This window comes from Phascolarctos cinereus, unplaced genomic scaffold (genome assembly GCF_003287225.1).
Source record: "Phascolarctos cinereus isolate Bilbo 61053 unplaced genomic scaffold, phaCin_HiC Scaffold_5;HRSCAF=322, whole genome shotgun sequence".
Classification (NCBI taxonomy): Eukaryota; Metazoa; Chordata; class Mammalia; order Diprotodontia; family Phascolarctidae; genus Phascolarctos; species Phascolarctos cinereus.
Genome location: NW_027555958.1, coordinates 423,028,387 through 423,100,475, shown reverse-complemented (window position 1 = coordinate 423,100,475; position 72,089 = coordinate 423,028,387). Strand labels below are relative to the sequence as shown.

Genomic DNA, 72,089 nt, shown 5'->3' with positions numbered 1-72,089 from the left:
AAGGCTGGGCCAGTAAAGAAAGACTTCACAAAGGACTTGCAAGATGAATATAAATGAAGGGTGCTATTTAGCCAAGTAGAGAAGAGTAGGGAAAGAAAGACCAATGAAGGAAAGGAGTGAACAAAAGAACAGTATGATGTGTGCAAAGGAGTGTTTTAGGAAGATTAATCTGTCAGTCCTCTACTAAATTCCTCTGTGATATGGAGGTGATCCTGGGTTCTCAAGTCTATGCTAGCAAGGCACAAGACTGGTGCTTTGTTTGACAGAACACAGAACACAAGCTGGAAAGGATTCTATGTGCCCATCATCTGAGCGCTAATTTAGCTTAATTCAGAGATACTCACGTCACCGGGATGCTGGCTGTCAGGGAGGGGGTGAGTTCTTGTTTCAGGCATACCAACTCCTGAAATACTGTCTACTAAAGGTGAAAAGGAATTGTTTCCAATATCAGTGGAGGGATATCCACACTATAAAGAAAGTTGAAGAGTTGATGCAATCCAGCAGTGAATCGAGTAGACTGGAGTGTAGACAGACAGAAGGGAAAGAGGAAAGAAGGAGGGAAAATATCAGCTGCATTACCCTATAGTCCAAGTATGAAGTAAGCATTTATGAAACATCTATTTGTGCCAAGCACTTTACAGATATCTCAGCTGATCTTCACAACAACCCTGAGAGCTAGGGTCTAGTATTATTCCCCATTTTACAGTTGAGGAAACTGAGGCAGACAGAAGTGAAGTGATTTGCCCAGGATCACACAACCAGCAAATGTCTGAGGCCAGATTTGAACTCGGGTCGTGCTGACTTTGAGCATTGCACTCTCTGCTACTCCAATGAGTCCTTGAAGTAGGGTGGTGGAAGTGAGAATAAAAAGGAAAAAAGGAAGGTGAGACATTGTACCACCAGGCCTGACCACCCTGTAGTGCAAATCTGGTTTAATAATTGTTGCTATGGCAACAGAGAGACTCTAGGAAGAAACCCCAACTCTGCTCCCCTACTCGATGCTTCTGCTTCTCCTAGAAAATAGTTGGTTCAACTCTAAGCAAACAGGATTGGCCAGAAAGAACTAGGGATAATGTAGGAAGAGCATCTTCTGGTCAGAGATTTTCAAAGAATCTGTCTTTTTTTCTCTCTGCCTCAACTTTAAGATTTTTTGAAGCAGGGATGTTTGGAGCTAGTTAGCTAGGAAAACAGGGGATAAGAGCAGAGGAATCTTAGCCCTAGGGACAAATTCTGAGCTTGTACCACACTAACCTAAATATGCCCACAGGGAGGAGAGAGAATTACCATTCAACATCTGCTGGTGTTCAGGAGCCCTGGTGAAAAAGGGATCCAATTAAGAACATTGCCACTAATCTAGCCAAGAGACCTTCACCATATTTTATAAGGCTGTCAAAGTATTTGAATGTGGAGGCAGCTGAGTGGTGCAGTGGATAAAGCACCTGGCTGGAGTCAGGAAGACCTGAGTTTAAATATCTCGGCCTGAGACATTTACTTAGCCATGTGACCCTGGGAAAGTTACTTAATTCTGTTTCCCTCAGTTTCCTCATCTGTAAAATGAGCTGGAGAAAGAAATGAAAAACCACTCTACTATCTTGGCCACCCCCCTCAAAAAAAAAACATGAATTTTTAAAAAATGAAGTCACAAAGAGTCCAAAATAACTGAAATGACTAGACAATAACAACAATTTGAATGTGTGCGGTAAGGTTTTATAAGTGGTGTTTTCCGGGAGTATTTTCTTGGTGAAGTTGTAATAGTAGTAGCAGGAGGAGCACGAGCAGCAGCAGCAGCAATATAAAAAAATCTGAGCTTTTTTGAGCTCTGTACCTTCCTCTCCCCCCATGGTGAGCCCAGTAAAGGGTGTAATAAAGACTCTTTAAATGAGCCTCAGTAAATTAAGCCTTTCCATAAAGCCCCATGTGCTCCTTATCTTGTCCTCTCATAAACCTCATAATATTAATGATACAATCACATGGTTTCCAGACAATAAGAGCCAACTCAAAAGGTGATCCACTTTGATGACCAGAATAACATAGGGACAAAACAGCCTTTCAGAGAAGTTTGAAAGAATTCTAGAATTACAGATTTTTTCTTCTCCCACATTACAAATCTGTCTGTGGCTAGATGCCTCAGAATCAAATAGATCTCTTCTTTTTATAACCCAAAAGAGCTCAATAGTCCCCTCTACCTATGATAAGGCTAAGAAACAACTAGCATCTACCTATAGCTGATTACAGAGCTATACCCATCCTGCCTCAATAGATTTCCCAGAAAACTAGTCAAAAAGGGAAAGGGAAAGAGAAATGGGGCCCATTCAATTTTTTTCAGATGTTTTTTCTAATTTCCCTCATGCCCCCAATAAGGTTAAGCACAAGTCAGTTTCCATCACAATGATATCCTCAAAGGATTGTCCATAAGTTTTCATTGTACTGTAATTTTAGGCAATAGGGACTAGATGTGTGATTTCATTTGTGTAAGAAACTCCCAGGTGAGGAAACACCTTCTGCTAATGCAGATCAGCAAATTCTCTACAACAGACGGTCTTAGAGAGTTGCCTAGAGCACTGAAATTTTAAGCAATTTACCCAGGGTGGGACTTGAATCCAGGTCTTCCTGGCTTCAAGACCAGCTCTCAATCCCACATGTTGCCTTAGAATTTCTGGATATGAACTATCATCACTCCAATAAGTAGGACAGCAGCTGTGAATTGGAAGTTTGAGGGTTATATGGAGATTTGTTGTTGCAATGCCATCTGTTGAAGTGGGATTTAATCTACATAAAGTAATTCCTCACCTGCTCACTTCCACAAGTCCTCCCAAATCCTTCAAGATCCAAATCACACACCTCTTCTTCCATGAAAATTTTCCTCAGCTTTCCATCAGGAAATAATCTCTCCTTTAAATTTGTTATAATATCTTACCTGAACCCCTACTTTGAATCTGCTCTTTGTATAAAATTGTTTGGGCATATATCTTTTCTACCTTCTTGGTAGAATCTGTGTCATAACTTTCTTTGTACCCGTAGCACCGCAATAAGTGTGTGTTGAATTGCACTGAATTGAGTCAAGAATTGCCTCATTTATCTTGGAAGCTGGAAAGATCTAGACAGAATTTTCATAATTGTGTCAGTAAGTGTGGCACGGTGGAAACGCCCAACAGTATTTACACCAACCACCAGATAGACCTGGTTTCCATTTGCTGCCTCAATATCTGGCTCTCTGAGCACTCTTGAGAAAGTCACATTTCCTTTCCAATTCCCCATCTATAAAAGAAGGATGATGTATCAGTATGTCACATCACTGTTAGGGGATTCACATAAAACCTGAAGGAAAAAAAAAAACATGTCAAGCTCTTTAAAAGACAGGCTCTGATATAAAAGAACTGACCTGGCGCTGTCAATAAGAGGCGAGTATCAAATGAAAAGAGCAGACCACTGGCCATGGTGCTGACAAAGCTGGATCCTAGTAATTCACTACCTACAGGGGAAAACAAACATCATACATGGGATGATTTTGCTACCTAAGAAACAGTAACTAGGACTAAGAAAGGCTAAATAGAGGTCATGTCTTATCTGGTTCTTGATCATCAAAGAAGGACAACAACCAATAGATATTGAGAGAGATTATTGCAGGCATAGAGGTCTGCAATTATTGCAAAGGCGCCAAGATGGAAAATGGAAAGACAAAACCAGGAATTGGAAAGGAGTCGAGTATGATTGAACAATACAGAGCATGAAAGGGAATAGCAAATGATTAACTTAGAAAGATAAGTTACAATCAGATTTCAAAGGTCCTATATTGCTAGGAAAAGGGTTTTCTATTTTTACCAGGCAGCCACTGAAATGTTTTATATTTTATTGGTCAGTCATTGAAAATTTTTCTAGGCACCGAGGAATTTTTGCAAAGTGTAAAGACCACTGGCTCAGAGGCAAAAGAAATCTGGATTTTAATCCTGCATCCAATGGTTGCTAGCTATGTGGCCATGATAAAGGCTTGAGCCTCAGTTTCCTCAGTTAAAAATAAAATTAACAAGTGTAGTACCAAAATGCTGGGAGCATTAAATGAAATAATGTATGTCTCATGCTTTGCAAACCTTAAAGCATTATATAAATGTCAATTATCAAGGTCAAAACTGTGCTTTAGAATCTTCTGGCAGGAATGTGAAGAATTAAAGAGGGGAGAGATTGAAGGCAGGGAGGTAGACTAGTACAATAGTTCACATGAGAGGAGACAGGACATGAATTAGGATGGTGTCAGTTGAAGTAGAATGGAGGAAACTCTGCGAGAAATATTGTGGAGGTAGAAGTGAAAGAGCTTAGCAACTGACTGAACATGATGGGATCAGATAAAGAGTCAAAGATGTCTGTGATATTTTGAGGCTGGGTAATTCACTCAAACACTTGAAATTCCCTGAGCAGCAGCCAGATACCTTCTTTGCTTTTCCTCATCTTAAATATAGTTTTAAAAGCCATTTTTGTTGCCTTTAGGATTCATCATAAGCCTCAATTCATTCTGAGCTTTTGTGTTTCTGACATTTCTATCAATAACTTGGATGAAGGCACAAGGGGCTTACTTATCAAATCTAGAGGTGTCACAAAGCTGAGAGAGAGCAAACATGTTAGAGAATAGAACTGAGATCCAGTAAGATTTTTACCAGTCTAGAATAATAGGGCAAAGCCAACAAAAATAGATTTTAAAGAGATAAATGTAAAGTCCAATCCTTGGGCTCAAAAATTCAACAGCACAAGTACAGGATGAGGAAGACAGGGCTAGATGAGGAAAGCAGGGGTAGATAGTAGTTTTTGTGAGGGGAATTTCCCAAGGGCTTCTGAGGACCACAGAATCAGCTGTATAATCATATGAAAAAAATGCTCTAAATCACTATTGATTAGAGAAATAGAAATTAAAACAATTCTGAGGTACTACACCTATCAGACTGGCTAATATGACAGAAAATGGAAAATGATAAAATTTTGGTGGGGACATGGGAAAATTACAACACTAATGTACTGTTTGTAGAGCTTTGAACTGATCTAATCATTCTGGAAAGCAATTTGGAACTATGCCCAAAGAGCACACTCTTTGATCCAGCAATACCACTACTAGGTCTGTATCCCAAAGACATCATAAAAGGGGAAAAAACCCACATGTACAAAAATATTTATAGCAGCTTTTTTTTGTGGTGTCAAAGAATTGGAAATTGAGGGGATGCCTATCAATTGGGGAATGGCTGAACAGGTTGTGGCATATGTATGTAATGCAGTACTATTGTATGTATGTATGTAAATGATGAATAGGATGGTTTCAGAAAAACCTAAGAAGACTTACACAAACTGATGCAGAGTGAAGTGAGCAGAACCAGGAGAACATTGTTCACAATAACAACAATATTGTATGATGACCTGTGAATGACTTATCTATTCTCAGCAATGATCCCAGACAATCTCAAAGGACTCATCATGAAAAAATTTTATCCATCTCCAGAGAAAGAACTAAAGGAGTCTGAATGCAGACCAAAGCATACAATTTTTTCTTTCTTTTTCTTTCTTTTTTTCTTTATTTTTTCTTCCTTTTTTTTGTTTGAGTTTCTTCCACAACATGACTAATATGGAAATACGTTTTACATGATTGCATGAATAACCTATATGAAATTGTTCATCATCTTAGGGAATGGAGAGAGGAGAGAGGGAGGAAGAGAACTTGGAACTCAAAATTTTTTAAATGAATATTAAAAATTATTTTTACATGTAATTAGGAAGAAATACTATACTTTTTACAAGAAAATGAGAGGGTTAGACAAGATAACCTCTAATGTCCCTTCCTAATCTAAGTCCATGTGTCTATGAAGTAAATGTTCTTTCGCATTATTCTGATGTCACATAATGAATTGTGGATGGAAAAAAATGGGATATTCGGTGGGAAAACAGAGGCTCCACAGCAGTGTTTTGGAATAGATATGGAACCCAAACAGGTTCTAACAATCTGAACATAATTGTGAAATGTTCCCTGTGTGAGACATATTTTAAGAAATTGTTTGTAAAAGTGATAAATTAGCTCAAAATATGAAAAAAATCTTGAATAATTTCAAATCCTTCTTTTTTTTGCAGGGTATTGAATTCCATGACAGCGTGTATCGTGAATACCTAATAACAGGGCCACTTTTCTCTGGATTAGAAAAAATTGGAATGATCACCTAAAGTCCTCTTACCTTAGGGAGCCCCCCATGGCTGACGTGTAATTCAAGAAGATAATAAGAAAGAGAACAGAGGAAGAACCAGCCTTCTACCAGCTGATTCTTTAGGAAAACCCAAAGTTCATTTACAAACAAACAATTACCATCTAAAATTCTTCCAGAGTTATCCAATCAAAGATGGCAAAATGGTGTCTTCTCCCCTTCCCCATCAGGCTACATGTTGCCCTTTGGTGGTTTCTTTTCTCCTTCGAGGCTGCCCTCCAGGTTGATTTTAAACTAGTATACATATAAAGTTGGTACAGGACAAGACCCAGTATGATGGTGTCCAAAGATGGTTCTGACGGAAAGACATCCAATCAGAGTCTGAGATTGTTTTTAAAAATCCACATGATTTGGACCCTATAAGCCTTTCTTCAGACTTGAACCTAGATCACCTTACATGCATAGTATCATTTGGTAAGAAAAATCAGCTAATGCCTTGGAAAAATCCTTCCTGCCGGAGTCATAAGTCCTTCTTTTAGCCTTTTTTATAAAGATATAGCAAACAGATCACTGTTCAAAAATGCATTCCCCCAGATTGAGCAAGATTATACCAATTAAGATTACCCTTGGGTGAATAAGTAACTGCTACAGGATTAGACCTGGTGGCCTTGTGACCACCATAACAATCTCCCCTTAAGGGAGACTGTAAGCTTCTAGAACACACTCATGGAAAAATGCTGACCATAATATTTTTCAAAGGTTAGTACAACTGTGTGCCCCCCAAAATATTTTGTCTGTCACCAGCTCATTTTTCTCCCTAATAGCAAACCTCTGTGACATTTTGCTTTGACCCCTGGTATTCTAAATGACCAGCTCCTGGGGTGGGGGATGCACCTCAAATCAGAGTATAAGAATCCCACTCTCCAAAGGGCACTTTGGAGCACACCTTCCTCTCCAGTGGGAACACACCTTCCCACTGGAACATGCCCTTCCTGTTGAATGGACCCATAACTGTGTACCTCAACACAGCACTGCTCTTACAGAAGTCATATCCTATATGAGTACGTGTGTTGGAGTTGTAAAATCAGGATCCCTTCTTCCTCTTCTTCTCCCCCTCTTCCTCATTGATTACAGTAAAACTTTGTATTGAAATGTCTCTGGCTGGTCCCCATGTCTCTCATTAGACATAAACTGGGTACCCAATCAAGGACTTACTCTGTTGATAGCCACACCTATGCTGTGGGAACATGGTACTATGAGCCCAGTTGTAGAAAGCAAAGATCAAAAGGGAACCCTTCATCCTCCCAGGTCACAAAATGACAACTCCTTTTTTAAAAAAATGATTTGTGCTATCAGTCATTCCCATATTAGTATAAATTAGTTCACTAGATTATTTTCTTCCTAATACCTAAATGGCATCTGCAGCTGCAATGAGGATAAAGAAAGAGGAGAGAATACGAATTTATTAAGTGCCTGCTATGTGTCAGTCATTGTGCGAAGCACTTTACAAATACTATCTTATTTGATCTGGTAGGTCAGAGACAGATGATTTGGGGCCCTGAAGCACTTTGACAAGGAAGTCTTGGTCCAGGTGCTACAGTTAGAAGATTAGAATAGTGGGAAAGGCTAATAAAATCTGTAGTAAAGGGAAATAGGAGGGAGTCAAAGGCAAACTTCATCTTTTTATCAAACTTTAAGTCAGGAAAATAAGAAATCCTTCTCTTCTTCATCTTCTTCTTCTTTCCTTCATTACACAATCACTTGCTTCTATAATGCAGAATTCAGACCCATTCTATGACTCGGTGGCACTGTGGGCTAAATAGAATTTTATGGATTTAGATCTTAATCATGATTCTGAACAGTCTTTCTGTGGGAAAATATGTTCTGAGTTCCAAACAACTAAACAAATAATCTTTTGGAACATAACCATTTCATAAGGTGAGGGCTGTTTACTGAGCAACATAAAGAAATAGCATATAATGTTTCTGCATCATTCATTTCCTAGTAAATAGGTCAGAGATTTCCAAAGGCAGCTGGATAGAGCACTAGGCCTGAAGTCAAGAAAACTGAGTGCAGACATGACTTCAGACATTTACTAGCTGCGTGAACATGGGCAAGTCACTCACCCTCTGGTTTCCTCAAGTGTGAAAAGGGAATAATAATAGTACCTGTTTCCCAGGACTGTTGTGAAGATCAAATGAGGTAATAATTGTTGGTTTGTTTTAAAACAGCACTTGGCACAGTGCCTGGAACATAGTAGGCTCTTTATAAATGCTTATTCCTTCCCCTTCCTTCTCAGAGTCTCAGAGTCAGAGACTAACCAGAGACATTTCAATGCAAAGTTTTATTGTAATCAAGGGGGAAGGGGGAAATTTCAGACTACTTTGGAATTCCACTTTCCCACACCATTTGCCCCTCATTACTCCGGACACTTGACACTATAATTCTACCTTCACCATGCAAGGATTTATCTCCTTTCTCTCTTAGCCACAGTGGTTGGTTTCATTTCTGTATGGTTCACCACCACCACTTCCAGAAAGCAACAAGAAAAATAGTAATAGTTTACATGTATATGTGACAAGCTGTCTTACATAAATGGCTTCATTTTTTTCTCCAAACAAATATGTGAGGAAAGTAAGGTAAGTATAATCTCTGTTTTACAGATGAGGAAACTGAAGCTCAGATGTGCCCAAGGTCATCTGACTGGCAAATGGAAGAGCCAGGACTCAGCCCTAGCTGTCCTATCTAATAAGAAGGGTGAGGCAGATGAACTGGCACAAGCCCAGGAGGCACAGTGCAGAAGGGCAACAGCTGCTGCCGATGGTCCTGATGAGGGCACCAGATTCTCTTCCTATGCCAGGGTTATCTGCAACCAGAAAATAAAAGCATACAGAAGCAAAATTCCTTGGCTGCTGTTACATGCTGGCCCATCCTGTAGCTATCACAGGGCTTATGGTTGGAGGTGGGGCAGGGGGAAGATTGATAACAAGAGGAGACCTCTTCAAGGCAAAGTAGCGTCATTACAAAGGTCTGGTCACTATCCCCATAAGTCTCAGTATCCCCTCGTTTGTGTGTGGATGTGCACGTGTGTGTTTCCCCAAAGAAGTATTGTATACTGGGGCCATACTGCAAACTGCCTAGAGTCTTGAATGTGGAGATGGTAGAAGACTTAGGGGTGATAAATCTGCATCACAGGAACTGCAACAGCCATGTCCTTGACCAGATCTTCTGAGCCCTTCCCTATTCTCTTGGGGGCCCTTGGGTTGGAGGGCAAGGGCCTCTGACACTCAAGTCATGGGACCCTGAGAAAAATCTTTTCATTCCCTGCCCAGTGCTTTTTCTACCGCACAATGATGATGTCTTTCAGGGCCCCTGGGGAAAATGTCTGGAGACACTCTGGCACCTGAGAAAGGAGTATTAATCTGGAGAACCAGTGCTGCTGACAGAAAGAGCTAAAAATAGATCTCTACCCAAGTCCATGATAAGCCAATGAGTTTGTTCTAATGTGATCGTGCTTCTGATTACACCCTCATGTGCCTGGTCACTTGATATCCCCACTGTGGAGGGTGAAGGATGGTCCCTGTTAAAGGTTCAGAGGTGGGCTAATCCAACAGTAGCTTTGATTAAGTGCACTCAGCTTCAATCAAAACTGAATAAAAAAAGAGAATCCAATCTCAGAGAGTTGACCTTCTGAGTAAGCCTAAATGATGTGATTTGAGAAGCACCCCGTAAGCACCCAAAATATCTCCTCCACAGGTCTCCATGGCTTATGCCTAAAATATCTTTTTGGGAGTTAACCCATGTTAAAATGCAAATACTCCTGAGGTGGGGGGGGGCATATTATGTTGCTATCAGTCATTAACACATCAGTATGAATTAGATTATCAGAGGCTTTTCTGGGCATAGCTAACTTAGAGTGTTTTTTTTTATAAGAGGGAGAGAGGGAATTGGGGTTTCAGAGCCTGGGTCACCATCCATAGACACCTCAGACAGTCAAGCTCTTCTTCTCTAGAGCCAACAATATTTCCACTATACCATGCTGCCAATCCCTTCATTTCACAGATGAGGAAACTGAGGCCCTGAGGGCTTAAGGTTCTTTGTCAAGGTCGCATAGGTAGTCAGGAGATGGCTAGCTGTCACTCAATCCCAGGTATTCCAACTGTAAAATCAGCACCCTCTGTTATGTCCTTACACATGAGCATTATTGGACCAAGTTACCACTGGTTAATGACAATTAACATTTATATAGCACTTTAAGGTTTGCAAGGTACTTTACAAGCATTACCTCATTTTATCTTCACAATAACCCTGGGAGGTGGGTACCATTGTTATCCTCATTTGTACTGATAGGGAAAGCAAAACAGACAGAGGTTAAGTGACTTGCCCAGGAACCTACATCTATTAAGTATCTGAAGCTGGATTTGAACTCAGCCCTGAACCAAGGCCCAGCACTCTATACACTGCATCATGTAGTTACTGGTTATACAAACCCTTCCAGCCAACAGGCTCTTCAACCACTGCAGACAGACGTAATTTTGAAAAATGATTTTTTTTTCTCAAGGTGTCCCAGATCAAGTTATATAAGCTTTGCTAAGCAGCATTAACAAAGAAGCAGCAGCACTTTTATTATTAGTATAGAGGCAGTTGGCATAATGCATAAAAAGATGACCTCAGAGTCATGAAGACCTGGGTTTGAGTTCCACCTTTGCCAAATACTGGCTAATTAGCCATATGGTACTGGTGAAGTCACTTAACCTCTCACTGCCCCCAGACTGCTCTGTGGAACTCTCAGCTGCAGAACAGGCACTGATCTGCACCAGCCAAAGGCGTTTTCTACTGGGAGTTCCCTACGCCAGTGAAGTCACAAGCCCAGGCCAATAATCACATTTTAGGAAGGGAAGGTCATCTACTGGAAATAAGTCTAGTTAGGTTAAATCCAAACCTGACCACTTGGCAAGGGGACTCCTGCTCAAATACAGGTTAAACTGCACTCTTCCCCCTGTAGAATGTAGGAAGGAAGGAAGGAAGAGAGAGCGGAAGGGAGGAAAGAAAGGAAGGGAAGGAGGAAGGAAGGAAGGAAAGAGAAAGGAGGGAGGAAGGGAGGAAGGAACGAAGGAAGGAAGGAAGGAAGGAAGGAAGGAAGGAAGGAAGGAAGGAAGGAAGGAAGGAAGGAAGGAAGGAAGGAAGAAAATAAGGGAGAGAGGGAGGGAGGAAGGAATTAAGGAAGGGAGGAAGGAAGTGAAGGAAGGGGGAAGAGGCATGACAAAGGAAATGCTTATTGAATTAAAAGATCTCTGAGGTCCCTTCCAGCCTTAAAATTCTATAATGGGTTTGCTAGCCATGTGACCTTCAGCAAACCAGAATCTGTGAACTTCAGTTTCCACATCTATTATATGAAAGAAACCCCTGCACTAACTACTCCCACTCCCTACCCTGGGTTGTTAGGCACAAAGCCGGTTATGAAGTCCTCTAAAATGTGAACTATTGGACTTTTTTCCGGTTCATAGGATTACAGATTTAGAGGAGGAAGAGACCTTACATACCATCTAGTCTCATCACCTCACCTTATAGATAAGGCACAGGAGGCTGAAAGTCTCACCTCAAAAAGACACTCAGCTTCTCAGTAGCAAAGGCAGGATTTTAACTCAGGTCTTGGGATTCAAAATTGAATGCTCTTTCCATGGCAATACACTGCCTTTTTGAATCAGGGGGACTATTACCTAAAGTGACTGTCAGATAGTTGAGCTCTGGAAATGATGGAGAAGAAAGCATTGGGCATAGGAACAATATGTGCACACCTTTCATTAGGGCCATTACTTTAAGCATCTGGGCTATCTGCTTCAATAAGGTCACTTTCAGTTTGATAATACTCCCCTGAGTCTCTCATATCTCTCCTAACTCAGCATCAAGAACCCAGTGAGTGCTTAGTTTAAAAAAAAAAACAGCTTCATGGATGAATACAACTGACTAACAACATATCCGCCTGCCTTTGCTCTTTCTTGTCTCCCTAAGATAACCCAGGTATCACAGAGATCCTTCACACCTATGTATGTGTATTTATTGTTTACACTTACACTATTGTTATAAATGTGTTTCCAACAAATTGTTCAAAAGTCAGACTTTTGTAAACCACATCCCCTTTTCCCCTGGGTTTGTGTATTCATGTCAGAGGGGATTGATCTCTTTTATCTCTTTAGCTTTCAGTTTCTCTGCCCCTTTCTCATTCAGATGGCAACCTTTTCCTCCTTTATTCCCTTCTTGATCAAATACAACACCGTCTATAATAATAATGATAATAATAATAATAACTAGAATTTATATGGCTCTTTAAGGTTTGCAAGGCACTTTAAAAATATTATCTCATATTACCCTCACAACAATAACCCTGAGAGATAGGTGTTATTATTGTCCCCATTTTACAGATGAGGAAACCAAGTCACAAAGAATATGCTCAAGGTCACATGGCTAGTAAATATTTAAAGTCAGATTTAAATTCAGGTCTTTTTGGCTCCAAGTCAAGCACTCTATCTACTGAGCCACCTAGCTGACTCCCTTCAGTGCATTAAAGAGCTCACTTTTTAAAGTACCCCTGGGAGAATTCTTTGGTAAAAGGAAGGTTCCTTTTAAAATGCACATTTACATCAATCCCAATCCAGTTTATCCATTTTTGGTGGGAAAAGGGCTTTCTGAAGCCAATTATGCTTGTGGCAGTGCTGTAGAGAGAGCACAGGAGATCTGGGGTCTGGCCCCAGCTCTGCCGCTTACTGTGTGACTCTGAGTAAGTCACTGAAGCTTTCTGATCATCAGCTTCCCTAATTGTTAAAATGAAGATTAAAAATATCTTGCCTTCCTGCCCCACAATGTGTTGTTACTATTGTTTTGTGAAGCTGTAATGAAGTCATTTGGGTTTAAAACTCTGTTAACCATAAAGTAGGATTTTGTGGCAGAGTAAGTTTTAATAATTATTGTTATCCTTATGATTATTACCATTGAATCACAAATGATAGAGCTAGAAAAAGATGCTCCTTGGAAAGCATCTTATCCAACTAGTCATTATGAAAAAGAGGAAGATGTATTTAAAAAATAATTTCATAAGTATTGAAAGTTATCACAAACATCCATATTCTACACAGAGATTTACATGCACCTAAAATTATTTAATATTAGTAATAATAGCTCATAGTTATATAACACTGCCATTTATGACATTTATCTTTAGCACCGGCTTTCTCTCTTGCTCTCACACAACCCAGGACTTATTCCCCCAGTCTCTTCTATATACTGCATCTTAACATTGGTACCCATTAGAACCCTAACCCTGAAAAAGTATCTCCCTGTTCTATGGACTTCTGAAGTCCTGCCTAATTTTTTTTCTGCATACCTACACACAGAACACCATCACATATAAACTCTTCCACACACCCACAGATAGAGGCACAGCATAGGGATCCCCATTGCAGACACCTTTCCCGAAGAGTCCCAAACAACTACAGAGCCTTGCACCCACACAGCTTACCTAAGTAGACACCACCCCCAGGCCGAGAACCCCAGCTGCACAGGGGAGAATTCTTTTTCCCATAGCCAAGCTCTGTTTTGCAGCTGCTGACATCATGAAGGTGTCACCTGGCAACCACAGTGGCATGTGGCTCTGCCCTGGCTCCCCTTCACTTGCAAACTTAGAGAAAGGGTGAATAATGCTCAAGCAGCCAAGTGGGCTAAGTGCCAGGTGGCTGTGTGAGTGATCTGAAGGGCTCCCAAACAGAGGACTGTGCAGCATCAGGCCTCACATCTCAACTTCTGCTCTGTTGTCCTGTAATGGAAAAATTGCTTGCACAAAGATAGAATGTTATAGTCCTTTCCAGCTCACTCTCCCCACTCGCCTCCCTCCCTTTACCCTTCTCACCTCACCATCCTCCCTGCCCCCCCCCCCCCACAGACAGACACACACACACACACACACACACACACACACACACACACACACACGCCTGCATTCTGCTCAGACAGCAAGGTGGGACAAAGGTAGCCACAACACCTTATTATGTCCCTTACGACAGGCCGTTGGCCCTGGTGGTTGCTGTTCTCCTGCGGCATGACATTGGTTGCTGGGGATGAAGTTTGTCCGAAAAAATGTACCTGCAAGTTACTAGAGGTGATTTGCTCTGGCCTGATGGAGTATCCCCTTAATATGCCAATGACCACTCGGCAACTCGTCCTGAAAGGAAATAATATCACCTTCTTGCCAGCCATAAACCTAGGTCTCCTCAATGACCTCGTCTACCTAGATTGTACATTCAACCAAATCACAGAGATCATGGATTACACCTTCATCGGAGTCTACAAACTCATCTACCTTGACCTCAGTTTCAACAACATCAGTCAGATCTCCCCATACGGTTTCAGCATGCTCCACAATCTGGTGATCCTAAATATTTCCAACAACCCCCACCTCACAGAGATCAATAAATACACCTTTGCCAACAACACCGCCCTGAGACACCTGGATCTGAGCAACACGGCTTTGGAATTCCTGGATGCCCAGACCATCCACCACCTGTTTAATCTCAAGACTCTGCATTTGCAAGGAAACCCCTGGAACTGTGACTGTCTGTTAGTGGACTTGGCAGTCTACTTAATAGTGACAAATATTGACTACCCAGGTAAGGGGAATGGGTGAGGCCTGGGCAAAGGGAGAAGAGGAAGCAATAACAAAACAGGAGGTGGGCTGGGCTGGGATACAGGGGGAAAAAAAAGAGAGATAGTAAGAATGGAAGGAAATTGGGAGTAGCTTTATTTTGAAATATTTCTCGACTTGTTGAGATGTTATCTGCTATTAAAGTTTTAAATTGCATAGATTTTTGGGATACCTTGTGTAGCTCACATGGGAGCTTTCATTTTCAGACTTCAGGGGGACAAAAAGCCCAAAATGTAATTCCTCTCTCTTCTACCAGAATGTAAGCTTTTTGTGAATAGAGACTATTTCATTGGCTCATAATGTCTGTCTCATAGTAGGAGATTTTTAAATGCTTGTTGAACTGATTGAAGTGCAAATCTTTCCCATGAAAACCTTCACTGAGGGTCCAGTCTGCAGGGTAGATAGAAAATAGCCCAAATTCTCAAGTAGCTTCTACTTCAGCTAGAAATTTCCTTAATTTACTTTTATTCAAATCAATAAGCATTTATTGAGCATCTGCTATGTGCCAGGCATTGTGATCATTGCTCAGAAACTTGCATTTGCCATATGGCAATGCCAGACTTCAGAGTGGCTGGTAAAAAATCAAATAGAAGAGTAACATTGGGAGGTTGCGTTGAAATGGGAAGAAATAAAGGTATGGCAAAGTTTTCAGTCTCCTTTATTTGAGGGTTGAGTTTTTCAAGGATATGTAGTTAATGTGAACACCACCAGGAGTCCAACCACCCAAAGGAAAGATAAAATTAGAGGAATGGATTTGAAACAAGGGAGGGAGAACAGTTTGGGGGACTGAAAGAACTAATAGGTCATCAAGGGAGCAGGAGGTAAGGGAATGTGGTAGGGAATGGAGGAAGGAAAAAGTTGGTTAGTGCATTTTGAAGCTTACATGAATTATAAGCAAGTAGATATAAGTAACAGCAAATGAATTAAGCTAGAAACAGGAATATTATTGTCTGTAGATACATTTGACACCCTCCACTGCAGAGACCGGGGTCTCCAGCTGGTAGATTATGAGGTCTCACATGGAAGCTCTCCAAGCTAATTGCCACTGCCATGGCCCCTTGTCTACCAAAGTCTGTTCGGAGTACCAATGTGAAGAAAACAAAATGGTAGCTTGCATTGCAGGCCCTCTCTCTTTCTGTCTCCTGTCACATTTCCCTACCTCCCTACCACATAAACCCAAATCTCTTCTACTCTGGTCTTTCACTGCTGTCCCTACCCTCCACAGTGACATCAGCAGCATAGTTTGCTCGGGTGAACTAGGTGTGCCCAGATGTGATAACCAACCTGGCCCATACTCTTATTGGAATGGGAGTTCAGATTTCAATAATGATTTTAAAGTTTGAAAAGTGGTTTCCCCTATAACAATCATTTGAGATAGCAGACAAAAATATCACCATTTTAGAGATGAGAAAACTGAGGCTCAGGAAGATTGTATGATGATCACAGAGCTAGTGTCAGGGTAGAGATTTGAAACCAGATATCCTAACTTCAGGATCTTTCCAAATGACACACTGATTCCCAAGTGACAGTAACCCCTCATGAAAACAATGCTTTCAGCATAGTGTAGCAGGTAGAATGAGCTGGACCCGGAGTCAGGAAGGCATGGATTTGAAATCCAGTTCAAGTGTTCACCAGCTATATGACCCCAGGCAAGGCACTTAACCACTCCTAGCTTCACTTCCCTCACCTGTAAAATGGGGTGGGGGTCATAATAGCACCAACCTCACAGAGTTGTTGTGAGGATAATTTATTGCAAGTGTTTTTGAAAACTTTAAAAAAAACTATGCAAATATTAACTCTTTTTTTATTGTTATTTTTCATTGCCTCTTTGCCACTTCAGACCTCCCCCTGGGCTGCTAAGAAAACACTGTTGAAAATATTTGCACCAATCTACATGAATATTTTACTAAGTAAAGTTTCCAGTAAGCCGCATATGACAATTTGAAGGTATTCTGAAATAGTTTGGGACCCTTAGGACAGCCATTAAAGAGACTGGAGAGAGGACAAGTGACCCTTCCAGGCTTTGCAGGTTGTTTTTCTTCGACAGTAAAGAATAAATAGCCCTTAGGAAATGTTTGCCAGACATCTCAACCGGAATAGTTAAGATGCCACTCAATAGAAGCAATTTCACTGAAGTAATTGTTTTGCCTTACCTGGTGCCAATGTAAATTCTGAGTCACCTTGGGTAAGTCACCTTATTTCCCCATACATTTGCTCTATTCTAAAGGCCCAATAGATGATGATCACAATGCCTTCTCTTTTTGTGATTGATAATAAAGCTCTCTGAAGATGATTCAGTATAAATCTTATTTGTGTATTTAATTTCTTTCTTTTAATGCTAAGCTTAAAAATGTGGCAGTGAGAAAAAGAAAGTTACTCCCTTTTTATGAGGTAATACCATCAAATATCATAGGATTTTAGATCTAGAAAATCTAACTCATTAGACCTTAAAGGGACCTTAAAGGCCAGTTAGTCCATTACTAGTGAGGAAACTGAAGTTAAATTAGATTGAGTGACTTGCCCAAGAACAAAGCAGGTGACAGATGTGGGGTTTTAACCTTTATCCTCAGTCTCCAAATCTATTGCTCCTGCCACTGTACTGTCCTGAAACACTTCCATTCTGTTCCACACTTGAATTCAGTCTATCATGAGATTTAGAGCTCAAAAGAATCTTCTAAACCACTTCATACAATTCTCTCATTTTATAGAAGAAACAGTGAGCCCAGAGAAGTGAAGGAGGTAGCGGTCTGACTTCAGGCTCTCACATCTAGTAAGTGGCCAACCTGCAAGAGAAATCAAGTTTCTCCAATTTTGCTTCCAGCATTCTTTCTAACACATGGTTTCACAGACTAAAGCTAGGAAATTGAGGTGATCTATTCTTTAAACGAGACAGTCCATCTCCCCCAGAAACCCTACCTTTCCCAATCTCCCTCCTTTGTTGCACCCATGCGGTGACCATTTTGACTGAATTGATTGAGTTCTTTTTGAAGGAGCAACTAGTTTTGCTGCCTTTTTCATTGGAGTGATATAATTGCTATGCATCATCTGACCCATCTATAGGCAGCCTAGGTGGTCTAGAACAAGAATTCATCATGTCCACATATGTGTATTTGTTGATGAGAATGGAGAGAAAATAATACAGGCAGATTAGTGGCATGGTAAATAGAGCATTGGGTTTAGAGTCAGGAAGAGCTGAGTTCAAATCAAGCCTTCAATCACACATAAGCTGTGTGACTGACAAAGTCACTTATCTTTAGTTTGCCTCAGTTTCCTCAACTGTAAAATGGGAATAATAATAATACATACCTTCTAGGGTTGATGTGAGGACCAAAAGAGGTACTATTTGTAGAGTGCCTGGAACATAGTAATTGCTATGTAAATGTTTATTATAATAATAATAATTATTATTATTATTATATAAGAAAGAGAGGAAACCTTCCCAAATAATTTAAATTACTGAAGCCTGTGTGGTTGGTGAAACTTTCATACCTGCAAAATTTACTTCTTTCTCTTTTTTTCTCTCTCTCTCTCTGTCTCTCTGTCTCTCTCTCTCTCACCCTCTCTCTTCTGGATTATACTCCACTATGTCAGGCAACAGAAGATCTGTAGGCTATGTAAATATGACACTTATTTTGCTCCAGTTCACTAGTGGCTCCTCCAAAGTGGAAGTGAATCCCAAGCCAAGCATGAGAACAACTTTTCCTCTTGAAGGGAATGGAAGGAAATAAGCATTTCAAGAGTGCCTGCCCTTGGGGCAGCTAGGTGGCACAGTGATAGAGTCCTGGGCCTGGAATCAGGAAGACATGAGTTCAAATCCAGCCTCACACACATACTAGCTGTACGACCTTAGGCAAGTCACTTAACCCTGTTGGCTTCAGTTTCCTCATCTGAAAAATGAGCTAGAGAAGGAAATGGCAAACCACTCAAGTATCTTTGTCAAGAAAACCCTAAACTGCATCACGAAGTATCAGAAACAACTGGAAAAAAACAACACCCTTGAATTAGCAATGTTGCCATATATTTTATGATACGTACAAACATAATGTATCAGAAACATGGCAGTGACTCTGAAGCAAGAAGACCTGAGGTTCAAGTCCCAACTCTCCCACTTTTTAATCAGAAGATGCCCCAAAACAAACTTTCCATCCTTCACAATGTTGCTTAGGACTGGTTCTGAGGAACAAGGCAGGATATGTCATTGATATATTTGCTTTGGTTAGTATAGGGATACCTTAACTTTCCAAATGGATCCAAATTAAAAGGTAGCTATTCACACCACAAAAGAAACTTGACCTCAAGGTCCCTTTGAATAACGTGCTTCTCTGACATATGCCAAATGATTCTACCCATAAAAATTCTATTTACATACAACTTCTCAGGGATAAATTTTACTGCACAAAGAGAAACATATCTGTAATATACTATACTAGGTGGGATGCTGATATCTGCCAGATAATGAGAACGTGGGGCTCTAGCCCCAATCAGCATTCAAGTAGTTTAAAAAAAAACAGACCAATAGATTCAGTTTCGTTTTTGGCCTGGGTCAGCATGTAGAAGGAAAATATCCTGGCCCTAGCTATCTTTTTCCAGTCATTGATTCTATTTGAAAAAGATAAGGTAAATTAATCTCCTCCTATGATATCTAGTATTTCCTAAGAAAATAAGGTCAAATACAGATGACCCCCCCCAGGTATTCATTATTATGATAAAAATAACATATTTGTGTGGCACTTTAGGTCTTGTAAGGTAAGCTATACGAGTATATTTCTGCCACCTAAATGCTCTCAAAATCTCAATGGTTTTTAGCACAGGTTAACCCCTACAAATCATTAGTGATCATAAATCTCATTTTCTAGAGTAGTAAGTTGAAGTCCAAAAAAAGCAATTTGTTTAATATAGTACAGGGTAGGTAGTAACTAAGCTGCCATATCCAATTCTGTTGTGTCAACTAGATATTTAAGGTCAGGGTTATTTCTCTCCCATTAAGTACTGCTAAGACTTATCTTTGGGAATTTCTGAGATTAGGGTTTTATAGTTACTGAAATCCATCTTAATTTTTGCACATATAGCATAATTCTCAGCTGCAGTCACTGAATTAGACCCTTATCTTTTATCTGCACACTTGCATAGAAGCAAGTATGATATGGTAGGAAAATTACAGAATCCTCCCCTCAAAAGTCAAGATTCCAAATTTAGCTTTTGCAGAATCACAAACCCTCAAGTCAAGTCAACAAGTCTGTATTAAGCACCTACTATGTGCCAGGCATCGTGCTAAGCACTGAAGGGGATCACAGAATCAATTAGTCCAAAATATTCCAGAACAAAAAATCCCTCTCCAGCCTACCAGACAAGTAGTCATCCAGTCTTTGCTTGAAGGCTTCCATTGATTGGATGCCATGACTTCTGTCCCATTTGTGGAAAGCCCTAATTTTCAGGAAATTTTTCCTTAGTTTTCACTCATTCTGGCTCCTTGTGAAGTCCTCTGGGACCAATCAGGCTTCCATGTGGTGGTCAATCCAACAAGCATTTGTTAATTGCAAGGCACTGTGCTAAGGTCCAAGGCACAAAGACAAAATGAATAACAGTCTCTCCCTTCACTGAGCTTACACTCTCCCAGGGGGATACAACAGATAAGTATATACATGACAATGGGAAGAAAGACAAAGACACCCAGGGGATCAGGAAAGACATTCTGTGACAGGTGTACTGGATGTGAGCTAAGCTGAGCCTTGAAGGAAGCTAGGCATCCTAAGTGTTGATGGTGAGCAGACAGTGAATTCTGGGCATGTGGAATAGACCATGCAAAGACACTGGGGTAGGAGATGGAATGCAACATATCAATTTGCCTGGAAATTAGAGTACAAAGAGGGGAATAATATAAAATGAGTCTAGAAATCTAGGTGGAGTCAGATTGTGGAGGGCTTTAAATGCTAAACTGAGGGATTTCCAAGTACTTCAATTACTTGAAGATAGTTATGTCATCTCTAAGTCTTTTCTTCTGTAAGCTAACAACCCCCTAATCCTTCCTCCATCCTTAGATGGCATGATCTCAAGGCCTTTACCATCTTGGTTATCTTTTTATGGACAGCTCTCTAGTTCTTTTCAAAATGGTGGGCAATATTCTAGTTGTGGTCTAACCAAAGGAGCTCTCCCACCAACTAGCTATGTGACTGATGAGCTGTATAGACCAATTGGTGATAGAGCTCCCCTGGTAAAACCAGGGCTGAGTTCTACTGTAAACCAGATGGCTTCTACTTCTAACTAGTTGTTTGTCCTTAGCTTCTTTGATTTTCTTTTACTTTACCTATAAAATAATAGAGTTGGACTAAAAAGAAATGTCTCTTGTGCAAACATTCTGTGATCCCAAAACCCAGACAATAATAGCTAGCATTCATGTAACACCTTAAGGTTGATAAAGTGCTTCAAAAGTATTTTCTCATTTGATCCTCGCAACAATTGGGTGCTATTATTTTTTTCCTATTTTACAGTTGATGAAACTAAAGTTAAGTGACTTACCCAGAATGGCACTGACTGAGGCCAGATATGAATTCAAATCTTCCTGACCCTAGGCTCAGTCTCTATGTACCATGAAGCCATGTGTAAGTCTTGGAAAGACTCTCATCAAGCCAGACTGCCAGTGAATCCCTACCTCAATATTTCTGAGCCCAAATAAGATCATCAACTGTTATAGCATCATAAACTTAGAGCTGTACAGGAGAACCTAAGAGATTGATCACCTATCCCAACTCCCTGAGTTTACATGGAGGAAATTGAGTAAGGCATACCAAAGGAAGACGTACAAAGTAGCAAAAAAAGAATTTGAACCCAGGTCAAAGTTCTAACTTATATGGCTGAGTGGGAGAAGTGGTGAACCTAGGGAAAAAAAAGTCCATGAATCCAATTGTCACAAAACAACGTGCGTGAACATATTTATCTTTAACCATCTCATAGAGCTATCCCCTTCTCTCTACTCACATAGTCAACTGACCTAGCTCAGATCCTCCTCTTCAGGATATTTTAACAGTCTTTTTGGTCTCACTGCTACCAGTCAATGCTCTCTAACTCATCCTCTACCAAGCTACTAAATTAATATTTGCAAAACATTGATGAAACTATGTCTTTCCTCAACTCAAGAATCTTCAATGGTTCCCTATTGCCTCTAGGATGAGCTACAAACTCCTCAGGCTGGAGAGGTGGCTAGGTGCTACAGTGGAGAGAGTGCTGGACTTGAAGTTAGGTAGACCTTAGTTCAAATTCTGCCTCAGACACTAGCTATGTAACTCTGGCCAAATCACTTAGCCTCAATTTCCTAATTTCCTCATCTGTAAAATAGGGATAATAAAGCAACTGCCTCTCAGGGTTGCTGTGAAGATTAAAGGTGATACATATGAAGCATTTTTCAAACTTAAAGTGCCATATAAATGCTAGTCCTTCATGCCTACCTTTTTGGAATTTCTAGACTTTCTGGTTTCTACCTTTCCAGATTTATTTTACATTATTCCCCTGCATACATTCTATTTTCCATCCAAAGGGGTCTATTAGCTGTTAGATGAATTGAACAAACCATCTCCTATCTCCATGTCCTCCAACCTTGGAAGGCATTCTGTTTTCACTCCCACCTCTTAGAATCCCTAGCTTCCTGTGAAGCTCAAGTGAGTGTCACCTCCTACATGATGCCTTTCCTTCTCCACCTTGTCCCTTATGCTCTCATCCCTCTGAAAATATCTGTGTGCAAGTTATATCCTCTTAGTAGAGCATAAGATTCTTGAAAATAGAGAGACTTGTTTTTTTTATCTTTGTGTATTTTATGCCTGGGGCACCAGGTGGCACATTGGGTAGAATTCTAGACCTGGAGTCGAGAAAACCCGAGTTCAAATGTGGCCTCCCTTACTAACTGTGTGACCCTGGACAAGTTACTTTACCCTGTTGGCCTCAGTTCCTCATCTGTAAAATGAGCTGGAGAAGGAAATGGCCAACCACTCCAATATCTTTGCCAAGGAAACCCCAAATGGGGTCACAAAGAGTTGGAAGCAACTAATTGACTAAATAACAACAATCCTATTAGGAACCTGGGGTTCAGAAGAGTTATGATTTACCTATAAGACCATAAGTCTAGAGGTGGAAGAGACCTCAAAAAAAATTTTAACCACCTCCATTTTACAGGTGAGGAAACTGAGGCCCAAGAAACTCAATTAAGTTGCCCAAAACCACATAAGTAAATAAATGTCAGAGATGGGATTTGAACCTAGGTCATCTGACTCCAAAGCAAGTACTCTGCTGCTTCTGTGTAACTTGCCTACAATCACACAGCTAATACATATCAGAACCAGAACTCAAACCTAGGGCCTCTTGATGTTACTTCTAGTTCTATTCCTATCTACAAGTTAATTCTGAAAATCTCAGTATTAGAATAATTGTGGTCAGTATTAGCAACAATCATCATCTCATTATGCCCACCTTGAATAAAAACTTAAACAGAATAAGGAAATGTACTCTTTTTTTTCATGGCTCTTTATAGCCATGAAAATTGACCAAGAGCAAACATGACACTTGGCAGAACGCATCTGCTCTCTGTGGATGGTCATCCTTGAGCTGTCTGAGTTCACCTGCCTAGCAAAAAAAAGTATTCCTAAGACTTTGGACCCTGTAGTTGGGATGCTAACCAGATCTCATTATCCTTGCTACTGTGGGACTGCCTTAGTAGATGGCTGCCAATGGGATAATTTAGAGTCTCTTCTAGTTCCGTATTCTATGACTTCTTTGAACATCCCTGATTCCCAAAAACTCTTCCATGTCTTTGGAATTGATTGTGCAACATGGGAGACATTGGCACAGGACCACTCCACATGGCATGCCTTCCTCAGAAAAGGTGCTGTGCTCCATAAGGGAAGCAGAATTGAAATAGCTCAAAAGAAATGCAAGATGCACAAATTTAGAGAATCCACCCTAAATGTTCACATGGACTATTTGTGCCCTACCTGTGGTAGAACATTCCAAGCTCATATTGGTCTGACACACTGAAACATGACTCTCATAATGATATCATTTTGGTCTTCTTCAAGAACAAAGGACAACCAACCAGTCATTAGCACTTTATTCTTCAAAGTTAAAGGATCATCCTATCTAAATTCAAATATACCTGGAGGGGATAATATATCAAAACACATAAAAGACAGTGTAGGATAATAGAGAGTATTGGATCTGCAGTCCAGAGGACCTGAGATCAAAACCCAGTTCTGCTGTCTTAAGTAAGACATTTACCTTTCCTGTGCCTCGGTTTTGTTGACTGTAAAATGAGATTAGGCTATATCCTCCACAGTTCCTTCCAGCCCTATCTATGATCCTATGATCATTACTTATTAATAAGCCTATGCAAATTATTTCATAAGATCCTATCAGGGGGCAGCTAGGTGGCATAGTGGATAGAGCACCGGCCCTGGATTCAGGAGAACCTGAGTTCAAATACGGCTTCAGACACATAACACTTATTAGCTGTGTGACCCTGGGCAAGTCACTTAACCCTGTTGCCTAGCCAAAAAAAGATCCTATCAGAGAAGAGACTTTGATGGCAAAGAGGTATGAAGCATAGGGCACAGTCTGGTAGGGGAAACCTAGAGGGGGTAATCCATAGGACACCCTTAGGGCACTGATGAGTTGTGAGGGTAAAATGAGTACTAAAGGGGAGGTAAGAGAGGGCAAAAGGTGAATATTGCCAACTTCCAACCCTGCATGCCAATAATGAAATCCTCCACAATAAAGTAGTAATGCTATTATTAGTAATTAAGAATTTGTTCAAGAGGAAGTCTGTGAATAGCATAAGAAGGGCTGGCTTTGGAGCCAGGAAAACTTGGGTTCAAATCCTGCCTCTGACACATACTAGCTACATGGTCATAGACAAGTCACTTGAACTCTCAGTGCCCTGCACCCCGTGGCTTATAAGTTATAGATGAGTTGCTGATCTGTGTCAAGGGGGGAAGTTTCTATACAGGAGCTCTTCATATCAATGAACTCATAGGTTTGAACCTGTGGTCAACATTTATGGTCAATATTTTACCTAGGGTTTAGCAAATGGGGTCATCACTTGACTACGCCAACCTTGAATAAGGAACGAAACAGAATAAGAATAAAGCTAAAATGTTCCTTTTTTCTCTACCAGGAGAACTTCCCTAGTCCCCTAGTGTATATAGCTCATCTGGTCTCACAACTGGTTGGTGATAAAGCTCCCATGGCCCCCTTGGTCAAAAATGAGCTCATGTAATTTCTATTCAGAGTGAAGGAGAACTTAGAGTCTCAAAATCTATGCCATCTTACCAACCTAAAAAGGTGTAAGGCATGGATCTGGTGACCCTTTTTTATTACAGAACCTTATAGAACCACCTATAAGGTACAGGCAGGGAAGAAAAGGGGTGTGAGTCTCTTTGGTGAAGTGAATGCTCACATTTGTGAAATCACTAATTTTTCAGTATGGAATCCAAATCCTATTTAATCCAAGAAGCATTTAGTAAGTACCAACTGTATGCAAAGCACTGTATTAGGCAATGGGGATAAAAAGACGATATGAAAAACAGTACGCACCCTCAAGGAGCTTACATTCTACTAGGAGATGCAACCAATAACTGGGTAAACATATGTTCAATAATTTCAAAAAGGAAAAAACCACTCACAACTAAGGAGATGAGGAAAAGCTTCACATAGGAGATGACACATGAGGTGGGCTTGGAGGAAGCCAGAAATTTTTTTTGGAAGCTAGAAATTTTAAGAGGGGAGGTTGGAGGAAGTGGATTCCAGAAATGTAAAGCAGTATGTGAAAAGATATGGAGGAGAGAGATGGAATGCTGAGTTTGGGAACCGCAAACAGGATATCCAACTGAGATGTAAAAGTCTCTGAAAAGTAAAAAGCCTAGGAACTGTAAGTAGGCAGAGAGCCAGGTTGGCCTTCAAATGCCAAGCTGAAGATTTTGTATTTTATCTAAGAGTCAATAGGGAGCCACTAACAGTTCTTGAGCAAGAAAGTGGCATGGTCAGACTGGTGATTTAGGAAGGTTCTTTTATCAATTTTATGAACAAGTGGATTAATAAGAGAAGAGACTAAAATCAAGGGACTGAATTAGGAGCCTGGATAAGAGGTGATGAACAAGTGAACTAGGATGGTAGCTGTGAATGTGGAGGAAAGGGGACTAATACAAAAGAGGTTGGGAAGACAGAATTAACCATATTTGGCCACAGACTAGCTATGGTGGAGTGAGGGAGAGTATAGAAGAAAGGAAGAGTTTAGAGTTGTGAATCTTAGTGATTGGAATGATGGTGATCCCCTTAACAGAAATAGGAAGGTTTGGAAGAAGGATGAACTTTGGGGAAAATATGGAATTAGTTCCATTTCAGACACATTGAGATGCCTGTAAGATATCCAGTTGGAGTTGTCCTATGGACAGTTGGCCAATCATCAATAAACAAATCAGTCAATTTATTAAGAGTCTACTATGGGTCAAGCACTGTACTAAGCACTGGGGTATGAAAATAAGGCAAAAAACTCAAGAAGTTCATGATCTAATGTGGAAAACAACATGCCAAAAAAAAACTATGTTCAATTAAGTCACAGGGAAAATTGGAGATAATCAATAGAGGGAAAAAACTAGAATTAATGGGATTGATTGGGAAATGCTTCCTGCAGAAGGCTGGATTTTAGCTGGGACTTGAAGGAAGAGGGGGAAGCCAGGAAGCAAAGATGAAGATGAGGAGAATTCCAGGCATGGGGAACAACCAGTGAAAACATCCAGTCAGGAGATATGTCTTGTTTGAAAAGAAGCAAGGAGGTCAGTGTCACTTTATCTCAGGGCACATGAGCAAACATAAGGTGAAAGGACACTAGAAAAGTGGGATGGGGGAAGAGATGATGAAAGGCTTTAAATACTAAACAGAGGATTTTATATGTGGGCCTAAAGGCAATAAGGAGCTAGTGGAATTTATTGAATAGAGGAATGACATGGGCAGACTTGTGCTTTAGGAGGAAGATCACTTTAGCAACTAAGTGGATGGTAGACCCAAATGGGGAGAGACTTGTGGCAGAAAAAACATCCAGCAGACTTTGCAATCCAGGTATGGGGTGATGAGGATCTGAACCAAGGTGGTGGCTATGTCAGAGGAGAGAGGGAGGCATGTACCAGAGACATGACAAACATAAAATCAACAGGCTTTGCCAACAGATCGGATTTGGGGGAGGGACATGAGAGAGGGTGAAGAGTCTAGGACGACACATGGGTTGTGAGCTTCAGGTACTGGGAGGATGGTGGTGTCTTCCACAGTACTTGTGAAGTTTAGAAGAAAGCAAGGCTTGGGGTGTGAAGACATGATTTCATTTTTAGCAGCACTGAAGCTTAAGAGAAAAAATAGGGCTGGATGCATAGATCTGGGATTAACCAACATTGAGATGCTCCTTTGAATCTGTGGTAGCTGACAACATGCTCAAGAAAGAAGATAAAATAGCCCATGTGGCAAGTTGTTTGCTGGGACCATTTTCTTCCAACATAAGTGCACAGTGTTTAACAAGCATTATTAAAACTCAGCACTGCCTTATATAGCCAGAACAATATTATCACACATCTGTTCCTATAGAATTTTGCCTTAAAATTGTTCTCTACTTACTTCATATATTTATGTTTTGTCTCAATCCCCCTCTCATTTGGATTGTGTTTAAAGAAAAATGTAATGTGGTCGTGCAGTTTAGCAGTTATTGAGTCACAGGAGCTAACTGTCAAAGTTTCATCCTCATTTGGACATAGGCACAAATATTCTTCATTAGGAGAGTCTTACTTCAGGTGGTTTATTAAACAGTAATGTTAGATTTTTGTTCCAATCCATCTACTCTCTGGACCATTCTTTACCTGAAAGGGATGTGAAAAAAGTAAATCAATTGCCACCACAACTCCTGAAATGGAGAGAGAGACTGTGAAGGGAGGGTGATATTCAAGCCAACTGATGAACCTATCCAAACTTGACCCTAGGGAAATGTTGACCACGGTGCTAATTGAACATGACCTAGAGCTTCCCACAATTGTATTAGCTCTAATACTTGGAGGCACCAAAGGGTTCAAGAAGCAGTTCAGTAGTTTGCATTTTCTAGCTTAGTCAAGACATCTTTATGATTATATAAAAGAAGAAAATTAGGCCATGGAAATGAGAACAGGTCTCATAGCCATGTTCTCCAACCAAGTGGAGAATGGATAGGCAATTTATAGTCTTACAACTGAGTTGAGAAGACAAAAAGTAAATTGGGGTTGGTACAGAGTTGAGAGATGAATGAGAGGGCAGGGCATACAGTACAGGGCAATTACGGGACAGAGAAGTATAAGTTATGAGATTAAGGATGGTAAGGTCAGCAGGACACAATCATGATTGGAACATCCTACAAATAAGAAGTGCAAGTTGAATAGGTGTTTTCCATTGTCCTGACTAGGCACAGCACTCTTTCTAATCGGAACACATTTCCCGAGAGTCTATTCATCTCAGCTATAGCTAGACTTAGAGGTGACAGACACCATAGTTGTTTTGAAGCATTTGACCAACCTCTGTAGTGATGCCAATCCCACTAGAATCAGAACAAAATACAATAGAAGAGTTTTGTTTCCACGAAAGTCTGCTTTTTCTGCCCATGATATCCTCTGGGCAGAATTTTAGAATTAGAAAAGGCCTTGAAGATAATATAGCCCTATGCCCTTCTTTTAAATATGAGCAAACTGAGGTCCAGAGGAGCATGATGATTTTTCTAAAGTTCCCTAGCTTATTTATAGCAGTCAAAACATGTCCCACCCCACTCCCAACCACCACATAAAATTTATTTGAAAATTCCCAGAAGAGGCTATTTCTGATCTTCCTTTGAAATATAGATAAATCTTAGAATAGTTCCTCTTGTGAACAAAAGCCAACCATTAACCTCTATTTACAATTCTGCCTTTTCCTATAATTCCCAAAAGAGAAAAAAAGAAATGAAAAGGGAGATGGAGAATAGGAGGGAGCCCTTGTCTAATTATGAAAAAATACAAAGAATCTTGGAGCTGGAAGAGATTGGAGAAGTCATCTATTCTAAATCCTGACATGAAATTAGGAACACCCCTTCTACAACATTCTCAACAAATGGTTATCCAGTCTCACCACTGATACTTTCTTACAAGGAAGTTTATTCCACCATTTATTAGGGAATTCTTCCTTAAAATGAACTCAAATTCACCTTATGACTTCCATCCACCAGTTCCAGTTCTTCACTGCACCCTCACTGAAGCCCAGGAATCCTTTTTTTTCTTCTCCAATTAACTTTCTTATCACCCTCCCCCCAGCAGTTGTTCCCACCTTCTCTTCTGTATTCATCTACAACTTCCTGTCCTCCAAATCAGAGGAAGACTGCTTTACACTTCATTTAAAAATGGAAGCCATTCATCATGAATTTCCTCTTCTCCCCTATTTTATACTTTAAAACACTTTAATGACATCCTCCATTCTCTTCTCCGTTGTTCCAGTTTATTACAAAGCAGTGGCCTTTCTTCTTGTCAAGGCTAACCCCTTTGTTTGTTTTATTGGACCCATATCTATTGAAATGGCATTTACCCCATTCAAACATCATCCTCTCTCATCTTTGATCTCTCCCTATCTATGGTTTCCCACTGTCTGGCTCATAGGAAGTACTTACCAAATGCTTGTTGATATGACTTGACTGAACACATATCTAATTCTCCCTCACCCATTAAAAAAACCTTCACTTGACCCATCAAGCTTATTAGCCTATGTACTCTTACGTTCTTTCAAAAAGGACTATAGCTCTAAAGCTGGAAGGAACCTTCAAAGACGTCTAGTCCAAATCCCTCGCATGACAGACAAGAATACATCAGCTAACCTTCACATGGCATAGCTTTAAATCCTTTGACTAAAATGGTCAACCTCCTCTGGGTATGCTCCCAAAAAAGTGCTATGTAGTTATATATCCCCCATCCTTTGTTTGTGCAGCTAATTCTTTGAATCCAAGTTGAGAGGGTTATATTTATCCCTTTTACAATTCAACTTACTGCTTCAGCCTTCTGTTCCAGACTGTTTAAACCTTTCTTGATCCCAACTCTGTCATCTAGTGTATTAGCTATCTCTTCCAACTTTGTGTTATCTGTCATTCAATTCAACTAACATTTATTAAAGATAAAGCATAACCTTAGGAGGAGATGTAGAAACAGGTTATAGCTTAAACTGGAATCTCAATTTAAGCATGCCAAGTCACTTTAAAACTGCCAACAGAACAATCAAAGATAGAGACCTGAGGTCAGTTGGACGTCAATCAGTTCATGTCAGGGCTTAATCCTTTGATCCAATTCAGTCTACTTTCTCCATCATATTCTCAAAGAAACCATAAATGAATAAGTCAAATTTTTTTTCAAATCTTTTGCTGAAATCTCAACATACAGCACAGTACAGCAGAGTGGAAAGATATGGGTTTGAATCTTGGCTCTGACACTTACTAGTTATATGATTATGCATGAGTCATTTACCCTCTCTTGGTCTCAGTATCTTCTTATATATAATAGAGGAAATAATATTTACTTGCCTTCTAAACAATGTTGCTGTCAAGAATTTTGTCAACCTTAAAGTACTAAATAAATGTCAGTCAATAAGCCCTTATTAAACATTTGTATTGTGTCAGGAAATATGTTAAGCACTGAAGTCCAGGGATAAAGTTCAAGGGATCCATGAATTTGGATAGCTAATATGTATATACACACACATACACACACACACATACATATATACATACATATGTATATATATACACATATATATACATATGTATGTATATATACATATATATATATATTAGCTATCCAAATCACCTTGAACCAAAATATAGCATATCCTTTAATTATTTAAAAACATTATTCTGAGAGGGTTCTGTAGGTCCTACCAGACTGCCAAAGGGGTTCATGACATGTTAAAAGGTTAATAACCCTTCATTTAGAGCTATTGAATGATTGCCATAGTAGCCATATCAAAAAGGAAAGTGAAGTCAATCTGGCATAACTCATTAAGATCCCATGTTAACTCAGTGAAGTACTGCTTCCTTTTTTGAAGTGCTCATTCATTATTTTATATATGCAAGAGTTGTGTATCTCCTTTTTGAGATAGTCATCTCTGGTCTTACATTTTCTGTGACCTCCTTGATTTTGCAAGGCAGCTAGGTGGTGAAGTGGATAGGGTGTAGGACCTGGAATCAGGGAGACTCATCTTCCTGAGTTCAAAATTGGCCTCAGACACTTAATAGCTGTGTGACCCTGCACTAGTCTCTCTTAGCCCTATTTGCCTCAGTTTCCTCATCTGTAAAATGAGCTGGAGAAAGAAATGGCAAACCACTCTAGTATCTCTGCCATGAAAACCCCAAATGGTGTCACGAAGAGTCAGACATGACTGAAAAATGATTTAAACAATCCTGGTTCTGCACAGTTCCTCAGAGTTCATCAGCAGTGGTTCGGCAATCTCACTGATGCCTTCCTTCAGGTCTCTGTATTGTAATTCACTTGGGCCAGAGCAGCTGAACTCATTTAGAGTTGCTAGGTATTTTCTTACTATCTCCTCCTCTATCTTTGGCTCCAATTCTCTCTTAACCATGTTTGTCCTACCCTTTCTAGTTTAAAGATCATTCACCTTGACTGAGAAGATGGAATCAAAATGCTGCTGAGAAGTTTCACTTTCTCCTTGTTTGTTATTCATCTGCCCCAAGCAGCTGACCTAACCCCCCCAGATTCTTCTGCTTGTCTTGAATGGTGCTTTAAGAAGTTATTAGCTTTTTTCATAAGCCTCAGCTCATTCTGGGCTTTAGCCCTCTAAACGCTATACTTAAAAGTCCCCTACCATTTTTCAAATATTCTTACTTGGTCATAGGCTCCATCCTCAACACATCTCTTCCACCCCACTTCTCCTTTTTCTGCCCATGTCTTTTTGAATCTGAGTCTGTCACAGATTTCTTCCTTGATCCCGAATGCCTACCCTGTCTGCCCAGTTCATTTTTTAATTTGAGCTGATCAGAGAAATCCTGATGAAGCAATATTGGTCTTTTCAGATATCTCCATCCATCTTTTCTTCCTCATTGGAACTATTCATGGTTGCATTCTGTTTTGCTGTTGTTGTTATTGTTGTTGTTTGCTTTTTGTGGGAGGCAATCGAGATTAAGTGACTTGCCCAGGGTCACACAGTGCATTCCCTTTTTTTAAAGTCTTCCGTTGTTCTTCATCCATTATCCCCTTGCAGGTATTTGCATATGATATCATACCTCTTTTTTCTTTGAAATCTGCTATCCTAAAGATAGAAGGGAGTAAATATTTATTAAAGCATCTACGGTGTGCCAGCCATTGTGCTAAGCACTTTAAAAATGTTATCTAATTTTATACTGGAGATAGGTGCTATTGTATTATCCCCATTTTACACTTGAGGAAACTGAGGCAGGCAGAGAATAAGTGATTTGCCTAGGATCACAGCCAAGTGCTCTATCCACTGTGCCACTTTGATGCCTAAAGTATACACCCCCCACATTCCCATATTTAATTATCATGAATTTTAAAATGGCATGATCACTTTCTTCCAATATTTTCCATAGCTATAAGCAATTTAAAAACCCTTAGGGTCAGCTAGGTGGCACAAAAGATAGAGTGCTGGGCCTGGAGTCAGGAAGACCTGAGTTCAAATCCAGCCTTAGATACTTAGTAGCTCCATGACCCTGGGCAAATCACTTAACCTATCTCAGTTACCTCAATTGTAAAATGATGATGATAAATCTATCTCTAACGGTTGTTGCAAGAATCAAATGAGATACTATTTGCAAAACATTTAGCACAGTGCCTGGCACATATTAGGGTTAATAAAAGCTTGTTCCTTCCTCTCTTAGAAAAATCCCAAAGATTATGTACTTTCTTTATAAAAAGAATGTAAGGAAGAAACAGTGAGATTGTGTGATATTTTCCTCAATGATCCAAGGGAAAAGAAAAACCCTGATTAAAATCCCAAATCTCAGAATTGGAAGAGACCTCAGAGGCCACCTACCAAAACATACCTGAACAAGAATCTATTCTCTTTGATAGCTAATAGCTAACCTTTAAGTAGCATTTAATACATGCCAAGCACTGTACCAAACACCTCACAATTATTATCTCATTTGATCCCCAAAATAATCCTGGGAGATAGGTACTATTATTGTTCCATTTTATAGATGAGGAAATTGAGGCAAAGAGAAGCTAAATGACTTGCCCAGGGTCACACAGCTTGGTAAGTGTCTAAGGTCAGACTTGAACTCAGACATTCCTAACTCCAGGCCCAGCCCTCTATTCTCAAATGATCATCTGACTTTTGCTTGAAGGCTTCCGGGAGGTTAAATTATCTCATTCCACTTTGAGATAGCTATAATTGTTAAGAATTTTTCCTTACATTAAAGTTAAATTTGCCTCTTTGTGACTTCTACCCTATTATTCTTAGCTCTTCCTTCTAGAGCTAAGCTGAGCAAGTCAGTCCTTCTTCTAAGGGACAGCTACCTTGAATGCCATTTTTGACTACCTAACTCCATTCTTTAAAACCTTCCATTTTGCACTCTACCTACTTTCCATTCCTGCCCCCTCCCATCCTTCCTAGCAGACTTAACATTCGCTGGATGTCCAAGTATTCCATTTTACTCCTGCTAAATTTCATCATTTCCCAAACCTCCTTTTTGCTTTGAATTCTCTTGATCTCTCTTCCTTATCAAATTGTTCAGAGTTTGCAGAATCTCAAAGTTGACAGGGGCGTCAGAAATCATCTAGTTCAACCTGTTCCTGATCAAGAATCCCCTCTATATAACACCCATCCATTCTTTGTTTCAATGTCTCCAATATGGAAGAACCCAGTCTTCCTGGCTCTAAACACTACACCACCTGGATGCCCTATACAATTGGTTACCCATATATAACCAGCTTACTCTCTTCCTCTAATTCAGATCTAGCTCATTATTAATTTGAAGTGCAATGCAGGCTCAAGATAGAACTGATGGACTGGCTCAATGGGCTGCTCATCCAACTGCACGGCATAATCTGAGACAGCCATTTTTCATCCATTTGGTTTTTCTATGTGGATTGTTGGTCTGGATGCTTTTGAATGGTCTTGTATCTCATTGAGGTGATCCTGTAATAATATCAGGCTTGATTCAATCAGTATAACATCATCAGCAGGTGCAAACAGTGGACCTTACCATCTATAGAGAACCCCTCTTTCCTCCCGATCCAGCACAGGACACCCTCCATGACAGTGGCACCTGCCATTCTCTGTTTATATTTGTTTCTTAGTGTCAGGATCTAGCCAAAGTCTAGAACTGGAACAGAGTTAGAGATCATCTAGTCCAACCCTGTCATTTTGTGGATGAGGAAACTAAGGCCCAGAGGGGGTTAGCTGACTTGCTCCCAGTCACAGAGTTGGGATTTGAACTCAAGTTCTGTGACCCAAAATTCAGCATTCTATCCACTGTACTATACTACCTCCCTATAGATGGAGTATCATCTAAGAAAATGGGAGTTAATATTAATATTACCTACCTTACAGACTTACAAAGCTGTTGTTTAAACCTTAATGTATCAGTCTTAGTGTTTCTCTCTCTCTCTCTCTCTCTCTCCTCTCTCTCTCTCTCTCTCTCTCACACACACACACACACACACACACACACACCTAATTTAGGATAAAGGGTTAAATTATATCTATCTCTCTAGTATATGGCATAGCCCAGATGTCCCGCACTGAACAATTGGAGGAGTTACCAAGAACTAGGCATAATCTAGATTCCAGCATAGGAGGGCTCTATGGCCCATGAAGGACTTGGGTTTGAACCAAGGAAGCTCCAGAACAATGAGAATTACATGGTAGCAACAGAAAAAAGGACTTTTGTTAATGGTGATAAAGAACAAAAATTAAATGGGGAAACTCAAGTTTCTAGCATTCGGAGGAACCCCAGTAAAGATCTTACAAAACAGCTATGGGAATAAGCAAATGTTACATCATCACTAGATCATATGTGTCAAACATGCAGCCCACAATACTCCTAATTGCACCTTGAACCAGATTAAACATAGTTGGGAGATACTTAACAAAGTAAATAAAAATTCAGTAAAACATAGATGTTACATTTTAAAACTAAGCCAATACACTTCCCACAGGGATGTTTACGTACAGATTATTGGCTCTCCTTTCTGAGTTTGACACTACTGATCTAAATGAAGGCTTACACCAGCCTAATTAGGATGGTGTCTGCAGACCACCCCTGTGCGTGTAAGCAAGTAAGTCCCATTAATCGTACTGAGACTGGCAGTTACAGAGAAGGGAGTTCACCTGACTGGGTTTATGGCACTACCTGGCTGAGCAGGCATTACATATAATTCCACTGGCTAGGGTTATAACTGGAAAGTGAAAGACACATCTGTCCCACAGGTAAGTCTTCCACAAATTCCCTGTTCTCCTGTTCAGAGTTGCTACTCTTGGGAGGAAATTGATGGGTAGTTATATGCATAGCAATACCACTAACAGCAGTGACTTTCCAGCAAGTTGGAGTCACAGCTGGGCTCCAGGAACAGAAGGTGATTTTGCAGAATAGTCTTCAACTTTGACTCTGCAGGCTATCCCTTCAAGCACAGCCAGCATCTGTTAACCAACTCAGAAAACTCCAAGAGCTCAAATGGATAACCTGGAGAGAAGGAAATAAAGGGAAGGTCCTCTCCCCAGATAAATACAGCAGCATCCCTCTCCTACCTTCAGTCCTGCTAGAAAGTTTTAGAGTAAAACTCAGCAAAAAGAGAAGAGTAGCTATGGTGGCCAAGGTATTCTTAAGAGGACTCCTGCAAGGATCCTTCCAATTCTCTCCTAGCCATAACATTTCTTATGGAGATAGGAGCAGCAAACTGACATCCCCATCTCACACCCTCACCAGCCATATTTCAGCTGGGCTAAAATTTTGAATGGGCTTTCTGGTCTGAGGATGACCCTCCAAGAGACTCCTTCACTCTAACATCTGCCCATTCACTATCTTCAGGCCCTCTAACTGCTCAGCTCTCAAAGTAGCATCTTCTCTCATTCACAAAATAATACATATATTGATTTGTGATCTCTCTATTCTCATTATTCTGCCTGTAATAACAATAACCAGGGAGGGGGTGGAGAAAACCTCATAAACAAACAGTGCAGTAAAACAAATTTCCACATTGGCCATGCTGAAAAGTGTATGCCTCTCCCTGAATTTTTAAGTTCATCACTTCTCTGACAGGAGGTGAGTGGTATTTTTCAGCTTCAGTCTTCTGCTCTCATTATTTGTCGTTACATTAATTGGAGTAATAAAGTCTTTTAGAGACTTTAAAGATTGTTTTTCTCTACCACGTTGTTGTCTCTGTATAAATTATTCTCCAGTTTCTTCTCATTTTGCTCTGCATCAGTTCATAGAGGTCTTTCCAGTTTCCTCTGAAATAGTTATTTCTTATATGCAATAATGTCCCATTATATTCATATACCATAATGTGTAAAGCCATTCCCCAAATGGATAATCACTTAGTTTCAATTTTTTGGTGACTAAAAAGAGAACTGCTATAAATATTTTAGTACGAATGGGGTCCTTTTCCTCTTTAATTTCTCTGGGGGCATAGGACTAGTATTGGTATAGCTGGGGTGACAAGGTATGTACAATTTAATAACTTTAGGGGCATGGCTCCAAATTGCTTTCCAGAATGACTAGACCAATTGACAATTCAGCAACTGTGTATTAGTGTGCCTGTTTTCCTACGGCCTCTCCAATATTTGTAATTTTCCTCTTGTCATCTTTAGCAGTCCAATAGCTCTGAGGTAGAATCTTAAAGTTGCTTTGATTTGTATTTCTCCACTTACTAATATTTTGGAACATTTTTTTCATATGGTTTTCAATAGCTTGGATTTCTTCCTTTGAAAACTACCTGTTCATATTTTCTGACCATTTACCTATTGGGAAAAGGCTTTTATTTTTATACATTTATATCAGTTCTTTATATGTCTTGGATATTAGACCTTTATCAGAAAAACTTGGCTGCAAAGATTTTTACTCATTTACATGTTTCCTTACTCATTTTAACTACATTAAATTTGGATGAAAATTTTTTAGTTTTACATAATCAAAATTGTCCATTTTATGCTGACTGAGCCTATCGCTTGTTTAATCATGAACTCTTCCCCTACCCATAGATCTAAGAGGTAATTTCTCCCTTGCTCCTCTAATTTGATTGTAATATTACTTTTTTATCTAGGTCACACATGCATTTGGAGTTTATCCTGGTACATGGTATGAAATGTTGGTCTAAACCCAATTTCTGATAGACTGCTACCTAGTTTTCCCAAAAGGTTTTGTCAAAAAATGAGTCCTTCCCAAAGTTTCTGGTGTCTTTGGACTTATGTAACTCAGGATAGAATTCTATATTGCTGCTCTAGGTTTGAGTTATTGATCCTTCCAACTCCCAACATCTTCCTACAATTATCTGCCTTTAGCCTCTGCTTGAAATGAATGCTCACTGCGGCATTAGAGCTTGGGGATCTGGATAATCATCACACATTTCCTTCTGTGCTCTTTTCTTCCAACCTTAAACCCTCCAGCCCCAGTTCCTCCAGTTCAGGCCATGTAGCAGGTGAAGTCCATCCTGCTGGATTGTCTGCCACTAGCATTCCTAGAGTAACCACTCACTCAGTTGATAGGACACATTAGGGCCCATTTCAGACCCTCTCCTGCTCCAAAGTTCCTCCATCCTCCACTCCAGAGTCCTGCGCAACCCTGACTCCTATTACCTATGGGGTGACAGATTGCTCTGCTTCAAGCTATAAAGTAAACTTGATCTTGAGCGTGGGAATCATCAGCCACATGGGGATAAAAAAAAGATTCTGAACACAAGCAGACGATACCGTTAAATGACTGCTTGGTCTCCCCTTGATTTTTCATTTATAGAGAAACTCCCTTTTTTCTTTCCCTCTTTTTACTCCGGACAACAGTACGGCCTCAGCCTGGGGACTATGATCTGCCAATAGCCTAAGTTAAACTCATGGAAGAACCAGGACAATGAAAGCCATGACAAGGTAGCACAAGGAAATTGTATTAAATATAATAAGTACACAAGATTAAATGCTCATATTTTCAGCAGCTGGGGAAATTCCCCGTAAAGACTCAGGAAAACGGACAACGGATCCTTCTGATACCACTGCTGGGATGAAAATATATGCCAGAACTATTTGGATGATCTGTTTCATGCAGACAACCACCCCTGGGCTTGTAACCTAGTGAGTCAGAATGTCTTCACTACTGATTAGGTCATTCAGCTGGCAAGGTTCATGCTACCTGGCCGGAGTCAGAGAGCACTCACTACTATAACTGGAAACTGTGAGAGACCCTTTGCTTGCCCTACCTTTATGTAAAGTGTCCTTAAAATTCTGTATATTAAGGACACCTCTCCCATGGATCACTGATTCTCTTCCACCTCCTGGTGGTCCTGAAGACCATTGTACCCAAGGCTGGCATCTTTTACAGTCTTTTGGGTGCCACTGATCCCAATATAGCTTGTCCCACTTCTTCCATGCCCCAGGTACATCAAGTTAAATACTTTCTTGTGGGTGGTAAAATGCATCCATAATAAAGGGCCTATTGCTATTTTTAAAAAGTTACTTCTGCAGTTGAATCTATCAAGAAGTATTTTTCAGTCTTAACGTGAATGAGAAGATTTGATAGAGGAGGGCTATATTTATTTTCTACTAATGCTAATACTTTTTTATACTAAACAGACACAACAGCATGATATATTACCTAACCCTTTATGTGAAGATACACTAGGCTATAAAAGTCTTTGAAAGCCTACAATTGCCATCTTTTATTTCCTTCAAGCATATGCTTGATATGTGGGTAAGCCATTCTTATAAAGATTTTAGAGTTCAGAAAGCACATATGTGTTACTGATTTTCCCCCAATTATCTTTTTAAAATAGCATTTTTTCCATTTGTTTTAAATCTCCCCCTCTTTCAGATATCTTAAAGATGTGTGGCTCAATATTTTCAAAATCAGGTTGTCTCCAGCATTCCTTTCTTCCATGTCTATTTTGGGTTGGTGCTGCTGCTTTCCCCAAGTTCTTCTTAAATGCCATTTGCACTTCTCCATGTGACACATTGGTGACTGAGGTATTAGAATCCTAATGACTCATTTCCACTGCCCTAGATGATAATAGAATGATAATGATACGGATAATAACAATACTAATATCATTCATATAGCACCTACTATGTGCCAGGCATGTGCCAAGTGCTTTACATCACAATCTCATTTTATCCTCACAACAGCCCTAGGAGGTAAGTGCTACTGAAATGCCAGCTGATCTATGCCATTTTTTGTGTATTTGTTGTCTTCCTTCCAGCTTCCTCTATAAATGCTCTTGGGATATGAACTAGATTAGTTAGATCTCACATCAAGCTTTATAGGAACTCATCTAAGATAAACTCTAATTTTGTTTTATTCCCCAAAATAACCCAATGAGAAGAAAAATGTGTTTGGCTCCCCAGCAAAGGAAAAGTCAATAAAAAGACAAAAAAAAAAGTAATCTTCTCCAGATCAAAAAGCAAATCACATGGAGAGGAAACAAGAAGGATGTAGAAAGGATGCTGTCACACTCTAAATTAAGTGCTAGCTATAAGACTCCAGTATCTTCCTGTCATGAATTCAGATCCACTTGCCAATCACCAACTCTCAGAAGTCTTGCACACGATTTCAAATTTTATCTAAGCTGCGACTCTAACTCTCAGATCTTCCAACTCTGAAACCAAGCTTCTTTGCACTTCAGAATAGCAAGGAGACATCAATTATAGGCGCATAGCATGTGGACCAAGGGTCCATGTCTTCTATACTCCCTGAGACTGGGTCTCTTCTGATGACACACCTTCTCGGGCTTCCTTTTCCAGTATGTGCTGCACTTTCACTGCTACCCATTGACTCACTGTTCATGATGGGAAAATGGATTATTTCTCCTCCCGCTGTCACTTCCAGACCCTCTCTCTGTCCCCATCATTTAGTTACCTCTCTTTCTTGGAGGTTCATTCAATCCATATTTATTGCCAATCAAGATTCTGATGGCTGTTGTCTATAGACCTTCAGGACACTATCCTTCCTTCCTCAACGAGTTCAGTGCCTGACTCACAGTGTTTCTCTTTCTGCCTGCCCTCATGCTAAGGGACTTCAACATACATATTGATGCTCCCTCCTTTTTCCTCAACTTAATCATTTCCCACAACCTACTCTTCTACTCCACCACTGCAGCTACACACACAGAGACAGTTGTACTCTTGATTTCATCATCATCCACAAGTGTTCCATATCCATGACCATGAATTCTGAAATTCCCTTGGCTGTTCATAATCTGTTGTCATTCCACTTCTCCTTTTGCCTTGCAACTCCAAATCTTTTTCTTTATCTTCACCCTGACCACCAATCCCTTGACCTCTCAGTTCTTTCCCAGGCCATCATTTTTGTATTGGTCACACTCTTCTCTCCCCATTTTGACCCCTGGGTGACTATGTTCAACTCTACACTGATCTCCTAATTGACAAATCCAATGGTCTTTTCTAATCTTCATTCTCCTTTACCTCTCTGCAGTCTTTTACACCCTCTTCTCCTTGAAACTCTCTTGTAAAACCTGGTTTTCCTCCTACCTATATGACCACTCCTCAGTCTCCTTTTCTGGATCCTAATCCAGGTGATGACTACTAATGTTAAATTCCCATGGGACTCTGTCCTAGAACCTCTTCTCTTTTCCCCCCTATTCTACATTACTTGATGATTTCATCAGCTACCATGTAATTAACTATCATCTCTATGCTAATTATTCTCAAATCAACCTATCCAACAAATACATAACCTACCAAATCAACCTAACCTCTCTGCCAACTTCATGTCTCCAATTGCCTTTCAGATGTCTTGAACTGTATGTCCAGTAAACATCTTAAACTCAGTATGTCCAAAACTACCATTTTTCTCCTAAACCCTCCCTCTCTCCAAGCTTCCCTATTACTGTCAAGGGCATTACCATCCTCCCAGTTCCCCAGGTTCACAACCTAGGGGGCAATCTCTACTCTTCACTCTTTCTCATCCCCATATCCAATCTGTTGCCAAGGCCTATTTATTTCACCTTAGTAACATCTCTCAAACATGCCTCCTTCTTATCTCTCATACTGGGCTATCTCAGTAGCCTGCTGGTTGGTTGACCCACCAGAAGTCTCTCCCTATGCCAATCCATCCTCCATTCATCTGCCAAAGTGATTTTCCTAAAGTGTTGGTCCAACCATCACAAACACACACACACACACACACACACACACACACACACACACACACTTCTTAATAAACTCCAGTGGCTCCCTATAACCACTAGGATTAAATATAAAATCCTGTTTGGCATCCAAAGTGCTTCTTAACCTAGCCCCCTGGCCTATCTTTCCATTCTCCCACTTTTTCATTTGGTAACACTGGCCTCCTTGCTGTTCCATAAACAAGAAATTCCAGCTCTCACCTCCAGGCATTTTCTCTGGCTGTCCACCATGCCTGGAATGCTCCCCCTCCTTGTCTCTGCCTCCTGGCTTCCCTGACTTCCTTCAAGTTCCAACTGAAATACATATCTTTCCTAATATCTCCTAATTCTACTGTTTTCCCTCTCTTAATTATTTCCTATTTATCCTTTATATAGCTTGTTTGTACGTATTTGTTTGCTTGTTGTCTCTCCCATTAAACTGTGAGTTACTCAAATACAAGGACTATCTTTTGTCATTTTTGATCTCCAGTACTTGGCATTGTACCTGGCAAATAGCAGGTACTTAATAAATGCTTATTGCCTGACTGATTGCACTGTCCTCTTCTTTTGAGTCCCTTGCCCCTTTATCCAATCAAAGATCTTGTCTGGCCAAATGGCTACCTTGGATTACTCTTAGTAACCCCAGCCTTTGGTCCTATTCACATGCTACCAAATGAAGCTGGAAAAAAATCACCAAACTTTGGTGAATGGGTCTGCTACAAGTTTATGTTACATAATCTCCGTTGGGCCCTCACTGTGGCAAGGCATTCCTTTTACACCTTCTTAATAAATTCACTATCTCACTCACTACATTGGCTCTTCCAAACTTCTTTCCTCAAATAGACCATAGCCTCCCTCTTCCATTCTCTCACTTGAGAACCTTGGCTATTTTACTTCCCAAAAAAAGCATTCACAAAAAAGCTTCCTCTTCTCCCTTGTTCTTCCTCTAACTTCACTTAGGTGCCTTCTGTAGCTACTTCCTCCTTCAACCATTTCATATGAAAAAGTGGTCCTTCTCCTTGACCAGTGATCCCATTCCATCTTGTCTTCTCAAGCAGATTGTGCCCTCTATTATTCCTGATCTCTCACTAATCTTTAGTTGATCCTATTAGCTGCCTTCAAATATGGTTATATCTCCCCTTTCCTGAAATCACTAGACGTGTCCATCCCCACTAGTTATTGTCCTATAGCTCTCTTCCCTCTGATCTCATCCTTCTTGACTTCTTTGCAGTCTTTGACATCGTTGTCTTGTCTTTGATATTTCCCATATGCTTTCATGTGACACTGCTCTCTCCTGGCTTTCCTCCTACCTATATGACTGCTTCTTCTTTGTCCCCTTTGCTAGATCTTTACATGACATCCACTAACAGTGGCAGGACCCCCAAGGCTTTGTCCTGAGCTCTCTTCTCTTTTCACTCTCTACAATTTCACTTGACAATATCATCACCTTCTGCAGTTTCAGTTATCATCTCTACACAGATGACTCTCAGATCTATCTCTCTAGCACTAACCTCTGTCCCAATCTCCAGCCCCATATGCCAACTGCCACCTCAAACTGAATGCCCCATGGAAATCTTAAAGTTAACATGATCACTACTAATCTCATTATCTTTCCTTTCACCCAGGGTCCCTCCTCTTCCTTACTTTCCCATTTTTGTCTAGGGTATCCCCAATCTTCCAGTCACCCAGACTCACAACTCATACCTCAACTGTTCTCAATCCTCTCATGGGAAAAGAAGGAAAGGAAAAGAATAAGCATTTATAAAGCTCCTACTATGTGTTGGGCACTGTCCTAAGTGCTTTTTATAAATACTATCTCAGTTTGATCCTCACAACAACCCTTCAAGGCAAATGCTATTATCATCTTCATTTTATAGTTGAGGAAACTGAAGCAAATAGAGGTTAAGTTATTTGTTCAAGGTCACACAACTAGTGTCTGTCTGAGGTCAGATTTGAACTTAGGTATTCCTAAGCCATCACTCTATCTACTGCACCACCAGCTGCCCCACGTCTAATCTGTATTGTAGTCTTATCATCTATAGCCTCATAACATCTTTCATGTATGTCCCTTTCTTTCCTCTAATCATGCCACCACCCTAGTACAGGAGGCCCTCATTACCTCACACCTGGACTATTACAATATCCTACTGGTTGGTCTCCCTTCTTCAAATGTCTCCCCATTCTAATAAATTCTCCACTCAACTGTCAAATTGATTTTCCTAAAATGCAGGTCTGGTTATATCACACACACACACACACACACACACACACACACACACACACACACACACACACACACATCATTCAATAAACTCCAGTGGTTCCCTATTACCTCCAGAATCAAATATAAAATCCTAGCTTAGCATCTTCCTACCTTTCCAATCTTCCTACACCCTACTCCCCTCCACATATTCCAGTGACAGTGTCCTCCTAGCTGGAAAAGAGGTGGTACAGGGGATAAAAGCACTGAGTTTGGAGTCAGGAAGACCTGAGTTCAAATCTGTCCTCAGATACTTACTAGCTATATAACTCTGAGCAAGTCACTCAACTTCTGTTTGCCTCAGTTTCCTCAAATGTAAAATGGGTATAATAATAAGACCTACCTCCAAGGATTGTTGTGAGGATCAAATGAGATAATATTTGGAAAGAAAGCACTTGGCACAGTACCTGACACATAGTAGGCACTTTATAACTGCTGATTTCCCTCCTTTCTTCTCACACATGCCACTCCATCTCCAACTACCAGAATTTTCACTGGTTGTCTCCCACATCTGAATACTATCCCTTCTTGTCTCCCCCAGCTAGCTTTCCTTAGCACCGGTCCTCTGAGACTGCCCCCCAATTGATCTTGTGTATATTTTATATACAACTATTTTTCATATTTTGCATTTTATCTCCCCTGGAACTGACCATTGTGGATGTACCATGCCATGACTATTAACTTTGCCCTACCAGATAGAATGCTGGACTTGGTATCATGAAGAATGGGATTCAAAACCTGCTACCACCACTTACTACCTGAATGACCATAGGAAAGTCATTGAACTCCTCCCAGCCATGGTTTCCTCACCCATAAAATAAGAGGGTTGAATCAGATAGCCATCGAGGTTCTTTCTAGCTCTCTATATATAAACCTATGATCCAAAGTGATTGAGGAACTAAGCTTTGATTGTATATGCTATCTCACTGCTCCTGTGAAGTGTGGTTATCTAGGCATGGTAATCAAGGCAGCTAGGTGGCAAAGTGAGTAATGGACTGGACCTTGAATCAAGAAGAACTGAGTTCAAATCCAGCTTCAAACAGTTGCTAGCTGGGTGACCCTAGAAAAATCATTCAACCTCTTCCAGTCTCAGTTTCCTCATCTGTAAAAATGGTTATGATACTACGTACCTGCCCAAGATTGTCGGGAGGATGAAATGTTTGTAAATATTTGTAAAGTGCTTTGCAAACCCTAAAGCCCTAGCTATTATTATCTGCTCATACATACAAAATTAACATAAAAGATGAAACATTGCTCAGCTCCCCAGGACACCGATTGGCCAGGTGAGTAATACTGCCCTCTGTGTGAAGACATGGTCAAAGATTAATAGCCAAATGTCTTGCTAGGGTACAGGGCGTGAGCTTCTTCAGGGACTGTTACTCAAATATAGCGTGCAGCCTGTTCATAGACTCATAGACCTTTCAAGCTGTGAAGGACTTTCAAGGTCATCTTGTCTATTTTCTTCATCCTTTCACACACACAAATAAAAAATAAGACCCAGATAATTCGAGTGATTTGCCCAAGGTCACACAGTTAACAAACAGAAAAGCCAGAACTTGAACCCCGGCTTTGTGGATATTTTGTCAGGGGTCTGCTCAATGTGAGAAGGGAATAAGCATTTATTAAGCACCTACTATGTACCAAGCACTGTGCTAACTGCTTTATAAATATCATCTCATTTAATCCTTACAACAACCCTGGAAGGCAGGTGCTATTATTATCCCTATTATACAGTTGAGGAAACAGGCAGACGGCGGTTAAGTGACATGTCCACAGTCACACAACTAGTGTCTGACGCCAGATTTGAACTCAAGGCTTCCTAACTCCAAACCCAGCATTATGTACACTGCCTGATCACTGGATCCAGGATCAATGGATCATTGCTTTCAAATTGGAACCAGATTCCTATGAACACCAGAGGTAAACATTTTCAAGTAAAAAAAAAAAAGAAAGCCTCCTTGCAATTACTGAGCTCTAATAGATTTTCTGCAGGGAAGAAGTCAGAATATCCCTGAGAAGACAAAGGGTTCCCAGTATTTATGGAGGTTGCACATCCCTTAGGCTAAGAGGGTGTTTTGGAGCAACTGCAGCATTCACTCCCTTGTTAACACTGCACTGCAGCAGGCGGCTTTTCTCCTTGTGAGCAAGCAATGGGCCATATTTAAAATAGAAGAGGGAGCGTTTTATGTTTCCCCAGGAACCATGTGCAGGCTTTCAAGTTAAACTTTAATGGAGTGTGTAATTGCATCTAGGAGCTTTAACTGGGACAAACAAGAGCCTTGGGCCCAACAAGGAAGAGACAACTGGTGACCAAGAAAGGCGAAAAGAAAAAGGGAGAAAGATAGCCATGGAGCCATGGTTAATTGTGGTATCATTTCCATCCTGGGCTGGACTTGGAATCAGAAGACCTCAGTGCGAATCCTGCCTCACTTGTTTGTTACCTGTGTGAGCCTGGGCAACTTATTACCTCTCTGAGACTCAGTTTACCTATCTGTAAAATGAGGATACTAATAACACCTACCTCATAGTGTTGTTGTGAGGATCAAATAAGATATTTTTTAACAACATTTTGCCAACCTTAGAGAGTTATATAAATGCAAGCTGTTATTTTCAAAAACATTCATAGAGAGGCAGCTTAGGTGATGCAGAAGATATAATGCTAGACCTGAAATCAGGAAGACCTGAGTCCAAATCCAGCCTCAGACACTTGTTTGTCTTGGCAAGTCACTTAACCTCTGTGCCTCAGTTTCCTCCTCATCTATAAGAGGGGATTAATAACAATAATATCTACCTCCCAGGCTTGTCATGAGGAATAAACAAGAGCATACTTGTAAAGAATTTTGCAGAACTTAAGCCCTATATAAATACTTAATAGTATTATTATCATCGTTATTGTTCCTATAGGTTATCCATTATATCCATAGAGATTCAAAGAGGTCTAAGACATGGTTTGCCAGAAAGCATTATAGTGAAGAGTAAGGAAGATAAGTCAGACATACAAGGTAACATCTGTTTACTTCCAAAAAACAGATAAGACAAAGAAAAAGAGAGAGCTATCTGGAATGTGCTGGAACCAGCTCAAACCAGCTCTTGAGTCAATTGGTAAATTTCCAGGGTAAATATGTATATCTCAGAAATCCTCAAATGCTCCAAATCAGGACTTGATTTCATAATTTGTTTATTGTCTAGATTTAAGAAAATAATGTAGGAAATGTTAATGATTCATATTAAACTTGAAAACATGTCTTGCTTTTCAGAGATACAGTTGTTAAACATTTTACTAATATGCTCCTAGCTGAGGTGGTTACAGTAGACTTCATAGAGAAGGTGACATTAGACCAAGGGCTTTACAGAAGGTTAAGGCTTAAAGAAAAAAATTGGAAAGCATTGCAGGCTTTGAGAACAGAGCAAGGAAGGGAACAGAGCAGAAGGCTGGAGGAAGAGCGGTTTAGTAGTAGTTTAGGTATGATAGGTGATAGAGAAAGTCTTAAAAGGTGGTGAAGTGCACAGAGCACTGAGCTTGGAATCGGGACTCATCTTTCTGAATTCAAATCCAGCCTCAGACACACTCATTAGCTATGTGACCTTGAACAAGTCACTTACCCCTGTTTGCCTCAGTTCTTCATCTATAAAATGAGATGGAAAAGGAAATGACAAGCCATTACAGTATCTCTGCCAATGAAACCCCAAATGAGATCAAGTAGAGTCAGACACAACTGAAAATGACTAAACAACAACAAAAAGAGTCTTAAAAGTCAGGCTAAGAACTTGATCTATGGAGCAGTACTGGCGAGTAAATAAATGGGAAAGATGTATTTAGGCAGCTTGGATTGACATCAGGGATACTTGAAATCCAGGAAGTATAATTCTGCATATAGATAGTTATAGAATCCATTTCTACATATACATTAAGAAAAACTTTTCAGTCTATAACATCTTTCCATCTCTAGATCTTTATAAGCAAAGGAATGGGAAAGAGGAAGGGAGTAGGGAAAGAGGGATACCTTGGGGAAGTCTTCCCAAATCTATGTTGCAAAGCAGAATTTATAAAACTTGGAAAAACTCTTCATAACATAAAACTTAGTGATCCATCTAGAATTAGGTCCATTCATGGGAGTCTTAGGCTCCTAGCTGGGACTTTCACAAAATAAGCTTCCTGTTTTCTGGGTAATTGCATGCATTATAAAGTAACTGTGGATTATTTCCATCCCCTAGGTCTCCTAATGCTGGACCTAATGCTCTATTTACTAGCCAGAGCTCAGGAATACTGAATTTTCTGAGTGTAGTGGAAAGATCACTAGACTGGGAGTTTTGAGACCTGAAGGACTTCAAGTCCTAGCATTGTGCCAATCATTTGAAGGAACTGGGGATGTTTAGCCAAGAGAAGACCAGAAGGAATATGGTAGCTGACTTGAAGTACTTGAAAGGTTTTCTTCTGGAAGAAGGATTAATTAGACTTGTTCTCTTTGACCCCAGAAGGCAGAAATAGGAATGATTGATAGAAATTGCAAAGAAGTATAGGTTCGATGTTAGGGGAAATGTCCTAGTTATTAGAGCAGCAGTTCCTAAAAGGTAGTCTGAGCACTCATGGGGATCTCTCAAGATCCTTTCAGGGAGTCTTCAAGGTCAAGACTATTTTGATAATAACACTAAAATGTTATTTGCTTGTTAAAATACCCCTCACTTCACCTACTACATATCTATGTGAGACTGGATTTTTTTAACATCCTTCAAACAAAACATATTGCAATAAATTGAATGCAGAAGTGGGTATGAGAATCCAACTTCTTTTATTAACATTATTTTATTATTGTCTTCTACTAAGACAGACATTAAAAAGATTTGCAGAAATATGTAAAACAGTGCCAGTCTTATCAATAATTTTTCTATTTTGGAAAATAGAACTATTTTTCACACCAAAAAATGTTATTTTTGTTAACTATGATGAGTTCATTATTATAATTTTGATAAGCATTTTAAATTTTTGTCCATTTTGATTCCTAATAAATATCAATTGATATAATCCACACTAAACATAAACAAAAGCTCTGGTGTCCTCAATAATATTTAAGAGTATGAAGGGGTCTTAGGACCAAAAAGTTTGAGAACCACTGAATTAGAGGTATCCAAGAGTGGAATGGACTTCCTTAGGAGAGAAAAGGTTTTCCTTCTCTTTTATTGTAGTTATTTCTATAACGAAAATATAGCATAATGGATAGAGTACTGGGCTTGGAATCATGAAGACCTGGGCTTAAATCCCCTTCCTAGCACTTACTAAATACATGACCCTGGACAAGTCACTTAACCTTTTGATGCCAGAAGCTTCTCCCTTAGATGGATTTCAATGTGCATTGATGGGTGGTGTCTCCACACAGGGAAGTCCCTGCAATGGTAAAATCACAAATCCTTCAGGCATTTGTGTATTTGTATATTTTATCACCTATACTATAATAACCTATGTACCCCCCCCACTGCCTTGTCCGAAGTTGTCATTCAATATGTGTCTTCTGAGTGAATTGAGGACCCCAGAGCTTTTGTTTATGTGGATTCTCTACTTTCTTATACAGGAGTAGCAGGTAGAAAGTCTAGTGGGAAAAAGTATCAGGACCTGACTTTCCAGGTTAGACAAGTGAATCTCTATGTAATTGTAAGGAAAGTCCTTTTTGTTTAGCTCACTCTCCCTTACTGAAAATGAAATTGTTCACAAGAATAATAATAATACTTAAAATCATATAGCTTTTTCACATCTATTGTCTTATTGAATCATCTCAACAACACTGTTAAGAGATTTTCTCCATTCTACAAATGGGGAAACGAAGGCTCAGAGAGGGAAGGGAAATAGAAGAGAACAAGTACGTACTATGTTCCAGGTACCATGCTAAGTGCTTTACAAATACTAACACGTTTGATCCTCAAAACAACCCTGGGAGGTTGTTATTCAATCATTTTTCAGTCATGTCTGACTCTTCACAACCTCATTTGGGGTTTTCTTGGCAAAGATACCAGAGCAGCTTGTCATCTCTTCTCCAGGTGCTTTCATAGATGAGGAAACTGAGACAAATAGGGTTAAATGATTTGCCCAGGGTCACACAGACAGTAAGTGTCTGAGGCCGGATTTGAACTCAGGAAGATGAGTCCTCCTGACTGCAAGAGCAACCCTCTAGGTGCTATTATTATCTCCATTTTTTAAAGTTGAGGAAACTGAGGTTAAGTGACTTGCTCAGGGTCACACAACTAGTATTTGAAATCATCTTCCTGACTCCAGGCCCAGTGTTCAATCCACTCTGCTATCTAGTGACATGTCTGAGATCACTCAGCTAGCCGGTAAATTACGGTACTAAATCTTAGAAGTATCCAGGTCTTCTGACTCCTAACTCAATGGTATGGCTACCATACCACACTGCCTCTCAACTTTGAACAATGCTGAATGTGCAAAAGAATAGGTGGCCAGGACAAGGCACAAATATTAAACCCATAACATTGTTGAATAGTAGCACTAACAGTACTGCCTGCTTTGGGATTCTAGAAACAAGAGTCCCTTAGAAAAGAAGTGTGGGTGAAACAGGAAGAATCTCCAACTCCCTTCCTGCTTATGAGCTAGCCCAAAGCAAAATTTCAAACGGCCTCTGTTTTTGCTCTCCTTCTATCTCCCTTTGTACACCCTTCTCCCAAGTCCCCATTACTTTCATGCCACTTTGGAGCCCCATTACAGAGTCCTACTAAGGCCTCCCTTCCCCCAAAGTGCTCCATGCTCCAAATTTCCATACTTGGCTCCACACACACACACACACACACACACACACACACACACACACACACTTCCTTTCCCACAGTGCCACTGTCCTCAGGAAAGTAATAAGATTAAACTAATAAAGAGATTAAAGTGATATTAATGACAGATTGCCCTTGACCATCCCACAAGTATCTATTCTTAAAAAAGGGAGTTTGTCCAACAGAAAAAAATCTCAAATTAGCAGAACTCTCTTCAGTGTAATCAAGTAAAGTGAAATTGGGTTTGGAGTGATAGAGCAACATAATTAGGGGGCATGGAGATACCTTGGTCACTCCAATGCCAGTAAGCTCCTCTAAGCTGTTTCTGCCTTTTCCCATTTCTTCCCTTCTTATTTTATTGAGCTCTCCTGGATTCTCTGAAACCTCCAAGCTTTTTCACCTCTCTCTCCATTCTGCACCCATATACTAGCATCATCACCCCAACTAATGGGTCCCAGAAGGAAGGCAGAGGTGAATTTTTCAGGGTAGGAAGCAGAGGATTCCATTTGTAGGAGGGGGAAAAAAAGTTTTGATTGCTGCTGCTACCTTTGATTCATTTGGGGAAAACTTATCTGTATTACTACTCTATTGCTTTGTAACAGCAATTTATATTCTAACACTTTTTCTCATAATAATAACCCTATATAGATATACAGTATAAGTCACCACTATCCCCATTTTACAGTTGAAGAAACTGAGTGTTGAAGAGTTCATTTGGCTTAATGGTGGTAGAGCCTCTACTCAAATCCAGTTCCTCCAACTCTAGCTGTAGTGTTCACCTAACAGAGACCCCAAGCTAGAAGGTGCCTTAGTGATTAATCATTTTAGAGAAGCAATGATGTGACACAGTGAATAGATTGGTGGACCTGGACTCAGGAAGACCTAAGTTCAAATCTCACCTCAAAAACTTGTCTACTGTATGACTCTGGGCAAGTCACTTAACCTCTGTCTGCCTCAGTTTCCTCAACTGTTAAATGGGGAAAATAACAGCACCTACTTCACATGGTTGTTGTGAGGATAATATATGATATTTGTAAAGTGCTTCGCAAACCTTAAAGCAATATATAAATTCTATCTATTGTCGTTATCTTATCCAACCCTCTTGTTTTATAGATGGAGAAACTGAGGCCCAAAGAGGATAAGTGACTTGACCAAGGTCAAACAGTATGGGATTTAGGACCCATGTCTTCTAGCTCTGAATTCATTCATCTTTCCATTTCACTACATTGGCTTGTTCTATTACATCACTGCTTCTTAGATCAAGAGGCAGAAGAGACAGAATATTTAACCTATTATAAAGACAAAGATAAGCCCCTCCAACACACCCTCCTAAGGTGGGAGGAGTCTATATCTTAGAAAATGTTCCTAACAAGCAGAAATTAGAGGAGGGGACCTGGTTTCTGAAACTGTATCTAAGATTAGAATGACTGATGGTCATAACATGGGTGTCATGTATGTACTTCAACAGTGGAAGACGGGGCATTAGGACTTGGCATAGGAAAGCATGTCTTATCCCCAGCACACAAGACTATGGTAATATTGCTGGCAATAAAGTCATACTTCGTCTAACTCCCTTGGAGGAACAGTACTAGACCTGGATTCAGGACCAAATGCTTGGTTCAAATCACACCCATGCCACTTGCTAGCTATGTGACCTGGAAATCATCAATAGCTCTGAGGCTCAGTTTCATTATCTGTAAAAATAGGTATAAATAAAACCTGCACTACCAGACTCCCAGGGTTATTGTGGGGCTTAAAGATTTATTGTGGATAAAGTACTTTATAAACTTTCAAGTTTTGCATACCCCTTACTATGCATAAAGGGTAGGTAAGGTTTTTTTTTTTTAACCATGTCTGTGATTTCATAGGTGTAAGGAGATCCAGTGACTAATTTCCATTACCAATGCAGACTGGCAACTTACAAGTAGTGGGTCATCTGGGAAACTAAGGGGTCAAATAATTTGCCCAGGATCACAAAGCCGCATGTGTCAGAATAGGACTTGAACCCCAGACTTCCTAACTCCAAAGTCAGCTATTGATTACATTATACTGCTTTTATTATTACTAATATCATTATTGCTGCCTTCTCTTTTCTGCAGCCTCATATCGTGGAATGGGCACTGGTTTTGGGCAGGGTCAGAAAACATGGGTTTGAACCCTATCTCTGATACTTAACTGACTGACTGACTGACTGACTGACCTTGGGCAAATCACTCAATCTCTCTAAGCTTTGGTTTACTGATCTATAAAATGAGATGATTGGACAGAATGATTATTAAAGTTCTTCCCAACTCAAAATCCTATAATAGCCATGCTATTCATTATCAGTATTGCTGGTCAATGCTAATGAAATTAGATGTAAGTTATTTTCAACTGGGCTAAGAATCTTGTATAAACAATGAGATGATACAAGATGTCCCAGGAGCCTTGGTGCAGTTTTATAATAGCTTAAAACTGCACCAAGACTTCTCGTACACCTTGAATATGTAAAGTGCTAGGAATATTGTGTGACAAATGAGATGATGCAGGTTTCAAGCCATTAAAGCTTAAAACTGCATCAAGACTTTTATGACACTCTACATGTATAAAATGCTTTGCAAATCAAAGTGTTGTGTAAATGTTAATTATTATTATTGTGATGATCATGGCTTGGTATAACCCCTAGGTTTGTAGTCATATCCATTTTCTGTCAATAAAATTCAGTTCAATCCAACAAGCATTGACCCCCTCCTCTACGCAAAACACATACATAATAAAGCAATGTTCACAGAGGTTCACAGAGATACAGCTTCATAATCAAGACCTGTATTCATCTGAACCCTGATACACTGGCTTTGTGACCTTGATCAGGTCACCTAATCTCTTGGCCAAAATCATCAGCATATATAAGTGCAGTGAATTCACAGCCAGGCATATACAATAGACAAGTTTGCTTGCCAGTGAGACAGAGCAGGGGTGATGGGAACCATAGATCAGAGAAATTATATAAAAATGAATGTGTTCCTATACCTCAGGGCACAACTCTCAGAGACTATAAATGGTAGGGAAAGTATCAGTCTTCACTAATAGAGGGAGTTTTCTTATACTAAGTTACCATACTAATGACATCATAGGTCCAAGTCAGTATCCAGCAAAGTATTATGAGAGAGGTATATAAAGAGGAATAAAATAGTCCCAGCCCTAAAAGGTTTACAATTGAGTAAGTATGATGATACATCATGATAAATCACTGATAGAAATAAAATAAGTTAAGGAAGAATATGAAAGGTTTACAACAAATTCTGTGAGAGTTCAGAGGAGCGATAAATCAAGTCTGGGTAGGTCAGGGAAAGCTTCATAGTGAGGGTAGCATTGGGACTGAGCTGCAGGGAGGGAGGGATCAATAGGATCCTATGTACTGAGTCAGGAAAGCTCAGGAAGTATTCAGGGAATCCTGGCAATTCCAGTTTGACTGAGATGTCGAGTATGTGAAAGAGTGTATTGTGAAGGAAGGCTGCAAAAGTAGGTTGAGGCCAAACTGGCGGAGACCCTGAATGTCAGTCTCAGTTTGGACTTTATTTGGGAGGCAATGGCGGGGAGGGTATTGGAAGATTTTGAACAGTGAGGTAACGTGATCATAAGTGGGCATTAAGAAGATTAATCTGGCAATGCTGACTAGAACTGTCAAGTGGATTGGGAAAGACAAACTGGAGTCACAGTGACCAGATAAGCAACATCGGAGGGCAGTAGATCTAGAGCTGGCCTCTGGAATCAGGAAGAGGGGGTTCAAGTCCCACCTTAGATACATGCTAGCAGTATGACCCTCAACAAGTCAATTAACTTCTCATTGACTTGAGCAGGTCTTTTAGGCTATAAATTGACAAGCAGGAATTTCTTTATTGGCAGGAATTTCTTTACTCAGGGGTTCTTTTTTTCCATTAAATCACAAGTCTCCCTCCAAAAAAAATTAAGGGGCTATCATAATACTCGAGGAGAGACAATAATGGTAGCCAACATTTCTAAACATTTGCTTGCAAACAAAGTACTTCATGGACATTATCTAGTTTTCTCACAACAACCCTGTGAGATAGATGGGTAGCTACTATTATCTCCTTTGTACAGATGAGGAAACCAAGTCAGAGAAGTTAAATGAGTTGCCAAGCACATGTAGTGTCAGAAGTGAGATTTGGACCCAGATTATCAGGAAGATTTGGTCCTCTGCACTCCAAGGACCTGAACTAGAGTGTGGCAATGGGGATTTAAAAAAAAATGAGTAGAGATTAGAGAGTTGTGTCAGAATAAGAATCAGGGGTACTTCACAATTGATTAGACAAAGGTTGGAAGTGGAGACAGATTTGTGAATCATCCTCGGGAAAGTAATAGTTGGCACCATGCAATTGTGAAGGCATAGAGAAGAAGAAAAACATGGAGGCCAGAACTTTGGGGAATACGTCAGGGAACAGAATTGAAAGCAGTAGCAGGGGGAAGAACAGGAGAGCACAACATCGTGGAGGTTAAGGGAAAAGGGAGTACCGAGGAATGTCTAATACAGTATCTAAAGTAGTGAAGATATCTAAAAGAATGAGGATTGAGGAAAAAAAGGATTGAATTAAGCAACGAGGGAATCACTGGTGACTTCTGAAAGAGCATCTTTAATAGAGTGATGGCATCAGAAGACCCTTATTTGATTCTATCCATCCGACTAGCTATTGTCCTATAGCACTCTTCCCCTTCTCTGCTAAAATCATTGAGAAATCCATTTATACTAGGGTCCTCTACTTTTCCCTTCCCTGGCTCCTAAAACCTCTGCAATCAGGCTTTTAACTTCATCGTTTAACTGACACTGCTCTTTCTACAGGTACCAATGATCTCTAATTGCCTTTTCTTATTCCCCATCTTTCTCTGCAGTATTTCACATGAAGTATTTTCTTGGATTGCATTGTCCCCTTATTTTTCCAACCCACATCTATGACCTCTCTCTCTCTCTCTCTCTCTCTCTCTCTCTCTCTCTCTCTCTCTCTCTCTCTCACACACACACACACACACACACTCACATACACACACACACACAGATGCCCACTTACCAATTTAAATTAAATCATTACTGAAATCAGTACATATAAATACAGAGGTCTCACATCCAGACATACACAATAGAAAAGTTTACTTGCCTATGGGATATGTACATATAGCAGGAGTGATGAGAATCACGTATCTGAGAGACGATAATAATTTTAACATAAAGTTTTTAGGGATATTCCTAGAATGACTAACTGCCTGTTTTCTGAGGACCAGTCTTAGTACAGCAAGGCTTATTACTAGTCCATCAGCTACTAGTTGACCAGTTCTTTGAGCATGACCATCCATAGAACTCAGAACTTATTATTTGATGTAATTCTAGTTACCTATTTCATCAATGAGAGAATCAGCGTGGCACTCTAGTCAGGAAGTCGCATGACAGTTCCTAGCCTTATCATTAATTGTGTGACCTTGGACATTTATCATTTTTCCTCTGTGGGCCTATTTCCTCACCTGTAAAATAAGAAGTTTTAGTAAAATGATCTCTAAGGGTCTTTTCTAGCTCTATGATTGTTAGAGAAAACAGGACCATCACATCTAATGAAGTCTTTAGGTTATTTTCACAGATTATTTGGGGGGAGAGAATGATGTGAGCCAAAGTTCCCATTCCTCATTATGAGAGAATGAACACCTTTTCTTGTCTACACTGAGGAAAGAACAATGAGAAATTAACAAAAAATTCAGCAAAAGGGGGCAGCTAAGTGGCGCAGCGAATAGAGCTCTGGCCTTGGAGTCAGAAGGAACTGAGTTCAAATCCAGCCTCAGACATTTAACACTTACTAGCCGTGTGACCCTGGGCAAGTCACTTAACCCCAATTGCCTCACCAAAAAGAAAAAAAAATTCAGCAAAAGAAGTTTCAGACTTAAACAGAAGCAACATCTTCCTAAGATTATGAGTCATAAGATACCAGGAAAAAAAGTGCCAAGGGAGTACAAATGTGGTTTGCGAAGTCAACTGTAAGGTATAAGAAACTAGGACGGTCAGTCAGCCAGGGCCCTGAGCTCATGTGAAAGGCCATGCTCTTAGGAGTTAGGTCAGCTGGGACTCCAAGGCAGCTGGAGACAAAAATGGGAGCAGTTGTCTCTATTTAATTCAATTCAACAAGCATTTATTCCTACTATGTATCAGGCACTAGAGATACAAAGATAAAAAGGAAATAGTCTCTGCCCTCAAGGAGCTTACGGTGTCCTGTGGAAAAGCTACATGTGCACAGATAAATATAAAAATACATATATGTATGTATCCACACACATATCTATATACATATAGGGCAGCTAGCTAGTGCAGTGGATAGTGTCGGGCCTGACATCAGAAAGACTCATCTTCCTAAGTTCAAATCTTTCCTCAGATACTTACTAGCTATGTGACCCTGGGCAAGTCACTCAACCCTGTTTGCCTCAGTTTCCTTATCTATAAAATGAGCTGGAGAAAGAAATAGCAAACAATTCCAGTATTGTTGCCAAGAAAACTCCAAATGGGGTCATAAAGATTTGGACATGGCTGAAAAAATGACTAAACAATAATGTGTGTATACACACACACACACACACACACACACACTCACATACACACTCATGTATAAACATACACATACATACATACATATGTATGTATAAATGTATAGCATATACATACACATGTGTATATAAATATACAGAATATGTATAATATGTGTATATATGTACACATATGTGCATGTATGATATACAGTATATGTACACACATATATGTATAAATATACAGTGTATACACACACACACATATACAGTTGCCCCTTCCAAATGGCAGGGGTTAGGGGCCAGGCACCATGATCTGGAAAATCCGTGTACAAGTTTTTGGCTCTCCTTTCATGCCAGAGAAGAAGTCTGAATTTTTTCTTCTTCTTTTATGGGATGTTTACAGTATCTTATTGTAAAATTTGGATTAAGTATTTGGTCATAGGCTCTGTGTTATCTGCTGGCCTTTGTGTGTCATCTGCGACTTCCACAAAATTCCCCAAAAATTCCCATTTGATTTTTTTATGCCAACCCACAATATACTGAAACCACAATTGGGAAAGTTATGATGTGGAAGAGATAACTGTATATGTATGTATAAATATACAGTATATATATATATATATATATATATATATATATATATATGTACATACACATGTGTAGTATAAATATACAGTGTATGCAGTATACATACATATATATACATACATATATATGTATGTATATATACTATACATATACACGTGCACACGTGTATGTATGTATACATATACAGTATACATACACATATTTGTATGAATAAATATACAGTATATACCTGAATACACATGAGCACACACGCACATATATATATGTATGTATAAATATATAGTGGTATATACACAAAGTATATAATGATTTAGGGATAAAGGATGGGGAGGAGAACTCTAATGAGGAGATAATAAGGAAAGATCTCTTATAAGTGGCGACACTTGAGCTGACTGAGATCCTTAATGGGAGCTAGAGAATGCCAAAAGGTGGTAATTCAGATGAGAACATTACAGTCAAAGGGGACAGCCTATGCAAAGGAAGAGAGGCAAGAGATACGATGCTATATTCAAGTAACATTATGTAGGTCAGGTAGGCTGGAACCCAGAGTACCTGGGGGGTAGTAATGTGTAATTAGTCTAAAAAGAGAAGAACTAGACTCTGAAGGCCTTCAGAGTCCAAACATGCCAAACATGAGCCAAACAGAGCATGCCAAACAGAGCATGCCATACAGTGGAGTCTATATTTTATTCTAGAGGTAATAAGAAGCCACTAGAGTTTCTTGAACAGGAGTGATATGGTCAGAATTGTGTTTTGGGAGTATCAGTTTGGCTGTTATGTGAAGGAAAGATTATCAAGAGTAGAGACTGGATCCGCTTCTGGGAGCCAAGATGGCGGAGTGAAAAGGTAGTTGCTCTCATTCTCCCCTATCAACCTCTGAAAATCCAGAAAATATCACCCCAGAAAAAAAACCCTAGAACACTGAACTAGAATAAAGACGGGGAGCAGCAGTGCAGCAGCCAGCAAACGGGTCTCCAGTGCCTCAGCAAAAATAAGGGAGGCAGAACTACGAGGGGCCCCAGGTGGATAAGTACCCTGCAGCACCCATCTAAAAGGAGCGGAAGAAAGCTAAAGGAAAGGAAAAGCAGGCAACCTAGAATTGCCTGAAAGCTCCAGTTGCTGATTCCAGACAAAAAAGGTAAGCTGCCAGAAACTACAGCTCCAATTAGCATGAAGGCCCAGCACAAAAGCAGTGACAAGACCTAGGCTCCAACACAAGAAGCTTGGGTCAGTACCTCTGTTCCCAGCAGGAGAGCTCAATCTCTTTAAAGGGGGAATAAAGAAACACTGAGTAAAAAGAAACATACCATAGATTCATATTATGAGAAGAGTGAAGATCAAGACAGAAATTCTGAAGAGGAAAATTGTCAACAAACCCACATCTGCAACAACAAAAGGGAATATGAACTGGTCTGAAGCCCAAAAAGCCTTCTTAGAAGAACTCAAGAAGGATTTTAATAGTCAAATGAGAGAGGTAGAAGAGTCCTTCAAAAATACAATTGGCCAATTGGAAAAAAAACACTGAAGAAAACAAGTCCCTAAAAAACACAATTGGCCAATTGAAGAAGGAAGGACAAAATAACAGAAGAGTACATGAAGAAAACAAGTCCTAAAAACACAATTGGCCAGTTGAAGAAGGAAGTACAAAAACTAACAGAAGAAAACAATCTGTTAAAAACTAGAATTGGACAAATGGAAACTAATGTCTCTATGAGAGAGCAAGAATCAGTCAAACAGAAACAAAAAAATGAAAAAATAGATGAAAATGTAAAATACCTCATCAGTAAAACAACCGACCTGGAAAATCGATTCAGGAGAGACAATTTAAAAATTATTGGACTACCTGAAAATCATGATGAAAAAGAGCCTGGACAGTATCTTTCAGGAAATCATAAAGGAAAACTGCCCGAAGTCCTAGAACCAGAAGGGAAAATAACCATAGAAAGAATCCACCGATCACCACCTGAAAGAGATCCCAAATTGACAATGCCAAGGAATATAATAGCAAAATTCCAAAATTACCAGATGAAAGAGAAGGTGCTGCAAGCAGCCAGAAAGAAAGAATTTAAATATCATGGAACCACAGTCAGGATTACACAGGACCTTGCAGCTTCTACATTAAAAGACCAGGGCATGGAACATGATATTCTAAGGCAAAGGAGCTTGGAATGCCAAGGATCAATTACCCAGCAAAAATGAGCATCATTTTTCAAGGGAGGAGGTGGATATTCAATGAAATAGGAGACTTCCAAACTTTCCTGATAAAAAGACCAGAGCTCAACAAAAAATTTGATCTTCAAGTACAGGACTCAAGAAGGACTTAAAAAGGTAAATGGGACAGAAGGATACAATATGTTGTAATAAGGGGGGGTGTTTAAACCCTACAAGGGAATATGAGACTTGCAACCCTTGAGGAACTGTATTGTTATTACACCTTGTTAAAGGAGTATACATAAAGAGGGTGGATATTAGTTGACTTTGAATGATAAAAAAAAAATCTAATCAAGTGGGTTAAATGGATCCAAATAAGTGGATCAATCTGATCTTAGAAAATGTACTGAGAAAGGAGGAGGCAGACAAGGGTAAATTACATTACAGGAAAAGACACAAAATCCTATTACAGCAGAAGGGGGGGGAGCATTGTTTGAACCTTACTCTCATCAGATTTGGCTCAAGAAGGGCATAATAATCAGTTAGGTATAGAAATCTAACTTGCCCTATAGGCAGTAGGGGGAAAAAGGGGAAAGAAAAGGGAGGGGGAAAGAAGGGAGGGAAGAAGCAGTAAGAGTAAAGGGGAAGAAAAGGGAAAGGGATAATAAAAGGGGAGGGACTGAAGGAGGCAGTGGTCAAAAGCAAAACACTAGTGAAGGGGAAAGGAAAAAGGAGAAAGAAAAGCATAAAAGGGGGGAAAGGATGGAGAAAAAGACACAGATAGTAATCATAACTGTGAATGTGAATGGGATGAACTCTCCCATAAAACGGAAATGGATTGCAGAATGGATTAAAAACCATAATCCTACAATATGTTGTTTACAGGAAACACATTTGAAAAAGAGTGACACATACAGGGTAAAGGTAAAAGGCTGGAGCAGAATATATTATGCTCAGCTGAAGTAAAAAAAGCAGGGGTAGCAATCCTGATCTCAGACAAAGCAAAAGCAAAAATAGATCTAATCAAAAGAGATAAGGAAGGAAACTACATCCTGCTAAAAGGCACCATAGACAATGAAGTAATATCATTACTAAACATATATGCACCAAATGGTATAGCATCCAAATTCTTACAGGAGAAGTTCAGGGAGTTACAGGAAGAAATAGACAGCAAAACTATACTAGTGGGGGACCTGAACCTCCCCCTCTGCACTAGATAAGTCTAACCACAAAATAAACAAGAAAGAAGTTAAGGAGGTGAATAGAACATTAGAAAAGTTAGGTATGATAGACCTCTGGAGAAAACTGAATGGGGATAGAAAGGAATATACTTTTTTCTGCAGTACATGGCACATACACAAAAATTGACCATGTACTAGGGCATAAAAACCTCACAATCCAATGCAGAAAGGCAGAAATATTAAATGCATCCTTTTCAGATCATGATGCAATAAAAATTATATGTAATAAAGGGCCATGGAAAGATAGACTAAAAAATAATTGGAAACTAAATAATCTAATCCTAAAAAATGATTGGGTCAAACAACAAATCATAGAAACAATCAATAATTTCATTCAAGAGAATGACAATAATGAGACAACATACCAAAACCTATGGGATGCAGCAAAGCAGTTCTTAGGGGAAGTTTTATATCTCTAAATGCTTACATAAATAAAATAGAAAAAGAGGAGATTAATGAATTGGGCATACAACTAAAAAAACTAGAAAAAGAACAAATTAAAAATCCTCAACTAAACACCAAATTAGAAATATGGAAAACCAAAGGAAAAATTAATAAAGTGGAAATTAAGAAAACTATTGAACTAATAAATAAAACTAAGAGCTGGTTTTATGAAAAAACCAATAAAATAGATAAACTTTGGTTAATTTAATTAAAAAAAAGAAAGAAGAAAACCAAATTACTAGTATCAAGAATGAAAAGGGCGAAGCTACCACCAAGGAAGAGGAAATTAAAACAATAATTAGGAATTATTTTGCCCAACTATATGCCAACAAATTTGACAATCTTAGTGAAATGGATACATATTTACAAAAATATAAATTGCCCAGATTAACGAAGAGGAAGTAAAATACTTAAATAACCCCATCTCAGAAAAAGAAATTGAACAAGCCATTGATGAACTCCCTAGGAAAAAATCTCCAGGGCCAGATGGATTTACATGCGAATTCTATCAAACATTTAAAGAACAATTAATTCCAATACTATATAGACTATTTGGGAAAATAGGTGAAGAAGGAGTCTTACCAAATTCTTTTTATGATACAAATATGGTGTTGATACCTAAACCAGGAAGAGTCAAAATAGAGAAAGAAAATTATAGACCAATTTCTCTAATGAATATAGATGCAAAAATTTTAAACAAAATACTAGCAAGTAGATTGCAGCAACTTATCACAAGAATATATACACTATGACCAGGTAGGATTTTTACCAGGTAGGAACACAGGGTTGGTTCAATATTAGGAAAACTATCAGCATCTTTGAGCATATCAACAACAAAACCAACAGAAACCACATGATCATCTCAATAGATGCAGAAAAAGCTTTTGATAAAATACAACACCCATTCCTATTAAAAACACTAGAAAGCATAGGTATAAATGGAGTCTTCCTTAAAATAATAAATAGCATTATCTAAAACCTTCAGCAAGCATTATATGTAATGGGGACAGGCTAGAAGCATTTCCAATAAGATCGGGGGTGAAACAAGGATGTCCATTATCACCACTGTTATTCAATATTGTACTGGAAACTTAGCTTTAGCAATAAGAGAAGAAAAAGAAATTGAAGGCATTAGAATAGGCAAAGAAGAAACAAAGCTATCACTCTTTGCAGATGACATGATGATATACTTAGAGAATCCTAGAGAATCAAGTAAAAAACTACTTGAAATAATAAACAACTTTAGCAAAGTTGCAGGCTATAAAATAAACCCACATAAATCATCAGCATTTCTATATATTACCAACAAAGCCCAACAGCAAGAGATAGAAAGAGAAATCCCATTTAAACTTACTGTAGACATTATAAAATATTTAGGAGTCTACCTCCCGAAACAAACCCAGGAACTCTATGAACACAATTACAAAACACTTTTCACACAAATAAAATCAGATCTAAATAATTGGAAAAACATCAGTTGCTCATGGGTAGGCCGAGCTAATATAATAAAAATGACAATCCTACCTAAGCTAATTTACTTATTCAGTGCCATACCAATCAAACTACCAAAAATTATTTTATAGAGTTAGAAAAAATAATAACAAGATTCATTTGGAAAAACAAAAGGTCCAGAATATCAAAGGAACTAATGAAAAGAAATGCAGGGGAAGGTGGCCTAGCAATTCCAGATCTTAAATTGTATTATAAAGCAGCAATCATCAAAACTGCTTGGTACTGGCTAAGAAATAGGGAGGTGGATCAGTGGAATAGATTAAATATGCAAGACACAGTAGTCAATGACTATAGTAATCTATTATTTGATAAACCCAAAGACCCCAGCTTCTGGGATAAGAACCCACTCTTTGAAAAAAACTGCTGGGAAAACTGGAAAAGAGTATGGCAGAAACTAGGCATAGACCCAAATCTCACACCATATACCAAAATAAAGTCAAAATGGGTTCATGACTTAGATATAAAGGCTGATACCATAAGTAAACTGGGAGAACAAGGAATAGTTTACCTATCAGATCTATGGAGAACAGAAGAATTCATGACCAAACAGGAGATAGAGAACATTATGAAAAGCAAAATGGATAATTTTGATTACATTAAATTGAAAAGTTTTTGCACAAACAAAGCCAATGCAACTAAGATTAGAAGGAAGGTAGAAAATTGGGAAAGAATTTTTACAACCAGTCTCTCTGATAAAGGCCTCATTTCTAAAATATATAGAGAATTAAGACAAATTTATAAGAACACAAGCCATTCCCCAATTGATAAATGGTCAAAGGATATGAACAGACAGTTCTCAGATGAAGAAATTAAAGCCATCTATAGTCATATGAAAAAATGCTCTAAAATTATTGATTAGAGAAATGCAAATCAAAACAACTCTGAGGTACCACATCACACCTATCAGATTGGCCAACATGACAAAACAGGAAAATGATAAATGTTGGAGAAGATGTGGGAAAATTGGAACACTAATACATTGTTGGTGGAGTTGTGAAATGATCCAACCATTTTGGAGAACAATTTGGAACTATGCCCAAAGGGCTACAAAAATGTGCATACCCTTTGATCCAGCAATAGCACTTCTAGGGCTATATCCCAAAGAGATCAAACAAATGGGAAAAGGACCCACATGTACAAAAATATTCATAGCAGCTTTTTTGTGGTGGCAAAGAATTGGAAATTGAGAGGATGCCCATCAATTGGGGAATGGCTGAGCAAGTTGTGGTATATGAATGTAATGGAATACTATTGTGCTATAAGAAGCTATAAGAAATGATGAACAGGCTGACTTCAGAAAAACCTGGAAATACTTATATGGTCTGATGCTGAGTGAAGTGAGCAGAACCAAGAGGACTTTGTACACAATAACAGCCACGTTATGCAATGACTAAGATTGTTAAACTGAACCCTTCTCGGCATTACAAGGATCTAAGACATCTCCAGAAGCCTCGGGATGGAAAATCCAAAGAAAGAACTATGGAAGTCGAATCACTATCACTTATTTTTACCTTCTGTTGAGTTTTGTTTCATCTTTCTGATGGTTCCTCCTATTGGTTTTAATTTTTACTTACAACTTCACTAATGTGAAAATATGTTTAATGGGTATGTAAATGTAAAGCCTATATCAGATTGTGCACCTGGGAGGGTGGGGAGGAAGGAGGAGAAAAATTTTCAACTCAAAAGCATATGGAAGTGATTGTTGATAAATCAAAATAAATTCATAAAATTTAAAAAATAAAAAATAAAGAGTAGAGACTGGATCTAAGGAGACTGGTTAGGAGGTCATTGTGGTTGTGGAGAGAGAGAGGAATGGAAGCAAGAGATGTCTTGCAGGCAGAATCAATAACATTTGGCAATTGAGTGGATGCAGGATGGGGGAAGCAGGAAGAGTTGAAGATGACTCTAAGGTTATGAATTTGGGTAACTGGAAGGATGATGACATCCTTCAAAGAAATAAGGAAATTAGGAGAAAGGATGGGTTTATAGGGAAATATAATGAGTTCTGGTTCAGATGTGTTGAGCTTGTTTGGATTGAGATTGATAGGATATGAAAATATCTAGAAAGTAGTTGGTGGTATAGGACTGGACCGTTAGATTGTGAGCTTCTTGAGAGTAAGGATTGTAATTTGCTTCTTTTTGTATCCTTAGTGCTTAGAGGCAGAAGGTAGAAAAACAATGCCTGATACATAGCATGCACTTAAGAAATGATAGATAGATAATAGATAGATAGATAGATAGATAGATAGATAGATAGATAGGAGCTCAGAAGAAATATGAAGCTCAATGTGTAGACTGAGAGTCATCTGCAGAGAGATGATAGCTGAGAAGCTATCAGATGGAAGCAGGTAAGATTAGCAAGAGAGAAGATATAGGAAGAGAAGAGGGCCAAGGACAGAACCCTGAGGTACATCCATATAAAGCATACAGGACATGGGATAATGACCCTGCAATGAAGACTGAGAAAGAACAACCAAAGAGGAAGGAGAAGAACCAGAATAGAGCAGTAAGGACTTGTACAGAATTGTCATTGGATGAGCACTTGGGAAAGGCCCTCAGGTTTAGAAATAAAGAGATCATTGGTGACCTTGAAGATGACAATTTTGGTTGGGTAATGGGATTGGAAGCCAAAATTCAAGGGCTTGAGAATTAAGTGGGAGATGAAAAAATGGTGACAATCACTTTTTTCTAAGTAATCTGGCAGAGAGGAGAGAGGCAGGGAGGGCCTGGGAGGGTCAAGTAAAGGGTTTTGTTTTGTTTTTTTTTTGTTTTTTAATGACATGGGGATACTTGGGCATATTTGAAAACAGAATAAAAGGAGCCAGTGGGCAAGGGAGACATAAAAACATAGGTTGGGAGTTGGAAAGAACCTAAGACCATTTCATTCCAAGCCCCTCATTTTATACATAAGAAAACTAAGACCCAGAGATGCTAAGCAAATTATCCTAGATCATGTGGGTAGTGACTGGCAGAACCAGGATCTCTCTTGCTCTAAATCCAGCAGCCTACCCACTGTACCACAATAAAGAAAGAACATTAGGGAAAGAAGGAGAATAATTGAAGGGGCAAGTTCCTAGAGGACAAAGGAGGGAACTGGTCCAAAGGCACTAGCAAAGAAAATAGCCTAGCAAGAAGTATGATCTGTTTCTCCAAGCCTAAGGCAAAGGAAAGAATGGGAAGCTGAGAAGAGGAGGGTTGGGAATTGAGAGAATGTGAGGTATAGAATTAGAAAAAGAAGCTCAAAAAAAGGTGACCTTATTTTTTTTTTCAGTAAAGTATGAAATGAGGAACTCTACTTAGGAGGGAAAAGAGATGTGATATAAGTGGTTTGAAGAGAAAAGAGGTTTAGAACAGACACTGTGGGGAGTGTGGTAGTCAATCAGGGAAGAGTAAGAGAAGTAATGTGCAGCTATGAAGGGCCCAGCTGAGATTAAATAATACCAATTTGCAGTGGTCTCAGTCAGTACAGTTGTGTGAGATCCTCCAGAAGCATTCGTTAGCACCAAGCAAGGGCAAAGAAAATGAGGGGAGGAGATGAATTCAGCAATGGAGTTTGAAGAGGGTGAGTTGTGTTAGCAGAAGGAAGAAAGGGATTCAAGGTTAAAAGACTATTAACTACCAAGTGAAGATTCTGAAGGGGGAAATGGTGATTGTGGAATGTATAGATTCAGCCTTCCTATCTTTCACCATAGATTGGGGTAGAATGATACCTCCCTAAAGAGGTAGCATGATATAATAAGAAGCACACTAGATTTCAAGATAGAGTACCTAGGTTTGAATTTTGAATTTGCCATCTTAGGACCTATGTGACCTTAGGCAAGTCATTCAACCTCCATAGACCTAAATTTTCTCATTTGTAAAATGAGGGCATTGGCCTAGATGATCTCTAAGGGTTCTTTCAACATTCAATCCTATTCTAAGGCTATATCTTGCACTTCTGCAACTTCTTTTTCCCCTTTAAAGTTATGCTCAATCTTTATTCTAAATTCATGTCACAGGAGGCATGGGGAGAGGGAAAATGTTACTTCCCCTAGGGATATTCACCCACTAGGAAAGGGGCTGGGAATTCACAGTCTAGTAGGCCTTGATTTAGGCACTCTGGATTCTAGATCTAGCCCTACTTTCAACTAGGGGGAAAATCATTTGGGGAAAATTATTTTAACTCTCTGAATCTTAGTTTACCCATCTGCCAAATAAGAGGGCTGGACTAGAGCATGGTGTCTTAGCCTGGGGTCCATTAATTTATTTTCATAATATTTTGATAACTGTATGTTAATATAATTATATATATATATATATATATATATTATATAATTTCTTTGTAATCCTACATATTTTATTAATTTTAAAACATCTTCCTGAGAAGGGGTCCATAAGCTTCACCAGACTGCCAAGGGTTCCAAAAGAAAAAGTTAAGAACCCTTGGTCCAGCAGGGGTGAGGAACCTGTAGCCTTGAGGCCACATGTGGCCTTCTAGGTCCTTGGGTGAGGCCTTCTGACTGAGGCCAAGTTTTACCAAACAAATCCTTTTGTGGGGATTTGTTCTGCGAAGTTTGGATTCAGTAAAAAGGTTGCACTTGAGGACTTAGAGGGCCACATCTAGCCTTGAGACCATAGGTTCCCCACCATAGGCTCCCTAAAGTCTATGAAAGGCAACTAGGTAGTACAATAGATAGATTGCTGAACCTGGAATAAAGACAACTTGAGTTCAAATCTAGCCTCAGACACTTGCTACTTGTATCGCCTTGTATAAGTTTCCTCATCTATAAAATGAAGATAATAATAGCACCTACCTCCTAGGGCTGTTGTGAAGATCAAATAAGATAATATTTGAAGTATTATGACAACCCTGAAGTGCTATATAAATGCTAATTAGTATTAATATTGGTATTAGTATTAGTTTAGTATTAGTATTAGTATTAGTATTAGTATTAGTATTAGTATTAGTATTATTCTATGAGGAGCAACTGAGCTAAGCATTTCCCATGGAAGCCACTTGGTGTCACTGTTAGGGTAAAACAAAGTTAGAGGAAGAGAAGAAAAGGAAAAGAGTGTCAGAAAATGAAAGCAACAAAAATGGAGGAGAAAAGAAGGATAATATAAATAGTAATAACTCACATTATATGATGCTTTGTAGCTAACAAACCATTTCCTCACAATAATCACTCACAGTAAAAGGTGGAAGTTTTATTCACCTCTAGGTTACAGATGAGGAAACTTACTTGAAGAAGTAATGACCTGTCCATGGTAGCACATGTTTATGGTGGCCAATCAAGGACTCAGGCAAGATCTTCTGATTACAAGTTTAGTGTTAACCTATGGACAACCTCAGGTGGCACTCAGTAGCATCTATGACATAGGTTGCCCAGTTTCTCTGACCCTATATGGAACCTCTTTCTTTGATGGTCCTTAAGAACAAGATATAAACCCAGTTGACTGCAGCTATGCTTGAAGATAGGAAATTGATTAGAGTACTGGTTCTCTATCTCTTGGAATATGAGTAACCTTTTTTAATGTCAAAAATGTTTAAAAACTACATGATAGTAGATATACTATTAATATATGTTGCTTGAAAAATAAATGTAAATACATAAAATCTCTGATGTATTCAGTAATGCTTATAAATGAGTCCATATTCTATCATCTGCACTAGCAACTACAAACTTTTGGAAAAAGCAATAAATATATTGAGAAAAATTGTACATTCCTCCTATAAAAGATATGTCTCCTTATCTAACATATTGAGTTATTATGCATATTTTGTTGGAGACAAATAAAAATCAAAATAACAATTTTTGGTATACCTATGGATACCATTACAAATATCCCAGAGTTCCCTGAGGTCCATGGCCCACAGGCTGGAAAAGAAGAGACAACCACTTGAAGTCTTACTATGTATGTCTTAGTATCTCTCTCTCTCTCTCTGTGTTTCTCCCACAGGTGGCTTAAATACCACCTGCAAAGATCCTCCTGAGATGGAAGGGTGGCCCTTGACCATGGCAGGGAACCCACTCAGATACAGATGCCTCACCCACCTGGACCGCCAGGACTATGCCTTCCTGTTCCTGATTGGTTTCTGTATCTTCTTTGGGGGCACAGTCGCAGTCTGGCTCACTGGAATGTGTGCAGTTCTCTGTGAAAACATCCACCGAAAGGCTGAAGATGAAGAGCTCGATGAAGAAAAAAAGGATGATAGGCCCAAAAGGACCCGGATTTTTAAATCCAGTCATAAAAATTTTGATGCCATGAACCATCATTTTGTTTAGATGCCATAAACTAATGCCAGATGTGCCTTCCCTAAGGATCCCAGCTCTCTTCATTGCTCTTTCTCCCTCTCCTGTCTCTTTGATGCTGTCCTTGTATATGAAATAATATTAACAAGCTTAAGGATTGCCATTTCACAGCTCCCTCCCTTCCCCTCTCCATGGGTGCATTTTTACTTGAGTTGATTTACCAAAGGGTAGAATGGAGAAAGCCAAAAATCAACAAGTCAAGTCAACAAGCATTTAAACTCTTACAATGTGTCAGGCACTAAGCTAAGCACTGGGGTTGCAAAGAATATCAAAAATGGCCTCTGCCCTCAAGGAGCTCATATTCTAATGGGGGAGACAACATGCAAACAATGACATGCAAGCAATCTATGGACATGATAACTTGGAAGCGATCAACAGAGCTAAGGCATTAAAATTAAGTGGGAATCAAGGCTCCTTGTAGAAAGTGAGATTTTAGCTGAGATATGAAGGAATTCAGGTAACTCAGGAAGTCAAGTGAGGAAGAAGAGAATTCCAGGCACAAGGGGACAGTCAGAGCAAAGACATGGAGTTGGGAGAGGAAGCATGGTATGCAAAGAATAGCAAATAAGCCAGTGTAGCTATATAGTAGAGTATAGAGAGAGGAGTAAAGTATAGGAAGACTGGAAAAGTAGGAAAAATTCAAATTACAAATGGTTTTAAACACCAAATAGAGTATTTTGTATTTGATTCTTGAGGTAATTTTGAGCACTGGAATTTATTAAAGGAAGGGGTGGGGAGCAACAAGGGCAGACATTTAGGAAAATTACTTTGGCAGCTATGTGGAATATGGATTGAGTGGAGAGAGATCCATGAGGAAGCTATTGCAATACTTGAGGTGTGAACTGATGAGGGCCAGAATCGAGGTGGCAGCTACCGGAGTAGAGAAGTGGGTACTTGCATGCAAATTTGGATAGTCTGGACCTTTTCATCCCGTGAATCCTGTCAACAATCTTTGTTTAGCTAACACAAATTTGTTAAGTGCCTACTATGTGCTAGGCATACATTCCAGGCCTGGGAGATGTTGTACAGGGAGAACAGCAAGTAAGCCAATTTTGTGGAATATAGAGTACATGAAAGAGAATAATTTGCAATAATTCTGGAAAAACAGATTGGGGCCAGTGTGAAAGGCATCAGAAACTAAACAAAGGATTTGTCATTTTATCCTAGAGGCAAGAGGGCATTTAGGGATTCCCTGGGACTTTTTGAACAAGGGAGTGTTATAAGTAGAACTGTGGCTTAGGGATAACACTTTGGCAGCTGTGTGGAAGATGGAGAGGTGAGTGTTTCTCATGAATAGCATTCCAGCCACATCTTCCCCTTCCTGTGTATATTCAGTCAATCTCACGTCTGTCATTTATATCTAGTAAATTACATTTTATTAGCAGCTAACTATTTTGGCCTCGAGATCTTTTTTGGAAACGAATATGCTATCTGTTGTGTGCATGTATGTGTATGTGTATGTATAAATATGTGTGTATACATATATATACATGAATGTATGTATATATCATTTACACCTCAGAAAAACTCTGTGAGAGAAATGCTACCAGCATTATCATCTCATCCAAGAAACCAAAACTGAGAGAGTTTAAGTGGTTTGCCAACAGTCGCACAGATATTAGCCATTGAAGGCAAGATTCAAACCTGTGTCTTCCTGTCTAGTGGGTCATCTAATTTTCAAGACTAATGCTGAGGAAAAAAAGAAGACAAAGGAAGATCCTTAGGAAATATAGATTACCCAGGATTATGAAACAATAGTCATGTCTACACCACTATTTACAAGAAAACATTGCATTGTAACTCCAAATTACTATATTATATGCATTTACATGAGGAGAAAGAAACAATGAAGAATGGATGGGTATCTTCCATGTTTTGTTTTCTCTATCCCCACTACACCAAGAATGGTGCCTTGCACGCAGAAGGTGATAAGAAGTGTTTATTAGATTAGACTGGAACCAACAAAAAATCCTTGAATTGTTCTTGAACCTCTTTGAATATTCAAAAGAGATTTCACATCCATGAGCCCCTCTCAAGTCTCTTTAACATATAAGAGTGCTAAATCCCTGAGAGTTGGAATGAGTTTGAGGAGTCATGTAATCTAATCTCCCAACTAATGCCTTGGGAAGCAACCTTTACCCTGACTATATACTTTTTTTTTTAGTATAGGGAAGATACATTTTTTCTGTGGTTATGAGAATCATTCGGGGCCAAGGAAAGCTAACAGGCAATTCACATTTGTTCTGCCCTTAGAATTCCACTCACATCTAGCTTCTGGCACTCCCCTAATCACACTATATTTCTAGATGTTGTCATCTCCCCACATAAGAAAAATTGAGCTCAGTTTATCAAAAAGAATAGTCATTTCTCAAGGAAATTAATTCAATCATTTAAAAGATTTCTCATTTTCATTTTATTTTTTAATTTTTTTTAATTAACAAGCATTTATTTTCTCTCTCTCCCACGTCTCCTACAACTGAAAGAGAAAAAGAAGAAGAACAAAACCCTCATGACAAATTTTCATTCAAGTAAAACAAATGTTGAAACTGGTCATATTTGAAAATGTGTGACTCATTCTGCATCCATCACTTTTCTGTCAGAATGTGAGTAGAATGCTTTATCACTGGTACTCCAGAATTGCAGTTGGTCACTACATTGGATCAGAGTTCTGAAGTCTTTCAAAGTTATTTGTTTTTACATGGTTGTATAAATCATTCTCTTGGTTCTGCTTGCTTCAGTTTGTATCTGAAATCATTTCTTTCCTCATTCCTGACAGCACAATAGTATTCCATTACATTGATGTGCCGTGATTTGTTCAGCCATTCACCAACTGATAAGCACATTAGTTTCCGTTTGGGAGGAGGTGGGGACCTGCAGAAAGAGTTGCTCTAAATAGTTTTGTATATATGAATATTTTTCCTCTTTCTTTGATTTCTTTGGGGTATATATATCATGATGGTATTTTGGATTCAAAGTTGAGTGACATTTGGGGCATAGTTCCAAGATGCCTTCCAGAATGACTGAACCAAATCACAGCTACACCAATAGC

At 39.4% G+C, this 72,089-nt stretch overlaps 1 protein-coding gene across 1 annotated transcript; it reads left to right on the top strand.

The window, feature by feature from the left end:
• Nucleotides 1-14,211: 14,211 nt before the first annotated feature.
• Nucleotides 14,212-69,013, top strand: LRRC52 (leucine rich repeat containing 52). Its single transcript, XM_020979007.1, has 2 exons — nucleotides 14,212-14,830; nucleotides 68,688-69,013. Exons 1-2 carry the CDS (start codon nucleotides 14,212-14,214, stop codon nucleotides 69,011-69,013), a joined length of 945 nt encoding a protein of 314 aa, XP_020834666.1.
• The last annotated feature ends 3,076 nt before the right edge of the window (nucleotides 69,014-72,089 follow it).

What these genes read in the sequence shown, in the direction of transcription:
- LRRC52 (XM_020979007.1), top strand. Translation starts at nt 14,212, where the DNA reads ATGTCCCTTACGACAGGCCGTTGGCCCTGGTGGTTGCTGTTCTCCTGC. An exon ending in GACAAATATTGACTACCCAG is followed by an intron (nt 14,831 to 68,687) that starts GTAAGGGGAATG and finishes TTTCTCCCACAG; the next exon opens with GTGGCTTAAATACCACCTGC.